The sequence below is a fragment of the Camellia sinensis genome, chromosome 6 (assembly GCF_055761805.1).
Source record: "Camellia sinensis isolate YWXY chromosome 6, ASM5576180v1, whole genome shotgun sequence".
NCBI lineage: Eukaryota > Viridiplantae > Streptophyta > Magnoliopsida > Ericales > Theaceae > Camellia > Camellia sinensis.
The window spans coordinates 71,918,024-71,990,112 of record NC_138966.1 but is presented as its reverse complement, the minus strand read 5'-3'; the positions used below and the strand labels follow the sequence as shown (position 1 = coordinate 71,990,112).

Sequence of the window (72,089 nt, the reverse complement as noted above, 5' to 3'; positions counted from 1 at the left end):
CAATATGGACAAGTTGAAGAAATATTATCCCTGAGTGGCTCGCTAGGCCGAAAACCCGAAAGGGCGACCTAAGCAAAAGTTAGAGCATGAAAAATTTGAAATAAGAAAAACTGAGCTCGCAAGGCTGAAAACCCAAAAAGGGCAGCCTTGGCAAAAGTTAGAGTGCAAAAGGAGAGTATTAATACACGAGTGAACCCGAACTGAACTACGTAAGGCTTGATTCCCATCTTTGGGATACGTAGGCAACTTCATTCTGAAGTCCAGCCATAAACACCTCCAAAATCAACTTTGTCCGTGTGATTATGTTGGTCATCTTTGTCTATTCTGCATTCAAGAGCTCGGTTGTGATCTCCAGTGCAGTGCTATTCAGACTAGGGGCAACTTTCCAGTTGTTGGGATTCGGGGTTGTACATCTCAGTGATAGATCTCGAGCATGTCCAGTTGTGATCCATATCGAAAATGGTTTTGAAAAGTTTTAATAAAAGTTGATTTTGTTCAAATTAATCTTTTTACAACTTAGACCATTTTTGGACCAAACAAAAAATTTTCAGTACCCACAACCTTCAATTCCATTGATTTCAGTACAGAGTTCTCCTACTCTTGAATACAAATTGAAGTTACTTTTTATTACATTCATAAAGAAAACTTGAAAGTACAGATTAAAGCAATAAACTTGGGGCATAGTCAAGTCAGGTGTTCCTGCGCCCCCTCCCAGAGCCTGTGGAAGCCTCTAATGTCAAAGTAGGCCTAGCTTGTGCCTCATCTTCAAGCCAAGCAATGCATTCGCCAGAAAGGGCACAATTAAAAGTGAGAGCGGGGGCGAGAAGCTCTCTCGTCCTCCATGCTGTGGCATATCGAGGTAGTTGTGAGCCTCGGACTAGAAATGCAGCGGGATACTCTACCCCAGCTTCCGGGCAAATCTGATCATGTCCAAATTGGTGCCGGAATCGGAACGGGAAGTAAAAGACACAGTGTGTCAGGCCAACCAGCTGAATGCCCGGCTGGCGAGACATGCTATAGCTCATCGCCGGTAAATTAAGCCAGGGGCAGTGCCAAACAATGTTGGCAGCAGATAGGCTACATATCCATTCGCACCGCCATTCCTCATCTGGGGCATCAACTAGTCGCTGCCGGAAGAAATAGCCATGTGCTGAATATGCTGGGCAGGAGTCCACCACTTTCAACTTATCCATCAGCCATATCTGGGAAGGGATAAAAAATGAGAGATTAAAGAATAGAGACGTATATGTGGAGAGAAAAGTGAGAAAAGGTTGTAAGAGAAAAACAGAGCCTGAGGGCCGAGTGATGTGAAAAATACACATGTGAGAAGGGTGGAAAACATTACCTGTAAGAGTAGTGGACTACCTATAAATCTGATTGTCTCCCGGCGACGGAAGGCATCCAAACCCATCAGAGTCTCAGCTAGTGTCATGCCAATGCAACTCTTTCCCTCCTTTAAGCCTTAGGCAACCTCAATCAAACGAACGCTAGACCCTCCGGAGCCTAGGGTAACCAGGAAGTGAGACAACATGCACAGGCAGAGGGCGTGTCGCTGAAAACCCTGCCAATGATGATCGCCGCGATCACCGGCGTCGAAAAACCAATGAATCAAGCTCGGAATATCTAGCTCTCTTTCGCGAATCAAAGACCGAGTGTCATGCAAAGTAAGCCCACACATCTGTCCTAAAGCTTGGATGTGGCCAAAGCGGAATTGGGGCAAGATCTCCTCATCACGCTGAGATTCCATCAAAGCTTGGAAATCTTCAAAAGTGGGGCACATCTCTTGTCCGCCGAAGCTAAAAACATGAGTTACCAGATTCCAACACCTAGCCGCCGCATAGGGGAACAGAAAATGCAGCGGGATGCGGCTCAGCGTGAATAGTGTATTTATTCCGAAGCCCTGAAAATTTAACTTTTCCAAGCCATCCAAGTTTGCAATCCAATTTGTGAGGTTTTGGGCATGAAAAACTTCCATTTAAGGGAAAATGGAGTTGAAATGAAGGAACCACGAAGCTAGAACCTTTATAGAAGATAAGGAAGTAAGTGGAGGACAGATGTCGACGTTTCAGAGGTTCTGCCATCGATGGCCGGCAGGGGCACATTGATGGCCGGCAGAGGAGAGTGATGGCCGGCAAGCCATTCCCCATGGCCGACAGCCTTCCTTCATATTCAATGATCTCCTGTGTAAAGATTCAGATGCTTTCAGAAGTTGAATTCTGTCATTGGCACCTTTTGGAGTCCTGCTTTGGTCCTTTTCGAGCTTGAACATGTCTCTTGAACATGTCTGTTTAAGTTGTGACTGTTTATCTTTGCTTATCGAGTTGTATGCAATTTGCTTATTGAGTTGTATGTAGTTTGCTTATCGAGTTATTGCATTTTGCTTATTAAGTTGCACATGTGTTGTTTATCGAGTTGTTTTGTTCTTTTTAGTTGTTAGTTGGTTCACTATCTGATTAAGAGCAATGCATTTTGAATGTGCAGTTTTCAAACAAAAAAATCAATCTCATTTCCATGGTGTGCGACGCGATGAAATGCTTAGAATGTAAAATGCAACACTTTTTTAATCAAAAAGCTATTTTCATTCCCATCATGGTTTCTCTTTGCAAAAGAGTACAAGTTTTAAGAGAATAAAACTGCATAAGGCTGCACAATGTGCAAAAACTACAAGCAAAAAGAAAACAAAGCAAAAGCGTCTGAACTGGTGTTGTCTATCTCAAGATTTGGAGGCCCTCTTCGTCCTCTTCCTCGGACGAGCGGCCTCTGAAGCACTATCGCCATCGACACCGCTGTCTGAATCGGCATCGCCACCTGAATCTGAACCAAAGCCTGAGCCGGCGTCACCGTCTCCATCTCTAGAGGACTCTGAATGTGCACTCGTCACCTCAGCCTCCTCGCTTGTCTCGTCATCGTCATCGCCCAGAACGGTCTTTGAAGGACCACTCTCGCTATGGGTGCCTCTAGCTCTACCTTGGCCGCGTATCTGAGCCTGTCTACCTCTCCTCTCTGCTGCTAGGGGAGGCGCTGAAGATCCTCCCTCTGTTCCTGCTGGGGCATATGACGGGGCTGGCATCTCGAAAGGGATCTGAAAAGGGCAATTTACGAAAATGCATTAGTCGAGGCATATATGCGGTGAACAGTAAATGCTTGCAGATGATGTGCTGTGAACAGTGGATGATTGCAGTGTATTTGTTGTGAATAGTGGATAATTACAGTGTATGCATGCCGTGGGTAGTGTGTGGGAACAGTGTATCGATGTAGTGTTTTGGTGCAATGTGCCAGATCAGTGAAGTGTGGAACAATTGCAGTACTAATGTGTTAGCAGAAAAACTTTGTGGCATGAAATGCAAATTGAAAAAGAACCGGGATCCGGTAAAGGCTGAGTAGAGCCAGGCTCGTCTGCATCATGCCTGTAAGTGCATTGAAGGGATTAGTATTCTATAAAGCATAGTTAAGATGAGGTAAATGTGCAAAATGTAAAGTTCGATGCATACTGGAGTCGGGCCTCGAACTCCGACAAGTGCATGACTAGCTGGTGCAAGCTTTATGGGGATCTAGCAAGTCTCCCCCGAATGTCTCCGATAAGTCAATGTAGTAGGCAGCTCTGGCCACCCAGTCTCCTGCCTCACCTCGGGATCTCTCCTCCTGCGAGATCTGGTTGCTCTACCTCTCCCTCTCGCAGCTGGAACTCTAACTCCCTCACCTCATCGAATGCCAGTTAGAGGCGGCATCAAATGCGTCTGAATGAAGGTCGCGTAGTCGCCCTCCATACGAAAAAGGTCTGCATCTAGTCCTACCATGAACTCGATCACCTTCTCCTCAGAAAGCCTGTATGTCTCTCTCATAGGCGCGGGAGGTGCCATCTGTACAAACGGGGCAGGCAAGCTCAAGGTCTGACGCACGAAGCGCTCGCTCAAGAACCAAGCGCGACAGATCGGTCCCTCAAGAAGGATGTGATAGCGAGCCACGACCCTAGCGGTCTCATATGCGAATATGGCCCCTGACGGTATCACGTCCCACGGCTGCCATGCGATCTGAAGATAAGTTATCAATTGACTACTGTGTGTATCCAACTAATTGAAAAGCAACATGAATATGTTTTGGGTTACCTCGCGCGCCGTAACTGTGTTAAAATACTATCGGAAGAACATGAAACTCTCCCGAGTCCTACGACGAAGCGGGCCGTCATACACCCGAGAGAACGAGACTATTGTAGGGGTCTCCACTATGGGCTCTGGGGCAAGAGTCGGAAAGTATGCGTACACCCATAGCTGCAAGGAAAATGAGATCAATACAGTGTATGAATAGTGTACAGAAAATGCAGAGAGCGGAATGCAGTACAATGCGTAAAAAGTGCAAGTTTAGAGCAAATATTCGACTTTGTGTGTGTGGTGTGTAGTATGCGGTGCACGATGTGAGCGTGTATAGAAAATGCAAAGCAGAAAGCATACAGTGTATGAGCAGATACAGAGGATGCAGGAGGTATATGTGTTGCACAAAAGTAAAGCAAGAAATGCTAAGCAGAAACTGTAAGGTAAAAAGGGGGAACTAAGCTGCGTACCTCCTAAGCCCGCCAGTAGCCACCAAACAAGGTCCCGCACATCCGAGAGGTCGAGCTCATGTATCCGTAGAGAGTGGTGAGACTAGCTCCGCCCCAGTCGTAGAACGGGACTCGCTGCAGCACCACCAATGCGCTCAAAAAATATAAACCGACGGTATTCCACCTGTTCGAGAACAAGGTGGTACCAAAGAGGAACATGAGAAAGCCCCTGGCGTACTGCTCGGTCTACTTAATAGTCTCGGGCTCAACTCCTCGGAACTGCTCCTCAAACTAGCCGTATCGAACCATACCTGCCCGAAGTGTCGGTGGTTGTGCCCCGAGTAGTGCAGCCTATGCAGCCTCCTACTATCCCATGTCAGGATCGAGAGGGATCGGATCACGTCCTATGCCTAAGCTAGTGATCATGGCAAAGTCATAAGGAGTCATCGTCATCTCCCTCGCAGAGGAGAAGTGGAAGGAGTTGGTGGTATCTCACCACCTCTCCACAAGAGCCCCTAAGAGAGGGCGGCTCGCTGTGATCCGGGTCAAACTGGAGCAAAACAGACCAAAGCTAGTCCCATCGACGATGTCACGGACCCTAGCTGGAAGCTCCTCATACCAATCCCGAACAGTCATGGTACCATAGCCTTGGAAGGAACGGGATCCATCTTGTGATAATACATGTGACGCAATTAGATCAAGCAATGAAAGCACAATTGAAAGTACAGTTGAATGCAAAGCAGCGATGTATGAAACATAGTTGAATGTGATGCAACAGTGTATGAAATACAGTTAGATCAAGGCATGTGATGCAATCAAATCAAAACAGTGCACGAAATGTAGCAGTTATGGGTGGTATTGCAGAAAAGTGAGGTTCGTACCTCCACGGCGATGGCCGACAGGTGAGACATAGGCTCTCTCAGTAAGAGGTCGCCTGGCACGTCCTCGGTGAAATCCGTAAAGGTCTTGATGCCTCCTGCAACAGGTATAATGTGCGTCTCGAGGTGGTACCTCATCGGATCGAATGGGCAAATGCTCGGTGGTAATGGCTCGGGCTCAACCACAGGCTCGGCCTCGAAGTCTGCTGCAAACTCTGCCAGAGGTGGTGCGGGGAAGCCCCCGTCATGTGGGACATCGTCAGCCATCTGAAATGGGTGCAAAATGAGCAAAAATATGGAAAATGGTGAACTTTGAATAAAGTAAACCCTAGGAGAGAGAAAAAGTCAAAGAAAGTTGAAAATCTGGGAAAAGTGTACTAACCTTGGGAGAAACTCGAGGGAAATCAACCTTGAATGGTGGAAATGACAGAAGAGGCGTCGAAATCAAATTGTGATCGGTTCAAATCGAAGAGAACAAAAGGATTTTCGCGAAGAACATGTTTCTAGGGTGTTGGGAAACGCATAGAATACGCGGATCTAGAGAGAAGGCACACCTAGAGAGCAAGGGAGATGATTTTCGTACAAGGGTTTGTAAGGAAGTAAAATGATTTTGCCTCTACTCAAAGAGCCACGGGTCAAAGGACACTTCTGTCCCAATCTGCCATCGATGGCCGACAGGGGCACATTGATGGCCGGCAAGGGGCCAACAGCTTTCCATGATGGCCGGCAGGCCTCCATCAGCTCCCTTGCCTCTTTGACCTCAGTACATGTCCTTGGGTTCCAAGAAATGCAGGGTATGCTCAAAATTTGATTCAAAATGCCTCCGCGGAAGCCCAGAATCACATTTGCAGTGCGCGAGGGTCATCACCCTTCAATCCCCACAAGGTGTATCCTTTTAGCATGGTGCAACTCTCTGAGAGGTAAATCGGGAGTTGCCTTTGAATTGTTTCTATTATATGCTTTTGTTGTGGCATAGAAAGAGCATCGCTTTTATTAATGCATGGAGTATGTATTTTGAATAGTTGCATTGAACGTGCGTTCTTATCTTGCATTAAATATGCATCGTTGATTATCTTGCATAGAACATGCTTCGGTTCCATTTCTTGCAGGTTGAGCATTGAGCATGCCTTGGCATCGTGTTGCGATCCTTCGTCTTGCATGAGAAATGCATTGTATTGCATTATACTTTTCAAGTTTCTTTCTCATACATGCACGATATTGTATGTACAGTCATTCAGAGGAATTCCGGGTAACACCATTCCTTTCCCTTACCCCATTGGTTAGAAACACTCGGGTACGCCCGGTGTATACGCTAACACCCTGTTAAAAGCGTTTGGATCGTGTGCCTGACACTTATACCTCTTTCCTTTGGTTAGAAACATTAGAACGTGTTTTGATGTTTATGCCACTCTTCGGTGTTTACACTGTTACCTTTCCCTCTCTCGCGTGTGATACGCTGAGAGGTGTTACCCTTTCCTCTCTCGCGTGTGATACGTTGAGAGGTGTTTACCTTTCCCTCTCTCATGTATGATATGCTGAGAGGTGTTTACCTTTCCCTCTCTTGCGTGTGATACGCTGAGAAGTGTTTACCTTTCCCTCTCTCGCGTGTGATACGCTGAGAGGTGTTTACCATTCCCTCTCTCGCGTGTGATACGTTGAGAGGTGTTTACCCTTCCCTCTCTCGCGTGTGATACACCGAGAGGTGTTTTGTTTGAGACTTCGAGCTTGCCCGATAGTCACTTTTAGCCTTTCTCGCGTGACGCGTAGTTAAGCTTGCATAATTTCCTTTCCATTGAAATGTGTGGAAATACTGTGACTTGTTGATTTGCTTAAATTGTTGTATTTATTTTGCATAGATACTTCATTACAGCTCTCTTTGCATAATCATAAGTTATGCTCTTGCATCATGCTTGTCATTTGCATCTTGCTCCAGCCTACGGACGCACCTCTCTATTGTTATATTAAATGTTTGTCTGAGTCTTTGGCCTTGTCAAAAATGGGTCGTCTCTGGGCTTTGACATTCACTCCCGTCACTTCCTGACTTCCGAGTTCTGTCAAAGAGGGGCAACTGTAGACACCCCATTTTTGACCGTCTCCAAGACTTGGATAAGTTTGTAGGTACATCCAACAACAAAGTTGATTGCTCGTCGAGTGTTCGACTTTCGCGACGGAATGCTCCAGCTTTGATCCTCCCAAACCCTATTTCCATTCTGTCTCATTTTTGGACCATGTGTTGGTCTTTTCTTTGTGGTAATCTAGGTGGCCTGCCGGCCATCAGAGAGGGCTGCCGGCCATGGTATATGCCCTCTCGACCATTGATGAGGCCTGCTGGCCATCAATGAGGCACTGCCGGCCACCACTGATGGCCGGCAGGCCACCACGTTTCAACAAATATTTTGTTAGATATTTTGAGCCAGCTATGGCTCACTGAGCCATCCTCCATACACGTGTATGGAGGGATGGAGGCAGGTTTAAGCTTGTCAAGCAAGCTTGTGCTTGCATGGCTCTATATAAGGGGGTGGTGCTTCCCCCTTATCGGGGGTTCAGAAAATTTGAGAGCTGAAAATCTCTCTCTCTCTCTCTCTCTAGAATCCTCACTCTCTCTATATATATTGTGTTCAACAGTGCTTTAAAGTGTATTTTCTTCACACTTTTGCACTACAACACCTAGTAAAACACCATTACCTTGTTGCTGAGGTATTTGAGGGTCTTGTTTGGACTCAAAAAGCTGGTTTTGGCTCAGAGAACTTGCTGTTTTGCTGCTGTGCTCCAAGGGTGAGCATGTTCCCCTTTTAAGCTTATTTTTGTATATCATCTTAGCCACCTTTGCATGTTGTTTTAGGCTTGGTTTTTAACTACAAAAAGCTTTATTTTTAAGTGTTTAAAATGGTTGTTTAAGGCCTTGTTGGGGTTAGGGGTGTTCCCCCCTCTCTTGTGGCTTGTTTGCTATGCTTTGTGCTATCTCTTGAGGCCTTTGAAACTATCTTGTTTTGGCCTTTTAACCACTGAATTCCAGAGCAATTTCAGTGGTGAAAAACTTGTTTTGAGGTCTCAAATGGGAGGGGGTGGTCCCCTCTCCTCTTGTCTTGCTTGCTTGCCTTGTTGGTCTCATACTTGAGCATGCTTTCCTACTCTTTCGTGACTTAGCTCAAGCATGATTTTGTGACTCTTTGGACCTTCCATAACTCTGTTTTTGGTTGATTTGGTCATTGGCAGCTTGCATCTCATACTTGTAGTATAATCATGCTTGTTGGCCTAACATGCTCCATGCTTTAGTTCATCATTTTAGCATGTGTTAGCTGTGCTCCAGCACATTTTTGCCACTAATTTAACATGCTTGTGGTCTGTTTTAAATGATCTTGGTCATATATGCCTAGTTTTGTATAGCTATAGTGTAGTTGGACTTCACTAGCTTTGGGTTTAAGGTCCCCAACATGCTTTGAATGTGATGATTGCATGCCTTAGCCTCATTTCGTACATGATTTCAGTGTGTATGGTGTAGTCACACTCTCACATATTCCACTTTTTCAATGCTTTAGAGAGTTGTGCCTTATGCTTTGATCATGAGCCAATTTGCATGCGTGCTTGTCTAAGCTCTTGGGCTTCCATTTCAGCATATTTTTGGCCTCTAACTTGGCATGTTTGAGCTCTGTCGAGAGTTGGTTTAGTCATTTTGGGCCTTGTATTGCATGCCTCTTGTGTGAATGCCTTGACTAGCTTTGAGTTTTAGGGTCTCTTGCGTGCTAAGCTTGAGTTGTTTGCATGCCTTGGTGTCATTTAACATGTTATTTCAGAGCATATGGTCCTGTCATACCCTCATATGTAGCACTCTTTCAAGGTGTTTGAGAGTTGAGCTTTGTGCCTTGTTTGCAAGCCATGAGTTGAGTATGCATTCCTTTCTTTTTAGTGCCCAAGTTTCAGTGTGTTTTGGCCAATGTTTTGGAGTATCTTAGGTCTGTCCATAGCTGGTTTGACCATTTGAGATTAGTGGTGCATGCCTCATATGTAATGTTCTTCACTTGCTTTAGTGATCTTGGCTCCATAACATATCTTGCATGTATTGCTTCCATGATAGAGTCTTGTGCATGCCACCTTAGCATTGTTAGATGAGCATGTTGCATTTTGCATTGTATCGTGTTCAACTGGGCATTATATTGAATCCAAGGTGAATTGTCCCATTTCATACTCAAAGTGATGAAAGTGAGCCAATTCCCTTTGTTTCCATTGCCTTTGATCCTCTAATGATAAGGCCATGGTCTTAGAGTCTTGTTTGCATTGCATTTATTGAATGTGTGCAAGGTTGGATCTTTGGCCATCAAGCATTGAGATGCTCGATTGATGGTCTTGGATCCAATGATGCCTCTCTATTGATGTTTTGAAGTGATATGGGATGGCATAGTACACACATGCCCTAGGGAGACCCTCCATTTCCTCTGTTTTTGTGCTCTGTTGCATAATGGTGTCACAGCACACCAGTGGCCGGCAGTGCCACATTGATGGCCGACACCCTTCCATTGTTGGCCGGCAGGTGGCCGGCAGTAGCCTCTCATGGCCGGCAAGCCACTGGTGCACTCCCCAACCTTGATTTGGTAAGATCCAGCAACAAGTTCTCAAGGACACCCTGCAAACAGAGCCTCAAGAGACCAACTGGAGAGCTTTTCGGGGCGGAAACCGAGCATGCATCCTCTTCTTCTTCGAACAGAGCTGGAGCAGCTTAGTTTTATGCTTACTTGTTAGTTAGAATTAAATTTGTAATTAATTAATTAATTTGTTAATTAGTTAAGTGATGTAATAATTAGTAAGTAGATTACTTATTATTCGATTTGGTTGTGTAATAATTAGTCTAATTAGATTATTAGCTTAGTTGCTAGATTAGCTTAGCTAATTCATTCGGACCCTCTGTCAAGAGGGCACAATGTTGTAATAAGCGTGCATGTGTGTGTGCATGTCTTCCAACCCCCACTTCTTTCTCCCTTTTACTTATAAGCTTTTGATGGTTAGTTTAGGGCATATTTCAATTAACATACCTTATGCTTGCATGCGTGCATCATCCATTTGTCTTGCATGCACCGGGCTCGGCGCATCATTCAAACCGCATTGTATTTCAATACCTACTTGAATACGTGTTTCAAAGCATGTTATCGAGTGTTGCATTCATATGCCATCTTAGATAGCCGAGCCTATTTTAGTTGCATTTTTGCATGTGTTGCATTAGGCACTTAACATAGTTAGGATAATGCATTAATTTCTAATTAGCTTCTGTTTTGGTTGGAAGTACACTGTAAGTGTTTACGCTTTAGCATCCTTGCATGTGTAAGTGACTGCCATGATAGCATGCTTGCCATGAGGCTATGTGCTTAAATGATTAACTGCATGAATGCCTGTGGATGAAGGCTCTTATTACTTGAATTGGAACAATTCATCAAAATGTGAGTTTTAAGCCCACTTGGAGTAGCAAATTTTAAGCCCATTTGAGGGTGGCAAATCCACATTTTAGCCTACTTTTGAGTAGCATCTTCAAACCTTTTTCGAAAAACAAACATGAGATGTTTTGTTCCAAATCGAGCGATTTAGTTTATACTTGTGTGTTGTGCGCATCACATAGTAAGCTACTCTAATAAACCGGAATAAGAACGCATGTGTTTATGAAACAACATATCATGTTTAGTAGAGGCCGATCCTTTGATCGGGCGAGCGGGGGTGCTCATTTCATGACCTTCCCCCCTCGTACCCAAGTTCCCGAGCCGAGGTAAACTTTGGTGATGATGGACATTTGGCCTTAGGCACGAGTCAGGGTTTTCTAAATTTCCCAAAATAAAATATTTAGGTAGCGACTCTGAAATCTGGCAAAGCAGTCCATATTTGGCGCTTTTTTATTAAAATCGATTTTCTAAAACGATTTGCCTGATTTAGACTCTTTGGTGATTTATCAGTCTTACATTGCACTTTGTGAGATTAGATTCAGAACCGTGACAGGAGTCCGAACTGTAGTAGCTAGAACCCAATTCACGCCCTCTCTGAAAAGGGGGGCGCGCGGAGAGAGTTCGGGTGATCTACACGTCCTCATTCCTTTCTAAACATTCCTTGGCATGAATTGAACGTCCCAAATGAATTAATGAGTCTAAATGAAGCCTAAAAGAATTGAATAAGTTAATGACCGATCCGATTAAGCAATGTGACCCAATGTGTAAATGTTTATGAATTGTGTAGGTTCATCCACGAAGACGTGTTAGCAACCAAATCACTTTGAGTAATATCTTAGTACGGATATTTTCTTATACTCTATTTCCTAAATGTTCCAATGTGATAAGCTTTTCTAAATTCATGATTTTGCTTATGAATGAGCTTTCTATTTGTCTGATCGATATGATATCTATAAATGTGATTGACTAAGTATGAAAGCATATAATTGACCTAAGGCCATTCTGTATAATCGATATGATGGACCCAAGGTCATTCTGTATGTTCGATGTGATAGACCCAAGGTCATTTTGAGATAACTGTTATGTGTTGACCAAATAGTCTTTATACAGCTGTAATGAATTGGACCCAATCATTCTACCAAGTATGATCTATTTTGTCCTGCACATCTGTTATACATTGAACCTGAGATCATTCTGTCAGGTATTGGACCCAAGGTTGTTTCGCTATGATACGAAATTAATATGAGAATGATTTTATCTAAGTATTAGACCTCGTTCATATAACCTATTTACTCATATGTTATTCATTAGGCTTTAGCTCACTTCGTTATTTATGTATATAGGTGAGTAGCGAGATCTCTAGCCCTAGTGAATCTGTGAAGGATTACCAGAGTTTTGTGAAGTTAGCTATGGAGTGCCTCATGAACGAGACTTTTATCTTTGTTCTTTTATTTTCTTTTGTTGATCATGTTTGACCTGTACCTAAATTTTTGAGTTTTGTATAATGATGACTTGTGAATGATCTTGGACATGTATATATCTACTTGTATGTGTATGGATGTGAGTTATTAACATATAAGAAGTTTTGTTTATGCCATATATGCACAATTCATTGGACAAAAATTTAATTATTGTACTTTCGCTTTTAGCCCCATATATTTAATTATGATTTGTATTCTATACGAGGCCATAAGTAATCTCATGATTATTAGCCGGTTATGATCCAAACCTCTATGGCGGGTTCGGGTCGTGACATTCTTACTGGTAATCAAATTCTGCAGACTTGATTATTAGTGTCTTGGTTTTCTTGATTATATCAAGAGTATTCTGATCTATTGTCGTCAGTGCAAACATCAATAGACTGGATCTTTAGATTAGGCTTCATTGTATTCTAGAGGAGAATTTACTGCAACCCCCTGCAAATGTTGTATTTAGGAAAGTGACTAAATAACGACTTGAAGCACCAATTTTCTGTTCTACATGGACAAGATCATCTCCAAGTTTTGAAGACTCGAAAACCACCGACTGAAGAATTTAAGACGAATTTCTCCAACATTTCCTGATTAGAAAAGTATAAATAAGGATGTTACAAAGAGGGGATTGTCACATCCTCGGTGAAAAACATAACTGGGAATAATTTTTAAACTTAATTCCCGTCAAGTTGTTTTGAAAATAAGTCATAATAAAATCATCGTTAAATATAATTTTTGCGACCATTTTTTGCGTATGTTGTTAAAAATTGACAGTTAGTGACTTTTTTTGTCACGGTTTTTATAAGTTGTCGGTAAAACTTACAATTAGTAACGTTTTTCTGTGATAAAATTTTTAAACTATCGTTGAAAATTAAAAATTAATGACTTTTTTGTAACAATTTTTTAAAACTGTTACTAAAACTTATAATTAGTGACTTTTTTGTGACAATTTTTTAACTGTCGCTGAAAATTAACAATTAGTAATGTTTTTTAATAGTGTTTGATGAAAAATACTATTAATTCTCACATGGCCTATTGGAAAATAAATTCACCTATTAGGATCTACACATAAATCTCTAAAAAAAAAAAATTCATTTGTTGATCATGAATCAAACAAACATAAAATATTTAATTAAATTATGGTCATTGAAACTAACATAAAATATTCACTTTCTCAAAAATAAAATAAAAAAATAAAAATCAATTTAGAAAATATGAATTATGGTCATTGAAACTAACATAAAATATTCAATTTGGACAAGCAGAATGACATCTAGATAATTGCGTCAGGATCCTCTAGAGTTAAAGTCCTGGAGTGATCTCCTAAAGTACTCCATCCAATGGCTGAAATCATACCTCACCAAAACGACGTCGTTTTGGTGAGTAATTTGAAAAAAAAAAAAAAAAAAAAAAAAAACGCAGCGTTAATTCAAAACATTTCCTGCAAATATGAAGCATGAGAGAGAGAGAGAGAGAGAGAGAGAGAGAGAAGGGCTGAGAGGAACAGGACATCGCCGCGCCGCCCCTTCCCGCCCTGACGCACCACCGCCGCTGCCGCTGCCACGATGCTGCCCCGCCGTGGAGAGGGGTGACTCATGTTATCTCCATTCTTCCGATTGTAAACAAAAAAAAGAACTCTGTTTTTGGTATAGTTTTTTCTTTGTCCATAAACTTGTTTCAATTAATCAAGAGAGTAAGAGATTATTTTAATTATTATTTTCAATACCCAAAAATGGCTTCAGAGGAGGGACAATTGATCACCTGCCACACCCTCGACCAGTGGAACAACCAGCTCCAGACGGCCGAAGACTCCAAGAAATTGGTATTCTAACTATTTTTCTCTCTCTGTTTTTTTCTTTTTTGATTTATTTTTACACTTTTTTTCTGTATTTCAATCCATGTAAAATTTATTTTTTGTTCTTTTAATCACTTGTTGGATTGATGTCTGCTTTTTAGTTAATAGGTTTGATTTTGATTGGGTTTTTAGCACTTCTTGTTTTTATTGTTTTCAAGAAGTACTTTTTTTATTAGAGTTTTTCATGGGAGAAGTTATTATTTTTTGGAAATATAATTGACCATGGATGTGAGTATTTCTCTGTACATGGTCATGGTGGAATTCCCAAACCCACCTGATAATTTTTGCTTTCTCTTCCATGGAGTCAATCTTGGACTCTTTGGGGTTTTTTCTTCTGTCAACGGCGCGGCAGTGGCGACGACGGGAGGGTGGGAAGGGGCTGGGCGAGACGGGGCGGCAATGTCATGCTCCTCCTCTCAACCCTCTCTCTCTCTCTCTCATGCTTCATATTTGCAGGAGATGTTTTGAATTAAAGCTGTTTTGTTTTTTTGTTTTTTATTTTTTTTTTTATTTTTTTTTTCTCAAATTACTCACCAAAACGACGTCGTTTTGGTGAGATTTGATTTAAGCCGTTGGATGGAGTACTTTAGGAGATCACTCTAGAACTTTAACTCTAGAGAATCTTTACGCCAGATAATTAAGCTAAACCATGCTAAAAAACAGTAACATAAAGGACGCTCACGGGCGAAAAATTCAATCTTTTATTTTGTATGACTAACGATCCCCACATTAATTTATTATGTCTATAAAGACAAACCTTTACGAAATGATGAAAATATACATGAATATATAATATGTAGTTCCCAAATCAAACCCCAACCGAAACCATTTTCTCTCTCTTACTCTCATTCTTCCTCTCCCTCTTCCTCTCCGCAGTGCTTCATCTCTCTCTCTCTCTACTCTCCTCTCTCTCTCCACTATATCCCCTCACTCTCCACCGCCGCCGCCGCCGCCTATGCCACCTCCTCGCCACAGTCAACATCTTCGTCAACCTCTTTCCTCCACAGCTTCGGCGGTGTCGACGATCATGGCTCCTTCCGACGACGAGGAGAAGGAAGAGGAGAAAAGAGGATGGGCTCGTCGACAGTAGAGCTAAAGGCACCCGATTTGTGACAACCGCCACCGATCTGAACAGATCCGGCCATCTTTTCTTTTTCATTTATAAACCGCTTAGAATTGGCGGTGGAGGCGCTCCGGTAGTGGCTAATATTGCTCCGCCGCTTCCTTCGCCCACCGGAGCCCTCATCTTCATCCTTCAAAGATTGTGTAGTGGGGATGGACTTTGTTTTCTTATTCTTTGAAGTTGTTTGGTTGACAAGAATCTTCAAGAAATTAGGAAGTCTACCACCTGGAGAGCTCGACTGTTTGGTTGTTGATGAGGATAGTGGTGCTGCGGCACTATATGAAGGAAGGCTAGCAGCTGATCTTGTCCTCCACGGATCCGTCCCACTATGCTCTCCATTATTCACAGTTTAGCTTAGAAAGTAAGCCTCTCTCTCTCTCTCTCTCTTAAACTCAAGTCAATATGTGATTTGCTGTTCAATAATAATTTTTGATTTGTTCTGGTATAATTTCTCTTTTTCAGGGAGGATCTATGGTCCTCAATGCCTGCAGAGGACCATCGGAGGAGAAGACTCCATTGATCCAGCTCCTTATGGGCAGTTTTTTTTTTTTCAAGCACACAGATCCAATTCCTCTTCTCTTTTTCTTTCTTTCTTTCTTTTTTTTTTTTTTAAGTTGTTGATCTGTGTTGTTGTTGTATGATGAAACAAATTGCAAAAGATGGTTGTAAATGAACCAAAAAAAAAATTAAAAATTAAGCAGATAAAAATATATAATAAAAAAAATTGAACAGATATATATATATATATATATATACTGGATTATATTTGAGAAAGAATTTCAACAGATAGAGAGAAAGAACAAGAGAGAGAGAAAGAAAGAAAGATTGCAACAGATCCTGGTTTGGTGTATTTCAACAGATAATAAAATTGAACAGATAAAAAAAATTGAAGATTGTGACTGGTTTGTTGAATAAGAAATTTTGGGTAGATATTTGAACAGATAAGAGATTAAAATTGAACTGATAATAAAATCTAGACAAAAATTTGCACAGATAGGGGAAAAAATTGAACAGATAGTCAAAATTTTTGAATATATAGACCCAAAAAAAAAAATTAAACACTTAAATGTAAATTTGAACATATAGAAAGAAAAAAAAAAAAAATTCAACAGATAAATTAAGGAGTAAAATTGAAAACAAAACGTCTTTCAAAGCAAATAGAAGGACTTCTCACCAAATTATTTTACAAAGAGTGGACCTCTCACCAATAAAAAAATATCTACTGGACCTGATGCCTTATACCCTCCATATATTGAATTTATCACTAATTTTCTCTAACATAAAATATTCAATTTTAACGACTTTCACCCTCCAGCATTTTGTTCATAATATACACACACACACACACACACACATATATATATATATATATATATGATTGCCTGGAGCAACGAGGGCTTCAATTTTTTTTTTTTTTTTTTTATCAATTCTTCAACATCTCACCAAAAAATAAATAACTAAATAAATCGGAGATAAAAGGATTATAATCGGAGACAGAGAGAGGAGTTACCTGAAACAGGAAGCTGCCGGTGGATGTCGAAGTAGTGATTTGATTTGATGAACGGTGTGTGGAGAAGCAGAGTGGGAGGGAAGAAGAGTGGAAACCTAGGCAAATCCCTCCTCATCCTTTGTTCTTGAAATTCTAGAGACCTGTGATTCATTTGGTTCTTGTTTATGGATTATGAGATGTACAAAATAGACTTGTATAGGATTTTAAAGTTTTTAGGGTTAACATATGTATTGTTTGAGGTGCTCAAACAAATAAAAAAAAAATTTAAATTTATTATTGAGATATTCAAATAAATGAAGTGTCCAACCTACTTTTTAGAGTGCCAATAGAACCAATTAGTACCCAAATTATTTTTTATTTTTAATTTCAATACAAATTTCACATATTTTCATTAATATCTTATAAATATGTTTTTCAAATTTTTTTAATACATTTATATATATATATATATATATATACCAACATTAACTACTTCCCAGTAGTTAGCATTTCCCGTGGTGGTCGGGAGAAGTGGAGATTACCGACAATTTCATAAGGTTCCCCTCCCCACCCCCCCCCCCCCCTAACAATGGAAAAAAATAAAAAATAATGCAGCGGTCAAGCTGATAATAATACAAATAGAATAGCATAAAATTCCAATTCAGGCAGGCACATCGATGCTGTCATAAACACAACCAGACTGCTCTCTTGACTGAAATACATGAAACAATTTCACTGAAGATACTACTTAGCTTCAGAGACTACTCTAGATCCCCCATTCATGAACTCTACATTCGGAAGTCCAAAACACAGACTACATTGTTGGCAAAACAAGCGGCAATCTTGTCACCTTCCTTGTTCCAACAAACTTCAAAAATGCCGCCATTCCCTGTGTATGTTTTTACAATCTTGCCTTCCTTCACAGACCATATATTCAAACATCTATCTAACGATCCACTAGCCAAATACTCTCCGTTTGGGCTAAATGCAACAGAGTACACGGGGTCCCTACAATGAAATAATACTAATTAGATAAGTGCAACAAATATGTAACCCTATTCTTATAGGATCCAGTAGTTTTGTTTTGTTTTGTTTTTTCCCAAGATTCATGTAGCAATATTTCATTTCACTCAAGGATGGTTGGTTACCTGTGGCCGTTCAAGCTGTAGACAAGGCTCCCTAATTCGACATCCCATAGCTTTATCGTCGAGTCAAAGGAAGCACTATTGAATAAAGAAATAAAAAGTTACAAGTATTTTATGAAGTAGATAACAACAGGGGACAGTGGCCTTCTGATAATAATTATTCAAAAAAACAAACAAACAAACAAATTTAAAATAAAAATACAAAAGGTTTCCTTTAATGACGCCCCCCTCCTTTTTCTCTTTTATATTTTTCATTTTCTTCCGTTAGATTGTAGTAATGGGCTCCCACATCTTAGACAATATAATTAGCAAACTATTCAAAAATACAATTTGGTTTGCAGGAGATAATCCTTCATCATAGAGAACCACAGGGAAATGATTAAAACAAACTGCAGGGAAACAATTAGAAGTGAACATGTTACATAACTTAAACACAAAACTATAAATCTAAGTTCGACTAGACTATTCATACATTCCAACAAAGGGTAATGAGTCGGAATCTCATTTTAACTAAGAATTATTGTCTTTCTTCCTGCAGGGTGTGTGATTCTCAATTTGAACATAAACAGTCTAATCCTGAAGAACCCCTGCATTATGAAGTAGAATCCCATTTCCAAACAATCTTGGTGTCAGATGAAACCCATGAAAGCGCACTTGTGCAAATAATTTGACATCAGATCATGGATCATTAGCTCTATTGAGGCCGCACAACAGACTTAGGCTTTGAATCAGCATGTGTACCATATTTACTATCATCCATCTGAAGCTTAACAGTAATAACTTTTCTCAAAGATTTGCTACGAAGTAGATCAAATAATTACCATGAACCAAATAAATGCTTTTAGAAATGGCAATGGAACGGGGTCCAACATGGGCACAATCATATTCCATTAGTCTGACAGGATAAATTACGATGGCCCATAGCAGGCTAGGGAAATGAAAGGACCTAAATCATCCAATTGTTCATGTACGATTAGTGCAACATAACCTATAACATATTCTATTTAATTATATAATATATGCTTGAAACATTGAGGCTCCATTTGTTTTGATGCAAAACATTTATTTTGTAAATATTTTCTGCAAAATTTTTACTATTCCTCTCATTTTTGCCGAGTATCTGTGAAAATTTTCCTCAAAAAAAAGAATCATCATATTTGCAAATACATAATTATTTTCACCATCACCATCACAATCATGACCATCCACCATAGTCTGTGTTAAGCAATTATACTTGCATACTTCATGGACGATTCAGACTTACGTTGAGCGGTTGCAGAGGGCTTTGGCCGTCAGACTCTCTCAGCCAACTCTGTATACAAAGATTCAAGCAGCTGCACCAGAATCTACCATGATGTCCAGCGCCTGTGGTCTCAAGCTGGGTTTGGTGAAGACACAGCTCTGATTGCATATTTGGGAGGCCAATGCCGACATTGGAGTTCTAGGCAAGGTTTTAAAAACTGGACTAGACCGGAGTGGCCAGTTCAACTGTTGACCCATCGACCAGTCCAAGGTCCGGTCCGGATATACCTCAAAACCATTTTGCAGAAACTGGATAAACCCATGGTTAAACCGGTCAATCGTTTCACCCAGTACCGATTGGAGTTAACCCGGCCGGACCATGCACGCACAAAGAAGTTGGCACAAAGCGTGGAAAGAGTGTATGCCCTGAGAATCGAACTAGTGTATGCCCTGAAAATCGAACTATGAACCTCAAGGCTGAAGTAGATTGTTCCCACTAGGCCACAGCTCCTCCTAATTATACTGTACATATATATTATTTATTGTTTGAATATATTTACTCTCAAACACTAACATAACTAACAATTTTACAAACAATATTAATATAAAATATATATTTGATACATATATTTATGATAATATAACAACTATGCCAACTTCGACTTTTATTTAAATTTAGTAAATATATTTTTTTTTCAAACATCATATATAATTAATATATTTTACAAACAATAAATACAAATGTATTTATGTAATTGTATATGTATATTAAAATTTAAATAAATGTATTTTAATTCTTATATTATTATTAAGTCTTATTTTTAATATATTTATAAAATAATTATGGCGTCACGGTTTCATTCCGGTTCGACCCGACGGTTGAACCGGTGACCCATCCACCCGATCCATTTCCCGGTTCACTCACCGGTCCGGTTTTTAAAACATTGGTTCTAGGTTCTGCCATCTCTCTCTTTAGGTTCACTCGTTTGTACAATCATGAGTGTCGGTGAACATAAATCACGACTGGAATTCGTAAAGGGCTTGCCAAAATCAGTTTGGTTTCCTTGTAAAATATTTTCACTATGTTATGTGTGACACAAACAGAAATGTTAGAAAATTTATTTTAGGAAAATGTTTTCAGTTGAAACAAATGGAGCCTGAATGTTTTGGTGAAAATTCAGTGCATAATTAGATACAAGGCATGGAGGACGTGGAAAATAGAGGTTGGTCAACAAGAATTCCTCTGGTGAATATTCTGGATTTTTATTGTACTGCAGATAATCCATGATCCAGTGGGACAAGGTGTGCCAGTATCTAAAAACAATTACTATCCCATACTATAATAGATCATCCAGTTATAAATCAAAGCCACCTTTAAAATGTGCAACATCCAGTCTGACCTGATCCAGTGGGACATGTTTACCTTGCCAGTACTAATTGCTGATTGGGGTTGTTTGTTCCAGGCCCTGTAGGACTCCATCTGATGGTGTATATCTCCTATAAAAAGTATATATCTCTCTCAGTAGCAATTTTAGAGAGGTTAATTACACAAGCACGAAAACAAGGAAAAAGGCTATTCTGTACCTTGGTGTGTTCCTTCAAATCATGCAAATATGTGTCTTGTTTCATGCTCCATATCTGTATCATGTTTCATAGGAGTTCTCAACCCAAGTCAAAAGCAAATAAGAATTCTCAACCCAAGTCAAAAGCAAATAAGAACTCTAAGAAAGTGTAACAATGGGATACCCAATGTACAAGCATGATATGCTAGGAATGCATTTAAGGCACCCTTTGGATTTATGGATTTGAAATCAATAATTGGAGTAGTATTTTCCACAAAGATTCTACTTGCACAACAATCCTAACAAAATACATGTCTCATACTTCTATTCAATCCTCCACCAGAGTTATCAATCTATCTTCAATAACTAATATTCTTATAACAAAAATCAACCTCAAAGCCATTAATTTGAAATCCACTCATCCAGAGGAAGTATTCCAAGCCACAACATTTTGTAAATTCAACAAATAAGGGATGCCAACAATTGAATAAGAGATCATGACAAGATTGCGCAAGGAAGAAACACTATATCCCCAATACATCAGCAAGTAGATTTACGGATAGTAAGTGCCTCATTGTGATGCTAGATGATACGAGTTAAAGAAATAACAATCACCTTTGCAGTAGAATCATCAGAGCAGGATGCCAACAATGAACCTGTAGGATCCCATTTGATAGCATTAACTTCACCCTGATATAGCAAAGTTTCAAAAAGGTTAAATGCAAAATCACACAGCATCATTGATTTCTTTATCAGCTTTACCAATTGCAAGATTTGGACAAAAGATTTATGCAGATTTCTCAGCAAATCTAATCATTTTCTTTCAAATTTTTAACTAAAGCAAGTAATATTACAAAGAACAAGAATAGATATTAGATGTATGTTGTGATCCTTAGAAATTGTTTCCAATACGATTACATCACAATTTTCTTGCGCAAGAACTATCAGGCCATCACTTAGTCCATGAATACATATAAACCAAACCAAACTAAACGTTGTGTCCCAGTCAAGTGGGGTCCGCAACATGAATCCTTCTTTACCATTCATCCCTGAAAAAGGCTATATGCTCAGTTAAATTAAAATAAATAAATTCATAGCCTTTTCCACTACAGCATCCATGTCAGTTTAGGTCTTTCCCTTCCCCTAGCATCTCCATTATGGTTGGCCATATCACTATTACTAACTGTTGCATCTGTAAGTTTTTGTTGTACATAATCAAACCATCTTAACTTGTTCTCTCTGAACTTATCTTCGAAAGGTGCTCTTACGATAAGAGTCTTACCATTTGACAAATATATTCATTTCTAATCCTATTTTTTCTAGTCTTACTGTGAGAATATTAGTGTATATTCTGTACATATTATGAGAGATTGTGTAAATATTCTATGTAGTTAGAATTATTCGTATTTCCTATTCAGTCTTAGGGTTAGAATTGCTATATAATCAGATATACTTTTCGTATTTGAAGACAATTAAATATTTAAGTTATTTCATTCAGAAATCTTACATGGTATCAGAGCTGTGTGCAAAACCCTAGCAGCAATCGTGAAACCCTCTCTGGTCATCATTAGCAGTCATCGTTGAAGTCATTATGGTCCTCAGCAAATAGCGATTTGTTCTTTGGTTTGCAATCTGGTTTTTGGGTGGTTCGAGCAAGCTCTCTCTCTTGTTCATGGCCTTTGGGTGGTTCTGTCACCTGAATCGCAATTGTGCCAAAATCACAATCAACATCTGTCACTGGAATCACGTCCCATCTAGTTTGTTCGACCCATCGGATTTGTTCACCCTCTGGTTTGTCTTCTCTGGTTTGTTCCCTGGTTCGTTTTGTTGTTCAAAGCTCACAATCTTGTCTCACTATTTCACTAGCTTGCAATCTCTCTCTTTACTTCATATTCTCTACATCTCTTTTTCATGACACTTTCCTCAGAGACTTTGTTGACTTGGTCTCATAGGATACCTCATCATACTTATTTGTTCACTTGTACGCTCATGATGTCAGATGACAAAATTCAGGCCATTAGTTGCAGACTCACTGGGGCCAACTATGCTTATTGGTCCAGTGTTATGAGAAATTTTCTTCTTAGTTGAAAAAAATGGGAATATGTTTCTGATTTTGTTCCTTATCCGTTGGATCCGACAAAAGGAATGGTATCAGTCTGCTTATGACACTTGGGATTGTGATAACGCCTAAGTTCTAACTTGGTTTCATGACTATTGGAAGATGGTATTGGGACGATGTTCTCCAAGTACACTACTACTAAGGAGGTGTGGGACCATTTACTCAAAGTTTATCAACAGTCCAAATTTGGCACATGGTAAGAGTTGGAATCAGCTATTCAAAGTGCTTGTTAGCGGGACAAGTCCATTTAGGATTTCTATATTGAAATGACTCGTCTCTAGGATCAGCTTGCCCTCATGAAAACACCTAGCATCAAGGAGTTAGATGATTATTTGCGGTTTCGGGAGGAAGGTCGTTTGGTGCAGTACTTAACGACTCTTTCTTAATTTGAGGCTATATGTTGTGGAATCCCTTCATCGTTTTCCTCTCCCTTCTGTGGATGCTATTGTTCGTAATCTCCTTTCCGAGAAACCCGTCTCAAGACAACTAGTCAGGCTCTGTCCCCATTTGTCTTCTTGGCTACTTAGCCTCTACTATTGTTGACCCCATCTACTCATTAGCTTCGGGTCATTGGAAGTACAACTATCCCAAGAAGGACGTTCACCTACCCTGTCTTCTCAGCAGTCACAAACACAATTCCGAACTCCTACTCAGAATACTTTTCTGCCTCCAGCCGCTTATACTGCATTTGCTACAGCTTATGATCCTAACTTGGCTTACTTGAGTGCTCCAATTGCTTAGTTTCAATTTATATTGTCAGCCACTTCCCAACCATCCTCATTTGCCTCCGCTCTTACCTCTATTCAATCAGGTTTGCTTAGGTCCTTTTCAGGTATCTCTCCTTCAATCTGGATTTTTGACTCTAGTGCCTCTCATCACATGATACCTTATCTCTCCTTACTCCAAAATTGTATTCCCCTCTTCCCCCCCCACCCCCCCTTTCCTACCGTTAATGTTGCCAATGAGGCATGGTATAAATGTTTTATATATTGGAGTATAAGTTTGTCCTACCTTCTACCATGCCCGTCATTAATATTCCCTCTTGTCTTTTATTTTCCTCAATTATCTGTCAGTTTGCTATCTATCAGTCAACTTGATGTTTCGCGTCTTGATGCTATTTGTTCTTCGTTTGTTTATCATGTGCAGGATTAAATGTCCAAGCAGCAGATTGGGACCAACCGCAGAATTGGAGACCTCTATGTGGTGTAGAGCTTGCATCTGTCTCTAACTACCTCTCCGACTGCTTTTTCATCTTTTCAATTAGATTCTTTGTCGAGTCAATTTTATTTGTGGCATTCTAGCTAACGACATTTATCTACTAACCGTTTACAGTCTGTAGCTCAATTAGGATTGTTGGGTAAAATTTCTCTTTGTCAACTTACAGAACGTCAAGGGTGTAAGCCAAAATGACGGCATTACCTTTTAATAAAAGCACTTCTATTTCTATTACACTATTTTCTTTAGTTTATACTAATGTCCAGGGACCTTCTCTCTGTACTATGTGCCTTTTGTCAATGATCGCACCTGCTACACACTTGGGTTTATCTTGTGACTCATAAATCTAACTTCTACCAGATATACTGTACATTTCAGTCTATGATCACCACATAATTTGGGTCTACTATTAAATGTTGCGGTCTGACTTGGGTGGGAAATATTTTAAAACTGAGTACGTGGGTATTTTAGCCAATTCGGATAACATTCACCAATCTTCATGTTCTGATACACCCGTCCAGAATGGTAGGGTTGAACGTAAACATTGTTATCTACTTGAGACTATTCGGTCTTTTCTTATCTCTGCCAATGTTCTGGCCTTGTTTTGGGGTGAAGCAGTTCTTACTGCTACTTTTCTGCTCAACCGTATGCCTATTCCTCTTCCCTCTAGTCGTTCCCCTCATAAGGCTTTGTTTTCTCAAGTTCTGAATTATTCCCTCGTTCATGTCTTTGGGTCTACCTGTTTTGTTCTTTCCTGTAAAAATAAGACCAAACTTAAAAGGGTATCGCTGTTATGACCCTATTTCTCGTCGCCTTTATATCTCCCGTCACGTTGCCTTCCTTGAACACATGGCTTACTTTTAGCTTTCCTCTATCACTGTCACTGTTTCCAAAGAGAATTTTGTTCACATTGATCCATTTCTTTCTAAGGTCCCTATTACATAGCTTGATATACATGAGAGCTCTTGTTGATAGAGCTTAGTAGCAAGAATCGTGGAAGGGACTCACGTTTCTGAGGAAGAAACGCGATGTTGCGTTTCTGAGGAAGAATCGCGCTTCTAATGCGAGAGAAACGCGATCTTGAGCTCTCAATGATCAAGTAGCAAAAATTGTGTAACATGAAGACACACCTGAGGAAAAATCGTGGATCTGCGCTTTTGAGGAAGAATCGCTAATCTGATGAGATAGAAACGTGAATCAATCCAAGAATGAAACTCGATCTCTCTCGATCTATGATAACCCCGTTCTGTGTTATGCCGTTAATCTTTAATTATATTCGTGATTATGTGCTTAATATGATTTTGAATGCTAAACATGTGATTATATGTGTTTTTGAATTTATATCTGTCCCTCATAGAGATATTTGTTCTATATGTGGCTATAATCTAAAATTGAGAGCTGTAGAGTCCGACAGAAACCAAAATTGACTGTACCATTGTGATCAACATAATTTTTAGAGTCTTCGGTGAAATTTAATTAAAAATTGATTCGGATCAAATTAATTAGATTAATTCAATTTAAGTGAGCCTAATTAGTTAGCACTAAACCTTGATTAGCCTTTTTGATTAGTCAAGCATATATATATGTTCTAATTGTGATTAAGCTCGTTCTTGAGCTCAAAGATTCTAAAGTACTACACCTTAGAGAGAGGGGGAAGTGAGAATTCAAGAGGAAGAAGAGGAGAACTTGAAAATTGGCTCAAGGGAGTGAAAGATTGTGAAGAGTAACTCAAGTTCTAGCTAGAATTGGAAGAATAGAAGGCTCTAAGTAAGTGATTAAACTCTAAATTCATGAACTTAAGTCATCTAAATGTGACTTCAAGAAGAATATGTAGTTATGTGAATTGAGCAAAGATTGTAGGAATTGTGGGCATGCATGCATGAATTTGTTTTGATTCTTCACTTTTGAGCATAAACCTAGTAAATTATGATGAATTGGACATTTTATCTTACATACATGCATGAATTACCATATTTTAGAGTCCAATTCTAAGTTTAAAAGTCTATGGATGCAAGATTTGAAAAATGGTTCACATACATGAAGTTTGTGGTTCGAATTTTGATGAATTCATGGAATTTTGAACAAAAGGTTCAAATTACCTTCAAATATATGTATTTGGGAGTGTTCTTGCATATTTGAGTGTGTCATGCATGAATTTGGAGCATTAGAGTTGTGTTTGAAGCTCAAATATAATTCTAGAAATTCCAGAATTCGAGCAATTCGCTCCAGCGATGGAAGTGTTGCGCAAGCGTACATTTCGAGCTCCCAGTACTTTTGCAGGGGATGGCTCAAGCGACCACCCTTTATTTTCATTCTTGGCTCAAGCAACCAAAAGTTGGCTCAACCGTAAAATGAGAGCATCCAATACTTTTGCAGACCAAGGGGTTCGCTCGAGCAACCAACGTTGCGCTCGAGTGAAGTGCCCTGTTTCAGGAAACTTTGACAAGTTTTATGTTTCAATTCCCATTCTCTTTTGTTTCTGAGCATTCTTAGGCACACATTGAGCAGTCTAAATGAACTAAAGAATTAGAAAGAAGCCTAAGAAAAATAAATGAATTAAAGAACAGATTGAATTGTATTGTGACCCGATTTCCGTATGTGATATGAATTGCGTAGGATCAATCGTGAGGACGAATCAACCATCTAAACACTATGAGTAATATCTTAGTAAAGATATTTTCATAAATGTTATTTTCTAAATACTACCTATATGGTAAGATTTCTGAACTCGTGAATTTGTATTATGAATGAGTATTCTACTTGTCCGATTCATAAAAGACTTGAAACGTGATTGATAAGCATGAAATTATAAGATTAGACCAAAGGTCGTTTTGTATGAATACACAATGGGCCTAAGGCCGTTTGGTATGTTTGATGAGAATATGAAATGACCCCGAGGTCGTCTGGTATATTTGACAAGGACACGGAATGGGCCTAAGGCTGTTTAGCATATTGGACAAGATAGACCTACCTAAGGTCATCCCACATATCATTTTGTATGATTGTTAGATGGACCAAAAGTCATTTTGAACAAGGAATTGATTGGACCAAAGGTCGTTTTGAATGTAAATACGAATGTGAATATGATTATGCTTATAAATGCATGCGTGAATATGAATTTGGAAATAATAGACCTAAGGTCGTTTCGTATATACGATGTGAAGGACCAGATGGTCGTTTGAGCATGGATCCATTAAATGTGAACATGACCTTAAATCTAAACATGCGCATTAATATGAATATGGAAATGTTGGATCCGAAGTCGTTTAGTACAAATGTTATGATTAGTTATGAAAAATGTTTGGACTCAAGGTCGTTTCGTCCCTTCGACATGTACTACGTATAATGGATTGGACCCGAGGTTGTTCCGCTATGATTTGTTTAAGTCTAGGAAGCACGGATACGGATTCTGGATACGGGTACGAAACGATACAGATACGGCGATACGGCAAAATTCGAAAAAGTAGGATACGTATACGGTGGGGATACGTTCATAAAAAATATTTTTTTTCACAATTTTTAGTAATGTAGCATACACAAAAATAAAACTTCAACAAGTTTTAGTAATGTAACATACATAAAATAAAACTTCAACAATTTTTAGTAACATAGCATACTTAAAAATAAAACTTAAAACAAAACATTAATGTAGCATCACCCATAACAACCATAATGCATCACCCATAACAAAAAATTCATCAGTTCAATTAAATTTCAACAATTTCAACAATATAGCATCACCTATAACAACCATAATGCAATTCAATCCCAAATTAAGGGGGAAAAAATTTACAAAGTTCATTTATTTATCAATAAGTTTATTTATTTATTTATTTATAAGTTTTTTTTACCTTATTTGATTTATTAATAAGTTTACAAAGTTTATAATTTTATAAGTTGACAAAATTTATTTCTAATAAGTTTATTTATTTATTTATTAATAAGTTTTTTTTACCTTATTTGATTTATTATTAATAAATTTACAAAATTTATAATTTTATAAGTTGACAAAGTTTATTTTTAATAAGTTTATTTATTTATTTGTTTTATCAGATAAAACAAATAATTTTTTTTTTAATTTTTTTTATTTGTTTTATCAGATAAAACCGAATACATAATTTTTTTTTTTTTTTTTTTAATATCTTATTTGATTTGCAGAGTATACATACAAAAAATTAAAATATATATATATATATATATACATATGCAAAACAGAGAGACGAATCGAGATCGACCAAGAGGGAGGGGGGAGATGAGATCGAATCGAGATCTCCAACCAGACAGACAGATCGAGCGACAGCGAGAGGAAGAGGGAGAGAGAGTTCATGAGATCGAGTGAGGTAGACAGAGGGAGCGAAAGGGAGAGAGAGAGGGACGAACCTGATGATCGACGATCGTGGAGCTCCTGTTCGCGAACCTAGTCGACGATCGGCGAGCTGCTGTTCGAGACGACTACGAACTCCTCCTCCTCCTTCGCGGCTGCTATTCGACCTAGGTAAGAGAGAGTTTGATTGATTATTATTTTTCTTTTTTTGTGTTTTATTTCATCTCATTTTCAGATTTTATAATTTAACCCCATTTTAAGTTTTTTAAATTATTTTTTTGCCCCGTTGTATCTGTAACAACCCTCACTTCAACTTAGTTATACTTGCATACATTTATGTATGATCTTGTTTTGTTATGTGCATTTGCAAATCTTGTCTTGTTTTGCTCGAATGTTGCTTGCATGCTTTGTTCTTGCCTAGTGTGTTGCCGAGGTCATCTTAAGCCTAGACCACCTTGGAACCTTTCCACACTTAGAACTATCTTGGAACCACTTCTGTTGACCTCCATCTCCACCCTGGCATATTTGTCGAGATGTGCATCATCTAGGCCGAGATGTTTATCCTTGCACCTAGTGATTTTGTTCCTGGATTGGTATGACCTAGACCGAGGTGTGGCACATCTAGGCCAAGGTATGGCACAGCTTAGTCAAGTGTTGTCCTTCCAAGCCGATGTCATTGTTACCCTGCTTGCCGAAGCTTTGCCCTTAGCCGAGATCATCACTTGCCGGAGTGCTCTTGCCGTCTAACTTGTTGAACACACTTTGTCATGGTCTTGTCTTATCAGTCAGTCACCTTTTTTAGTAGAGCCAATCAGCCGATGCCACGTGTCCCAGCAGAGGGTTAAGTCAGTGACTGTTAAGAAAAACATATCATTTTGTATCAAATCTTGTCTTTTAGAGAGAGAGGCTCTAGGAAGGAGAAGGAGAAGTTTTGAGTGAGAGAGTATACTTCCAAGCTTGATCGTTGGAGTTTGAACCGTTAGATCTTAGTTTTGAGGTTAGAATCTTAATCTACTTTTATTGTTCTTATTGATCGTTTAGCTACATTGCAAGATCGAATCTGTTTTGCATGCCATGCATTGATTTAAAGTGGGTTTTTGTAAGAGAAAATAGTATTCTTGTGTTCTTGAAGAAAAGTCTTGTTTTGATCCGAAAGTTTGCATCTAGAACCATGTTTTTGTGTTTGTTCTCACAAGATCTTTGACTATGGGTGCCCAGGTCCATGTTTTCAAACTCATAGCACGAAATCTTAGACCTTGTAATAACAAGTTATGATTTTAGCATGCATATTCTTCATCTTCTCCATCTTCATATTCTTCATGTTCCTCCAAGGGAAACCCAGATTTTCCCGACTTCGCTTTTGTATGTGGCCGTCGAGACCGCACCTCGGCGAGATGGTGTGGGACCTCGGCCAAGACCTGGTTGGTGCCCAGCACGTTCTCCCGAGATGAGAAACAGTGTTTTGTTTTGATTTAACTTAGTTTTGATGAATGCCGAGATCATCCGTATACATGTGAATCTTGTTTGAAAGTACGTTCAATAGACTTTGTCATATGTTTGTAGGACTCGGACTTTTGCCTTAACCCCGACGTTGAAGAACTAAGTGAGTGGTATTTTTAATAAAGCTATGTTATCAATGTTTTGATGAGCTTTGCTTTGCTTTGTTTTGTTTTGAAAAGTATTTGTTAAGCATGAATGATTGTCTCTATTTTGTATATCAAGCATTATCTTGTTTTGATGACATTCTCAGAAAGTCCTTAGTGCCAGGGGACTATAATGCGACTGCACATCTTGTTTTGAAAGTCCTTAGTGTCAGGGGACTATAATGCGACTGCACATCTTGTTTTGAAAGTCCTTAATGCCAGGGGACTATAATGCAACTGCACATCTTGTTTTGAGAGTCCTTAGTGCCAGGGGACTATAATGCAATATCTCCCTTGCTTTGTCTTGTTTTGCCACTGACGGTTTACCGCGTGGGTTTGTTTGTCCGGAATGTCATCATTTGTAATATGTTGATGCTAGTTAGCATCCCTTGAAGCTATAAAGATCTGCTAGATGGACGAGGTCCATCCTTTGTTACATAAAGTTTTGATATATATCGTTTTGAAAAGACTTCGGCTATTATTCATGCAAACCCTTTATTATTTATATCATTCACTGAGTATCCAAGCTCACCCTCTCTATATATATGTAGGTGATGAGCAAGAAGGCGGTGACGCCTAGATGTGATTCGCGAGCTTGTTTTGGATTTTTATTATGTCGGCTTGACTTGTATTCATGTCGGCAGTCTTGAAAATTATGCTTCTCGACTTGTAATACTTGTATTTTGCACACGTCGGCTTGAGAAGCCTTTTGATCAAGATGTAATAAGTACTTTACTTCATTTGTACTAAGTTGTAACCCATGTGAAGATGTTTGCCATTTCATTTGACTTACGCACAGCTCTCATGGACTAATCTGATTTGTATGTATTTGCTTCCGTACTTGTGAGCCCCATATGTTTATACTCTGTTGTGTGTGGATTTTGAAAATTGTCCTTTGGTAATCTCGGATTACTGACCATCACGGCACCATCCTACTAGGGGCGGTTTGGAGTCGTGACAGAATGGTATCAGAGCACAAGTTCCTTAGTATACGTTATTCACACACTTTGAGTCCTAAAGAACATAGGATTTCCCCTTAGAAGGATGTTAGGATTGCATCATATTGCTTGCTATGTGAACAAGGTGTGTATCGTCTCGGCATGCTTAACTGTTACTTGCCTACGTGTTTATTTGTTCATTTTGTTTTAAAGTTACATTTTGCATACTCATAGCATCATGAGGAGAGGTAGACCTCCAGTTGGCCGAGATCAGTCCGAGGACAGATTAGACAGACTGGAGAGGTTGGTTGAAGGTTTGGCCCGCGAGTTAAAGCAGACAAGACAGCAGTACGCTAATGCTACATCGACTCAGGCCGAGCAGACAAACGGCCGAAATGCAGTTCCACCTCCACCTCCTCCAGTACCACAAGTGCCTCCACAGCCAGCTTTATATGGGGACGGCACGATAGCTTTGATCAGAGAGTTTAAGAAAATGAAGCCACCGAGATTCCAAGGGGGTATAGAGCCGATGAAAGCCGAAGCGTGGGTTTTGGAAATGGAGAAACTGTTCGAGATCTTTCCCAGCACCGACACCCAGAAGGTGACATTAACAGCCTTTACACTAGATGACGACGCTCGCAGATGGTGGATGATGGTTCGAGAAGGCAATCCAGACTTGACCTGGACCCGATTTTTGGAGTTGTTTTACACCAAGCACTTTCCCCTAAGAGTTCGAGATCGCAAGACTACCGAATTTCAGACTATGGCACAAGGTAATAGAACAGTAGCTGAATATGACCGTACCTTTACCGAGTTGGCGAGGTATGCACCCCACATGGTCAATGATGAATATATGAAGGCTAGGAAGTTTGAAAGTGGGCTTCGTGGACCGATACAAGACCGGGTTAACATGCTCAACATGCCGATTTACGCCGGAGTATTGGACAAAGCCATTTTGGCCGAAGCTAACTTGAACAGATACCAGAGTTCAGGAGAGAGCCAGAGGAAGAGACAGAATTATAACAATCGCCGAGTGCAATTTGGAACTAAGAAGAAAGCGAATGTTGGCAGTTCAAGCAACCCAAGGCAGGAAAGTGGTACTAAGCCGACATGTTCAAGTTGTGGGAAGCCACATTTCGGGGTCTGTCGTCGGGCGTCTGGAGCTTGTTATGAATGTGGAGAAATAGGTCATTTTGTGAGGGACTGTCCTAAAACAAGGGCTGACGATAGTAAGGATGAGAATACCTCGAGTTCCGTACAGAAAAGTAACGTTGGGAAAGGACAGATGAGACAAGGCAGAGTTTTTGCACTAGTACTAGGAGACACTCAGAATGCTGAGACAATGGTGTCAGGTATACTCCCAATTTGCTCTCAAAATGCATATATATTGATTGATTCGGGTTTTACGCATTCATTCGTTTCTGCTAAGTTTGCCGAAAAGATTAATAGGAAACTAGAACCCCTTAATTATGTGTTATCTGTATCTACTCCATCTGGGAGATCTATGAATATTGCATCCATCTATCGAGCATGTGTTGTTGTGATTGGGAATGTTGAATTGTTAGCTGATTTAATGCCATTGGACATAACTCATTTTGATGTTATATTGGGAATGGATTGGTTAGTGGCAAATCACGCATCCATAGATTGTGTTTCTAAAAGTGTCACGTTAAAACCCCCAAACCTAGCCGAGGTCACGTTTCAGGGTAAAGGAGTAGTATCCCCACCTTACTTAATTTCATCCATGAAAGCCTATAGGTTGATCCAAAAAGGGTGTCAAGGTTATTTGTGTAGTGTATTAAGTAATTTGAATGGAAGTGTTGAGTTAGCCGACGTCCCAATTGTTAATGAATTCCCCGACGTCTTTCCAAATGATTTGCCTGGTCACTTAGTTGATAGAGAGGTAGAATTTACTGTTGACGTCATGCCGGGAACCCAGCTCATCTCTAAAGCACCCAATAGGATGGCCCCGCCGAGCTTAAGGAATTGAAACTCCAGCTACAAGAGTTGCTAGATAAGGGTTTTGTTAGGCCGAGCACTTCACCTTGGGGAGCACCCGTCTTGTTTGTTAAGAAGAAGGATGGTACACTTCGTCTTTGTATTGATTACCGGGAACTAAATAAAGTAGCCATTAAGAATAAGTACCCGTTACCGAGGATAGATGATTTGTTTGATCAGTTGCAAGGAGCACGTCTTTTCCAAAATTGACCTTAGGTCGGGCTACCATCAGCTTAAGGTTAAAGCCGAGGATGTTGAGAAGACCGCTTTTCGGACGAGGTATGGCCACTACGAGTTTTTAGTAATGCCTTTTGGAGTGACCAATGCCCCTGCAACATTTATGGATTTGATGAACAAAGTCTTTAAGCCATATCTAGATGAGTTTGTGGTTGTCTTCATCGATGATATATTGATCTACTCTAAGAGTAAAGCTGAACACGAGGATCATTTGAGACTTACCTTACGGACTTTGAGGGATCGGAAATTGTATGCTAAGTTTAACAAGTGTGAGTTTTGGCTTTCCACTATTTCATTTTTGGGTCATGTAATTGATGAAGATGGTATTTCGGTCGATCCTAGTAAAATTAAAGCCATTGTGAATTGGCCGAGGCCGACTAATGTGTCCGAGGTTCGTAGTTTTCTGGGATTGGCAGGTTATTACAGGAAGTTCGTGAAAGATTTCTCAAGGATTGCAATTCCGTTGACACAACTGACTAAGAAGGGAGCGGCTTACGAATGGGCTGAGGATAGGGAAGCAGCCTTCCAAGAGTTGAAGACGAGGTTAGTCGCAACACCAGTTCTTGTACTACCATCAGGTAATGAAGAGTTTCATGTTTATAGTGATGCTTCACATAAGGGTCTGGGTTGTGTATTAATGCAAGGGGGTAAGGTCATAGCATATGCCTTTCGTCAATTGAAGCCACATGAAAAGAACTATCCCACCCATGATTTAGAACTAGCAGCCGTGGTATTCGCTTTAAAGATTTGGCGCCACTACTTGTATGGAGCTTCTTGTCAGGTTTTTACAGATCATAAGAGTTTAAGGTACTTGTTCACTCAGAAAGAATTGAATATGAGGCAGAGAAGATGGCTCGAGTTGTTGAAAGATTACGACATGCAAATTCAATATCATCCAGGTAAAGCTAACACCGTAGCCGACGCTTTGAGCAGAAAGATGGTTGGAAATTTGGCATGTCTAACCACGATCTTAGTGGAGCCGACTATTGTTGAGGAAAAGACAAGACAGGTGGAGGATGAATTCTTCAAGAAGGTAGCCGATGAGATTATCACAAAGCCGAGATCAGGGTACACCATAGAAAATTAAGTGCTCAAGTTTGAAGGGAGATTGTGTGTGGCCGAAATCCCAGAGTTGAAAAGAAAAATTTTGCAGGAAGCTCATGGTTCCAAGTTTGTTGTTCACCCAGAGAACACCAAGATGTATCAGGATGTGAAGCAGACGTTTTGGTGGCCGAATATGAAAGGAGAAATAGCCGAGTTCATGTCGCAGTGTCTGTATTGTCAACAAGTGAAAGCAGAACATCAAAGGCCAGCAGGACTTCTTCAACCTTTACCGATTCCTGAGTGGAAATGGGAGCACATCTCCATGGACTTTGGGGTTGGTTTGCCGAAGACACAAAAGAGTATGGATTCGATTTGGGTTATCGTGGATAGACTAACTAAGTCAACACACTTCTTGCCTGTTAAGACCACCTTCAACGCCGATAAACTTGCTTTGTTATATGTGAATGAGATTGTTAGACTTCATGGAGTGTCAATGTCAATTGTGTCGGACCGAGATCTGAAGTTGGTTTCCAGATTTTGGCAGAGCCTACAAAGAGCTTTCGGAGCCGAGTTGAGGTTTAGCACAGCTTTTCATCCCCAGACTGATGGGCAAACAGAGAGGACGATTCAGACACTTGAAGATATGCTTAGGCTATGTGTATTGGACCTCCAAGGAAGTTGGGGAGTACATTTGCCATTGGTGGAATTTACCTACAACAACAGTTATCAAGCTAGCATTGGCATGGCGCCGTATGAAGCGTTGTATGGAAGGAAGTGCAGGTCGCCGATATGTTGGACCGAGGTAGAAGACAAAGCCCTGCTTGATCCCGAGTTAATTCGAGTAACAACCGAGAAGATTAAGCTCGTTCAGCAAAGAATCAAAACCGCACAAAGTCGACAGAAGAGTTATGCCGACCAGAGAAGAAGAGAGTTGGAATTTGAAGTCGGGGACCATGTGTTCCTAAAGATTTCGCCGATGAAAGGAGTTACAAGATTTGGAAAGAAGGGTAAGTTAGCACCCCGTTACATCGGGCCTTTTGAAGTGCTTGAGAAGGTTAACGTCGCTGCCTACAGACTTGCTTTGCCGCCAGAATTGAGCCAAGTCCACGATGTGTTTCATATTTCGATGTTGAGGAAGTATATTCGAGATCCACTGCATGTGATCGACTATTTCGGAATTGTAGTTAATGAGGATTTAGGCTACAAAGAGAAGCCGATACGGATTATCGATAGGCAGGTGAAACAATTGAGAAGTAAGTCGATACCAATGGTGAAAGTTGAATGGAAGGAGCATTACGGTGAGGATGCTACATGGGAAATGGAAGAGGAAATGAAAGTTCGACATCCAGAATTGTTTTTGGAACAAGGTAACTCAAGTTTGGGAACCAAACTTCTTTAAGGGGGGTAGGATGTAACAACCCTTACTTCAACTTAGTCATACTTGCATACATTTATGCATGATCTTGTTTTGTTATGTGCATTTGCAAATCTTGTCTTGTTTTGCTCGAATGTTGCTTGCATGCTTTGTTCTTGCCTAGTGTGTTGCCGAGGTCATCTTAAGCCTAGACACCTTGGAACCTTTCCACACTTAGAACTATCTTGGAACCACTTTTGTTGACCTCCATCTCCACCCTGGCATTTTTGTCGAGATGTCGCTATCTAGGCCGAGGTGCGCAGCACCAAGGCCGAGATGTGCATCATCTAGGCCGAGATGTTTATCCTTGCATCTAGTGATTTTGTTCCTGGATTGGTATGACCTAGACCGAGGTGTGGCACATCTAGGCCAAGGTGTGGCACAGCTTAGTCAAGTGTTGTCCTTCCAAGCCGATGTCATTGTTACCCTGCTTGCCGAAGCTTTGCCCTTAGCCGAGATCATCACTTGCCGGAGTGCTCTTGCCGTCTAGCTTGTTGAGCACACTTTGTCATGGTCTTCTTTTGTCAGTCAGTCACCTTTTTGAGTAGAGCCAATTAGCCGATGCCTCGTGTCCCAGGAGAGGGTTAAGTCAGTGACTGTCGAGAAAAACATATCATTTTGTATCAAATCTTGTCTTTTAGAGAGAGAGGCTCTAGGAAGGAGAAGGAGAAGTTTTGAGTGAGAGAGTATACTTCCAAGCTTGATCGTTGGAGTTTGAACCGTTAGATCCTAGTTTTGAGGTTAGAATCTTAATCTACTCTTGTTGTTCTTATTGATCGTTTAGCTACATTGCACGATCGAAACTGTTTTGCATGCCATGCATTGATTTAAAGTCGGTTTTAGTAAGAGAAAATAGTGTTCTTGTGTTCTTGAAGAAAAGTCTTGTTTTGATCCGAAAGTTTGCATCTAGAACCATGTTTTTGTGTTTATTCTCACAAGATCTTTGACTATGGGTGCCCAGGTCTATGTTTTCAAACTCATAGCACGAAATCTCAGACCTTGTAATAACAAGTTATGATTTTAGCATGCATATTCTTCATCTTCTCCATCTTCATGTTCTTCATGTTCCTCCAAAGGAAACCCAGATTTTCCCGACTTCGCTTTTGTATGTGGCCGTCGAGACCGCACCTCGGCGAGATGGTGTGGGACCTCGGCCAAGACCTAATTGGTGCCCAGCACGTTCTCCCAAGATGAGAAACAGTGTTTTGTTTTGATTTAACTTAGTTTTGATGAATGCCGAGATCATCCGTATACATGTGAATCTTGTTTGAAAGTACGTTCAATAGACTTTGTCATGTGTTTGTAGGACTCGGACTTTTGCCTTGACCCCGACGTTGAAGAACTAAGTGAGTGGTATTTTTAATAAAGCTATGTTATCAATGTTTTGATGAGCTTTGCTTTGCTTTGCTTTGTTTTGAAAAGTATTTGTTAAGCATGAATGATTGTCCCTATTTTGTATATCAAGCATTATCTTGTTTTGATGACATTCTCGGAAAGTCCTTAGTGCCAGGAGACTATAATGCGACTGCACATCTTGTTTTGAAAGTCCTTAGTGTCAGGGGACTATAATGCGACTGCACATCTTGTTTTGAAAGTCCTTAGTGCCAGGGGACTATAATGCAACTGCACATCTTGTTTTGAGAGTCCTTAGTGCCAGGGAACTATAATGCAACTGCACCATTGTTTGAGATATCTCCCTTGCTTTGTCTTGTTTTGCCACTAACGGTTTACCGCATGGGTTTGTTTGTCCGGAATGTCATCATTTGTAATATGTTGATGCTAGTAAGCATCCCTTGAAGCTATAAAGATTTGCTAGATGGACGAGGTCCATCCCTTGTTATATAAAGTTTTGATATGTATCGTTTTGAAAAGACTTCGGCTATTATTCATGCAAACCTTTTATTATTTATATCATTCACTGAGTATCCAAGTTCACCCTCTCTATATATATGTAGGTGATGAGCAAGAAGGCGGTGACGCCTAGATGTAATTCGCGAGCTTGTTTTGGATTTTTGTTATGTCGACTTGACTTGTATTCACGTCGGCAGTCTTGAAAATTATGCTTCTCGACTTGTAATACTTGTATTTTGCACACGTCGGCTTGAGAAGCCTTTTGATTAAGATGTAATAAGTACTTTACTTCATTTGTACTAAGTTGTAACCCATGTGAAGATGTTTGCCATTTCATTTGACTTACGCACAGCTCTCATGGACTAATCTGATTTGTATGTATTGCTTCCATACTTGTGAGCCCCATATGTTTATACTCTATTGTGTGTGGATTTTGAAAATTGGCCTTCGGTAATCTCGGATTACTGGCCATCACGGCACCATCCTACTAGGGGCGGTTTGGGGTCGTGACAGTATCCATACCGTATCCTGACCGTATCCTTGCGTATCCTAGACGTATCCAAAATTCAAAAATTAAAAAAAAAAATTGGATACTTCATTTCCCGTATCTGATACGTATCCCGCCGTATCGGGCGCGTATCCGTATCCGATACGTATCCGATACGCGTACGGGGGCTATTTCGGAGTATCCGTGCTTCATAGGTTTAAGTACGTTATGAACGGGAATTGTGTTCCATATGTATTAAATGCAAGTATGACTTATTTACATACGAATCTCATTCATTAACCTCTTTACTCTAGTATTATTCATTGGGTATGTAGGTGAGCAGCGAGATGTCCAGCCCCAATCCCAGTGAGCTTATGAGAGAACCAAGTTTATGGAGTCAACCAAGGTCGCCTTACACAAGAGGCTTTACTTTTAATTTGTTTATCTTTTGTTTCTTTTGTGGTCATGTTTGACCAAATAACTATGGTTTTTGTTAAGACTACTTTTGAATGATCCAGAACATGTATAAATTGCTTATGTATGCGATATGTGAGTTATTACACGTGTGAAAAAATTTTATTTTGCCATATATGCATAGCTTGGACAATGCTTTACATTTTGCTTCCACTTTTGGCCTCCTACTATAAATCATGATTTGATTTTTGTCTAAGGCCGTAGGTAATCTTCGGATTACTGGCCAGTTATGATCCCAACCTATAGCGGGGTCATGACACGATCTCTCGCACAAGAATCTCTCTCTCTCTCTCTCTCTGTTTTTATGCTTTATCTAATTGATCATTTATTATATAATCTTTTACCTAGAGATAATGTATTTTGAATAATATCAGTCCACTATTTTTACTCCACTATTTTTATTGGTCTAGTGTTTTACAGATTCAAGAATATAACTCCATTATTTTTATTGATATCTGTGTTTTGAAGTTTTAATAAATATCACTTCATTAATTTTTTTGTCTCTGTAATTTTAAGTTTCAATGATAATGACCTATTTTTTTTTTTTTTATAGACACCTATTTTAATGATGGTAATAATGAGAATGAATTAAAATGTTCTTATAATAATTAAATTTAATAATTCATTTTGTTTTTATGTTTAGAATGAATTTTAACCTGCTATTCATTTTTAAAAAAATAATTTTTATGTTGCATTTAATTAATTAAATAATTTATAAAAATTTAAAATTTAAAACTCATTTATAACATATATATATGTCAATTGGAAATTTAAAAAAAAAAATTTATATCGGTAAATTAAAAATATATTTAATAAAAATAATATAAAAGCGCTTCCAAACTATGATTCCTCTAAGTGGCCACATTCCCACGGTCCCGCTCCCACTCCCGCTTCATGCAACTAAGTGATAGAGGTTTTAGGTTTAAGTCTCTCCATTAGCATTTGATATTATGTCCCCGTTTGGTTTCTTCCTCTCTGTTTAGTTGTTTACTTCTATTTGTCTCTCCACATGCATGAGGGGATTGCACGTGAGGAAGGGTGTTAAATACGTTGATATACATTGTTAAGCCCATTTCCTAACAGTTTTTGGCTTTCGAAAAATTAGTAACTTAACAGTCCCTTCTAATGAGTACATCTCTTCTGTCCCCCATGAATTTATTCTCGCTTCTCCATCTCCTCCTCTGTTAGTCTATTCTCGTAGCAAGGTTCGTCCCCCATCAGTTGCCTCCTGCTCCTTGCTGTTGATCTTCTTGTTTCTGATGACACTGATCCTATTCAACGTTGGTATCCATTTCACCATCGTACTCCTATGATAAGATTTGGTTTTTCTAATACATGTTTTTCTCCTTCATATATTGTACCTTGTCTACTGTTCATTTGCTTTTAGAATCCTAGCCTTACAAAGAGGCCTGTCAAGATCCTAATTGGGTTCAAGCTATGGAGGATGAGTTGTCTGCATTGCAGAAAACTACTACTTGGGAGTTGGTTTCTTTGTCTACTAGCAAGAATCTAGTTGATTGTAAATGGGTCTACAAAGTGAAGACTCATTCTGATGGTTCTTTTGAGCATTAAAAATCTCGCTTAGTTGCTAATGGTTTCTTTCAGAAGTATGGTCTTGATTATGAGGAGACTTTTGCCCTTATTGTCAGGATGACTACTTTTCGTACCTTAATTTATGTGGTTGTTGTCCATCATTGGCCTCTCTATTAGATTAATATTAAGCTAAGAAGTACGGACATAGACACAAACATAGACACAAACATGTGACACGAACATGTGACACGACACGACACGGACACGACACGAACACGTGGATATGTAAATTTTCAAAAAATGCAAGACACATGTTGGGGACGCGTTCAAAACATATATTTTTATATTTTTATTATATGTATATTTTTAAATCTTTAATATGTATTTTATGTCAAATATTTAATTTTACCAAATTTATCAACCTTAGGTATGCTATTTTAGTAAAAAAAATTAAAAATTATAATTTTTGTTTTGAAAAAACTAGTGCTTAGCATGTCCCTAGAGTGTACCCAGCGTGTCTCAACGTATCCGCAGCATATCCAAAGTGTCCCAGCGTGTCTGACACGTGTCCGGCGTGTGTCCGTGTCAGACACCTACATGCGACCTCCGAAGAGGTGTCTGTGCTTCATAAATGTTAAGAATTTTTTTCTTAATGGCAATCTCACCGAAAAGGTCTGCATGCGTCCTTTACCTAGTCTTCCTCATTCCTTTGGACAGAGTTGTCATCTTCATCATGCTCTTGATGGTTTGAAACAGACTCCCCATGCTTGGTATGATCGCTTTAAGATGGTTGTTATTCTCAGATTGGATTCCATCTTTGTGTCTATGATTCTGCTTTATCTCTCCTTCACATCTCTATTGGTTTTGTTACCCTATTGTTTTATATGGATGACATGATCATTATTGGCTTTAACTCTTCTGTTATCTCTGAGATTAAGCAACATCTCTTTTGCACATTGAAAATGAAAGATCTGGGTCCTTTGCGGTATTTTCTTGGTATTGAGATAGCCTATTCTCCCAAAGAGTATTTTCTATCTCGAGCCAAATATGCAAATGAAGTTATTCACCGTGCTGGTCTTTCTAATGCAATGCTTTTTTACACCGATTGAGCTTAATGTAAAGCTTATTCCCTTTGGATGATCCCATTTTATATTGAGAACTGGTGGGTTGCTTAGTCTATTCGACTATCACTTGTCCTGATCTTGCCTATGTTAATGTGGTCAGCCAGTTCGTTTCTACTCCTCGTTCCACGCTTTAGGCTACTTCGGTTCGGATTATCTGCTATCTCCGAGATACTATCTTTCAAGGCTGTTTGTTATCTTCTACTTCTTTGGACATAGTAGCCTATGCTGATTCTGATTAGGTTGGTTATGTCAATGATCGTAAATCCACTTCTGATTTTTGTATGTTTCTTGGCGATTCCTTGATTTCTTAGAAAAGCAAGAAGCAAATTGTTGTTGCTCAGTCTACTGCCGAAGCTAAGTACCATGCTATGGCTTATACAACTACTAAGATTGTCTGACTTTGTTGTCTCTTGTCTGATTTAGGAGTTCCTTAGTTCTCTCTGACCTCTCTCTACTGTGACAATTGAAGTGCTATTCAGATTGCCCATAACAATGCCTTTTATGAGTGGAAAAAGCACATGGACATTGATTGTCACTTTGTCTGTCATCATTTGCAGTATGGCTCTATTTTGCTTTCTTTTGTTATTTTTGTTTTGCAGCTTGCCGACTTCTTTACCAAGACTCACATTACTACTGCTTAGTTTCCGCTTCTTCTTGACAAACTCTCATTGTTTTCTACTAAAGCACCTTGAGTTTAAGTGGAGGCTTGTGACTATTAGTGTATATTCGGTATATATTCTAAGAGATTGTATAAATATTATGTGCATTCAGAATTGTTTGTATTTCCTATTTAGTCTTAGGGTTAAAATTGCTATATAATCAGATATGCATTTTGTATTTGAAGACTATAGATTATATAACACATCCATCTCGGCTACACTCATTTTATGTACATATTGTGTCTTAGTTACCCAACACTATCCCATAAAATGTTGTTGGCCTTACTGTTGTTCTATGAAATTTGCCTTTTATTTTTGTCGGTATTCGTTGATCACATAATAATGCCAGGCACATTCCTACACTTGAGCAAACCTACTTTGCATCTATGAGCCACATCATCTCCAATCTCACCATCCTTATTAATAATCAAACCTAGGTAATGAAAATGTTTATTGCTTGTCTCTTGGTTTTCAATCTCCACTTCTCTATTATTTCCACATCAACTACTGCTAAAGTTGCATTTCATATTCAGTTTTATTTCTACTAATTTTGAAGCCTTTTGACTTGAGTGTTTCTCTCTAGATTTCTAATTTAGTATTAATTCTTTCCTTAGTTTCATCTACTAGAATAATATTATCAGCAAACAACATACACCATGGGATATCTTAATTCATTCATGATTGGGAACCCTATAGTGATTGAGAAGTCATTAGTTTCTTTCCCTTACAAGTGATCTATAAAAATCATATGTAAATTGTTTCCATAGTTAATCTACCGGGCGTAAATCCAAGCTAATTCTCTGACATAGTTGTTAACCTGTTACCCTCGAGTGATGGTCAATCACTCTCTCCCACAATTGCACTATATGGCTCATGTCTATAAATTTTGAATATTTCCCTTCTTTTAATATATAAGTACTATAATACGTTTTCTCTATTCGCCAACCATTTTTTGAGTCACTAGAATCTTCTTAACCAAGAGATACCAACATTACCTAAGAATTTCCAAGCCTCAATAGGAATACAATCTGGTCCTAATGCCTTAAACTTATTTCATATTCTTCGGTGCAACTTCAACCTCAAACTCTCTTAATATAAGATAAAAACTATATTCTCTAGTTCTATCAATACTATTATAATCAATCTCAACATATATTGACTAAAAATCCAAAAAGAAGCAAATTATCTATGAAGCACCGAGACTTCAAAAGTATCTGTATCGAACACACGGACACTTTGGGGACATGTATGGGACACCCTTATTTAATTAATTTATTTTCAGAGGACACGCCAAGGACATTAGGGACATGTCAAGTTATCTTTTCTCCCATTTTATTTAGTGCTTTTGATAAATGTTGAATGCTATTATTTTTTTCCTAAATTTAAATACCTAATAGATCATCCATAAATATATATATATATATATATATATATAAACTGTAAGTATTAATTTAAAAGAAAAAAATAGAATTGGGGTTAGTTTTTGTTAATATTGATTGTTTGTGGATGTAATATTAATCTAGATAGCAAATAAAAATATATGAAAACACCACTATTTTGAAATCGCCGTGTCCCATGTCTGCATCCATATCTGTGTCCGTGCTTCTTAGCAAATTACAAATGCACAACTAAAATACCTGAGGGATTAGCAAACTTACACTGATAGAACAAAAGTTACCATGCCATGTATTGCACACACAGCTAAAAAAAACATGTAAAGCGAGCAAGCAAGAAGTAATAGCACAATTCTCATCCTTGCTGACCAAGGCATCCAAGGAGAGGACTTCTCTTCCTAATATGCAGATGATGCTCTCTTAATAAATCATTACTTGCACTAATTTGTGGCATCTATTTGAATGATTAATAATACTATGCTCTACAAAGCCAAGATCATAAGCAGCCTTAACATTCATAGGTCTTGATAACAGGAGGCAGCTCAGGACCAAATCAGGCTTGCCTATTTAATTTCTAATCCTGCTACCATTGAAGGCAATTCCAAGAGTAGAAGCGCAGATGTTGGAATAATATATAACATGGCATTCACCACCTCAACTTGACTAGTTTGAGAATAACTGTAACTGACAAAGCAATCACAACAAATTACTAAAACCAAAATTTGTTTCTACTTTTTAACAACTGATGTAGTAACATGAGCAGATGAAGCATTGAGAAGAAAGATTGATCAGTAACCTGATAGAACCAACCTGATGCCCTGAGAAAGTTTTGATTGGTCGATTCTCTCCAACTTTACAAACATATATCATGTGGTCGGTGGAGCATGTCGCAAATGAAACATTGTTTCGCCAATCAACATCAAGGGTAGGAGCTGAGGTATAACATAGCCAAGTTATCACTACAAGTCTACAAGAATGATCATATGAACAAAAACAGGTTTACACTGGCCAATAACAAACAGTAAAATTTACCAAATACAGAAAAGGATGATTAGAAAAAAAAGGTTTAAGTGGAAAATAAAAGGACTGGGAGTCACCTGAATGAAATTCAAATTGTTGTTTCCATTCCCCCGTCTTTATGTCCCACACAATGGCAGTTTTATCCACACTCCCACTAACAATATAGTCACCCTTCTTGTTCCACTTCAAAGAAAATATTGGCCCTTTATGTTTATTTAAGGTAGTCATCAACTCTCCTGTACGACATTTCCACTAATAAATAAACCATAAACATGCAGAGTTGATTTGAGCGCAGAATGAAACCCTCATTTCACGACTTCAAATTGGATTACCAGACATAAGATCTGTAAGTTAACCGAATATAAGTAGTAGACACACTCAATCCCCAATCACATCCTGACATTTTCCAAATGGCCAAAGGTGGTTAAAACAAGATGGAACCTATCTTGACAGAGTACAGTAGGGCTCCTTTAAATATTGAATTATCCTGATAGACAATCATATATATATTTTGATTGGCATTGGGGTACCGAGATCAAAGCCCAACCAATGCCCAGGGGTGCACAGGCCCTCGGCAAAGAGTTTCCCACAAGTGCACCACAGTTAATTCAAGAGTTTTTCCTCAGTCCGATGCCCCAAGGAATTGTTGGCATCTAAGAGGTTTTGATTCTTGAACCTTGGAGGGAGCACACCCCCAAGACCCAAGGCCTTGCCACCAAAATAAACCTTGAATTTTCAATTTTGTTTGATTTGTTTTCAATCTAAACCATATGTCTATTTTTGTTAAGTAAAACCAATGGAAAAAGAGTATTTTAGTTATTAAACTCAATGTAGATATACATAAAATGTCTAAAATATCATTTTCATGGAGTTCAATTACTAAAATATCTATTTTTTCATGATTTTACTTAATGAAAATAGGCAAATGGTTTAGATTGAAAACAAATCAAAAGTTTACGGTTTAAATTGACAACATTAAAAACTTCGGATTTGTTTTGTTACAAGGGTCAAACTTGAGGGCTTTTTTTTGTAATTTCTCCTTTATAGTTTGTAATTTTTAAGCTGGAAGGTACTGTTTCAGTAAGCGTTGAATTACTCTAACCGAGCACAACAAAAACATTTAGTGAGTTCATTATCTACAGTAGTCCTTAGTTATAAACTAAAAGTTGGGGATATCAAAAGAAAACTTGACTAATATACTTCATATGTATTGGTTTTAATGCATAACATAGATGTGTTACTGTGGATATTCATATACCTGAAACGTGAAGCACCAATACAAGTATTCCAGGAATTTGAATTTCATACAAGTGAGCCATGAAATTATGTATTAATGTTCTTTGCTGCTGTAACTATATCTATTCAATTAATTTACTATCTTATTTCTTTGGTTTAAAAGTGTTGTCCAGATCAAATAAAGGTGCCCTGTATAGTTCCCTAATCTTCTCCATATAACCAATATTTAATTTCAAGCACAGCATGCAAACCATTTAGAAACACAACCTACCATCTCTATTCCATATTCTTGCCTGGCCATCATAAGAACCTGTCGCAAGTAGCGTCCCCTCTGCCTACAAAATGGAACAAACATTCACAAAAAGAAAAAATGATTCAACCATGGCATAGTTCCAAAATATAGCATGCATGCCACTATCAAACCTCAACATCAGGTAATATCTTGGTAGAGGATGACATCTAGCTTGTATGTGAAATATGAAGTGTCAACCACAATCATATAAAGGAAACTCACATTCCAATCAAGCGTTGTGACATCCTTGCTTTTCTCATTGATTCTACCTTTGTAATGTTTCAAGACAACAACATTTAGAGGCCCATTTGGCATACTGGAACTACAAGGTCCATCTCCAACTGTCCAAATTCTTGCGGTTGAATCTCCAGAACTAGAAATTCATGAATTGTAAATAGTGTTACGGCAAGAGATGGTTTGGCTTTGGAAAAGAATAAGATTATATCTTTCAAATTGCCATCACTTTAATGGTTTCATAAAATAGCTATATCTCAATTCCAGCCACACCAAATTTTTTACATAACCAGAACATGTAAGTCTAACAACCAGCATTTTATGTGCTACAGTCACTATCATTCTACATTCTGTAAGACATGACATAATTTTAAATGTCACGTTAGTTGTTTAAATGTGAAGATCTGCATCAAACATACAAAGGCCCAAAAAGGTGAGCAAACCCAAAACCTTACAAAGGAATCTAAAGATCACTATACCACAATGCTCAACAGGCCCTTCAATTTGTTTTCTAGGTAGTCAAATAGGTGCCAGAGCTTTAAAATGGAAAATTTGTAAACTAAAACTAAATTAACTCATGCTCAGCCATAGATAGTTATTTGACAATTGACAAGTAATGTCTTTATTAGAATCTTACAATTCGCGATTCAATTCACAATTTGAGCAAGTGTGTAAATGGGCCTAAAATGGTCCAAGCAAACGTATTTTTGAATGAACCAATTTTAAAAGAATAAAGAGTGGATTTTTGACCATGTCAAATAGTCATTTCTAAGACACAAATGTACTCACCCTGAGGCAAGAAGTGAACCAGCTGGACTCCATGCACATGCAAAAACCTGTTAACAATGGAAGAACAAGTGTTTAGTCAAACAATAAGATATTCAATTAAATCTAACAAAAATGTATAATAGAGATACACCCAAACCTCAGAGGTATGGCCTTCCAGAACTGTCACATCACAGCTAGGAATTTCAGAAGGCAAAGACGTTGAGCTTGTGCATATGTCCATTGGTTCTGGTCCTATATTGCATATCACATACAAAATAAACAAATATCCACATTCAAAGCATGGGATAACTAACATTCAAAATAAGTAACCCTGATCAATCTAGGACTCTTCCTAACTACCACCCAGAATACAAGGCCAAATTCATACAATTCATGGTCAAGTTTAGTGCTTAAAAAAGAAAATACCATATGATCCAAAGTTGCATTTTTTTAATCAAACTTTGTATCCTTGTTTGTACTCAACGACATATGGGAAGTGAACTGATAGGTGTAGATTACCTCTGCAGTATCTGTTTTCTTCATGTCTGGTGCTAACCTTATCTCAATGGATAGATTACAAGGCCACCCAAAATATAATGCCAATTTTGTGTAAGTGTAACTCACAGTTAAACTAAGATGTTGGTAAAAGAAAATGCTATATGACCAATAACATATTTTAAATTGAATTTGTATCCTTATTTCTCTTCAACAACATATGGAAGTGAAACAAGATGTGCAGGTTACCTCCACCATTTCCATTTTCTTCATGTTTGGTGCTGACCTTATCTCCACCTGGTTTGGTATCAACAGAATCCTCAGTTCGCTTTTCCTCGTCTTTATCCTTTTCGCGCTCTTTATCCTTCTCTATCTTCTCTCTATCCCGTTCTCTTTCTTTCTCCTTTTGTTGTTTTTCCTTCTCTCTTTCTCGTGCATGTTCTCGTTCCTGTTCCTGATCAAATTCATTCTTATCTTTCTCCTTTTCTCTGTGTCTATCCTGTTGAAGACTTTCTTTTTTCTCTTTTATGATTTTCTGTAGTTCATAGACATCCTTTGTTATGAGATCCAAAGGTTGGATGAATGAGAAATCACCATCTATGTCTGCATCACTCTGACAAAACCTTAACAAACATCTATAAGTTGAAACTTCTCAACAGGCAAAATGTAAAAAGAAATGAGCAAAGCCAAGAAACAAATGTACTTACGCAGCTCAAGTTTGCTTCCAGCTCAAGATACTGAATTCCTTTTTGCACAAATGTAACAAGAGCACCAGGTGGAACTAAATTTCCGTCAATTGTGCTTTTGTTGATCCCTGCCTCATATCCTAATGCAAAAGCTGAATGCGTAAACCCTGAAAGAAATTGTATTAGCAAATAAAGAACAATAAAAACAATGCATACTATACAATGCATTGTAAACTGAAATTTTATTGAAAGTTATTAATGTGGCTTTTAGCCTCAATCAAAAGATAAATGCATAAACCATGAAAGAAACTCTATAAGCAAGCATATAGAAAATTCAAAATAATATATGGTGCACGATACAAGGCCAAGAGAGAACATTGTTACAAACTATTGATTCCCTCCTCATTACCTAAAGCAAAAGATGAGATGCGTAAAACTCGGTAAGAAAATGTATTATCAAATAAAAAGAATCAAAACAATCCATAGTGCACAATGCATGGTAACCTGAATTTTTAATAAAGTGACGAATAGATAAACCATGATCGAAACTCTATTAGCATATTATGAACTCTAAACAATATACGGTGCATGATACAAAGCAAAAGGAAGAGCATTGTTAAAAATTACTGATCTTTGCGTCATTTCCGTAAGTAGCACAAACATGGACACACGACACGACACAATGATTTTAAAAAAAATGCATGACACAATACACCTAGGACATGTTACAATTTTAAATTCCTATATATTTATCATGTCAAATGAATGAATTGTTTATTCAAAAGTGATAAAAAAAGAAACATAACATCAATTAAAAAATTAAAAAACTATATACTCTAGAACTTAAACATCAAGATAACATTCAAGTAACAATTGCAACCTAAAGAATGCAAAACAATTGTAAAACATTGAAATAAACATAACATATTCACTTTATAAAATGTTTCAAAACATATTTAGAGAGCGCAAATTGAATTACAAAGAATGTAAAACAGTGTTACTATGAGGAGATTTATCACATAGGTCGTGTTTGGAGGGTTCAATAAGCAACGTTGAAGTGTCAATAAAGTATCTAATATTATGAATTTTAAATTAATATACTTTGCAAAAGAGTGTCAGACATGAAAACAATTGTAGAACAATGAAATACACATGATGTATTCATTAATGTTGCAAAACATATCTAGAGTGCATAAGTTAACATTGCAAAGAATGCAAAACATTGTTACTATAACCAGATTTATCACATAGGTCGTGTTTAGAGAGTTGAATAAGTGATGTTGACATGTCTGTAAAGTATCTGATATTATGAATTTAAAATTTGAAATTATGACACATTGAAGAAGAATCGGACACGCTTTTAGGAGTGTCCGCAGAGTGTCGTATCTGACACGACACGCCTCCTCCATGAAAGTGTTTGTGCTTCTTAGTTCCTAAGAAAAAGTTGAAGTGTAAAACCCTAAAACAAAATTACATCAGCAAATAGTAACTAATCAAAACGACGTGTGGTTCGTTGTACATAGTAAAATAAAGAGTGCCTTTAAAAGGTTGTTTATTGTAGCCTCAAGTCCTATAAGATAAAGCAAAAGCTATATATACACATAACCCAAACACCCCCCCACAAACCCCCCCCCCCCCCCAAAAAAAAAAAAATTAATTAATTTAGGGGTAAATCACACAAGTAGTCCTTATACTTAGATTCTTGTGCCATTTTGATTCCTAATCGTTGTAATTTTAATTGACTCAATTTTGACCCTAAATTTATATTTTATCTCAATTTGATCCAATTGATTATATTTGTTAGCATTTTTTTATGAAAAATGTGCACAAGCGGCATGTGTTGTGCTTCTAGAGGCAAAATTATAAATTTGATCAACTCTGTGAGTAACCCCAACCAACTCAGTGATCATTTTCTGTCAAAAATCTTAATGACGTTATCAATTGAATCAAATTCATACAAAATCTAAAATTAAGGGTCAAAATTGAGACAATTGAAAATGTTGGGACCAAAATGACACAATGAGCAAAATATAGAGACTATTGGTGTAATTTGCCCTTTAATTTAACAAAGTAAAGACCAAACTAAATACTTATGCCCACCCCAACCCCCAGCCCCATCCCCACCGCAAAAAATAAATAAATGTGCATGGCCTAAATGCACAGTAAAAAGAAGAGTGCCATAGAAAGTTGGAAGTAAAAAATTCTAGAAACAATTACCAGAGATTTGTTTTCGTTTAAGAAGAATGCGAAAAGTTCCATATATTCTACCCAAATCATTTCATCTTTCTAATAGAGTTCTCAAAATCGTGAACATCCTATCCATTATATACTGGGAGAGTGGGCAGGCAAACAAAGAGTTAAAGCAAAGTAACTATAGTTAGAACAAAACGGTACATCTCATATGTAAGATTGATTGGAAAACTACAGGTCATTGAGCATTGCATCAAAAAGGACAAAGTAGATAGGTATAGATGTCTTATTTCCCAACAAAAGAACACCAAATGAAGTACATTAAAATAACGAACAACCTAAGCATAAAACTTTGGTATATTTCTCATCAGATACAAAAATGAAACTAAAAGCAAATAATGTGTCACCTCTTATTCAATCATAAGTTAGAGGCTAAGAAGCATGGGTATTCCAAAAAAATTGTTGTATGAGCACCGGTTACTTATCCGGTAAGGGTACGAGTACCGGGAACGTGAAATACTTTGGGTATGGCTCGAGTACAACATAAGTATAGAACCAGTACGGCATGTGTATGCCTCAGGTATGGGATGGGTAAGTTTTGAGTACTTTTGAGTTACTTTGGGGCATAAATGTTATTTTATTTTATTTTTTTAAAATAAGGTAATCGAAATAAGTATATTGTACCTGTTTTATGAACTTTAAAAACATAGTGAATTTTAGTAATTATCAAAAATATAGAAAATACTTAGGTTTTTTTTTTTTTTTTTACTATTACAAAAATAGTTTAATTAGTTTTTACATTTGATTTTTTAATTGTTATAATTATAAAAATGGTAAATTACACTAACCACACCTGAGATTTAGCATAATTGCAAGGACTACCCTTGAGGTTTCAATAATAACAATGACCTCCCTTACGTTTGAAACTATTACCAAGATCCCCCCTTCTGTTAGCACATTTCACAAATGCATACTCAAGGCTCATTTATTTTGTTAACATTATCTTTACTAGGCCTAGTGCTCATACCGTCATGGAAAACCATTTTCAGATATTGACGGTGTGCCTCCGCTGAGATGATGGCCCAAGGATTGTGAGAGAAAGAAGCTCATTCTATTTTGCTTATTTTATAAAGCCTTGGGCTATATTTTTTGTATTGGGTTGAAGCCCTTTCATTGTAATAGGGCAAGGCATTTGGTATATGTAATCCCTTAGAGCATGCTCTTCTGAAAACTTAGATATTGTAATTGGATGTAATGTCCCACATGCTCAATATTCATGTCATGTAATGAGCTTGAATATAGGATGCATGTGACACTTGTAACCCATGTATTGGATGGATTTATGTATATATTGATGGAGATTTTATCAATTGGTAATCTCATTCCTTATTTATCTTATTTTAGTAAGACAATCCTATCTCATAAGATCATTTTCATATAAATATATATTTCCCTTGTTTCAAAATACTATTTTCTTAATAGATTCGGATCCCTTAGAAATCGGAGCATTACATTTTGGTCTCCCTTCATCATTCCACTATGTCTGATTTTCAAACATCAGTTGCAACTAGCGACGTTAATGGCGTCGTCAACACCAACAAATTCACCCAAAAAAAAAAAATCATCGACACCTACATCAATCCCTCCAATGTTGTCATAACCAAACTCTACCTCGATTGTACCACCATCATCACCAACCCCTCCAATAGTCACATTGCCGCTGGCAAGTATTAGGTTTGTAGTTTTTATTTTTTATTTTTGGGGTTAGGGTTTCTAGTTTGTGATTTATTTGGGGGGTTTGAGTTTCTAAATTGTTTTGGGGGATAGGGTTTCTAATTCGATTATGGGGTTAGGTTTTATGGTTTTCAAGTTGTTTGTTTGAGGCAAGACAATTAGGGACAGCCACAACCGCGGGTTTTTGGGGCTGATTTAATTGGATTTTATTTCTGAAATTGCAATAAAAGTACAGGGGACAATTAGGATTTGTTTAGACTAATAAATGGGTAAGAGTTTAAGCATGAAAAGATGGAAATTTCGACAGTGTTGGGGCTGTTAAAAAGTGCAGAAAATATAAGAGGGAAAGAAGGAGAAGAAGATAGATCTAGGAATTACTCCTAGAATTCATTAGGCATCACACCTAGGGTTATGATTGCATCACACAAACCCAAAGAAGCTTCAAAGCTCTAAAAATTATTTAAAATATCAACTCTATCGAATTATAAGTATTACATGACTTTATATAGAATTAGAAGACTTCCAAAACCAACTATAACCAAAAAAGGAAACTATTAAAATATCTTTAACTTCTAAAACTAATTTAAGACCAAATAAGATACATAAATAAAAAGTAATTAAATAACTCGACCCATAAGACAATTCATGGGCGACCTACATAACCCATATTCATAAATTCTGCAAATTACCAAAATACTTTTTCTTTTTTTTTTCTTTGATAAATCAAATTACCAAAATACTCCTAAGCTTAAATCTTAAAAGGCTTAAATATAATTATAAAATAAGACTCTAATAATACTGAAAACATAATTATAGAAGATTTCTATAAATTTCTCTATAAAATCATGCCAATGTCCAAATATCATAGCTTCTTTAAATTTAGTCTTCCTTGAGCTTCTTATACTCTCATCATTCTCCCTTGGTTGGAAAAAAAACTCAACCTCAAGTTTTGAAGTGTTGAAGTATAAGAATCCACAAGTTTTGAAATTGCATCTATGACTTCACATTAAAATTTTCAAGTTGCCAACATCATTTCTTCCTCATTGGAGGTAGCAATGGAAGCAATGTGATATTTTCAACTCTAAAGCAATGTGAACCCTTGAATTGATCTAAGTGTTGAATTGCCCCTTTGTTAAAATTTACCATCACCTACCACCAATTTACCATCACCTACCACCACCTAATCCTCACCTACTCCTCACCTACTACACTTCACCTACTCCCCTTCACCTATTACCTTCTTCTCTTCTATATATATGAATCAATGTAAACATAACAAAAAATCAATCAATAATACATCAATTTTTACATGGTATCAGAGCCTAAGATTTAGGCCTGTATTTCTTTCTCACCGGCGGGCAGCCGGCCGGCAACTTTGCCTTTGCTGCCCGTTGGAATTTTCTACACACCTTCCGTCTCCCTCCAGCTCTCGTTAAAAAATAAAAAAATAAAAAAAAAGGAGTACCAAAGACTCTACGATTTCTTCTACGACTCATCGACCTTGGTCCTCCACGAAGCAGAGAGAATCAGAATCTCAAGAGAAGAGGCTTGTCACAACCTCATATTCGCGACCTGTTTCAATTCATTCGGAGGCATGAAAATCCTCCTCCCAAACATGATCAAACGGATCAGAAGAGCAGGAGTCAACCTCCACACCCAACTCGAGGAGGAGATCCGATCCGCCGTCAGATCCAACCTTTCCGAAACCCATCACAGCAAGTGTTTTGCCAACAAGGGATACTCCCACATATTTGTTCCGCTGCCACTTCCCAGCTTTGACCGAAGCATCGGCTTGCGCAATGTTCCGAGCCATGGCAGTAAGAAGCGCGATCTCGTGCTCGGCGGCTGCGACGGTGTTAGCCGTCGGCGCATTAATCACAAGGCAACCGTGCTCCGTCGCTGCCGCCAGATCCACGTTGTCGATGCCGACGCCGGCGCGTCCGACAACCTTGAGCCTCCCAGCCGACGCCTCGAACACATCGCGATTGACTTTGGTGGCGCTGCGAACGATCAGAGCATCGCAGAGCGAGATCTTAGTGCAGAGCTCTTCGGGACTCAGGTTGTAAGAGCAATCAACGTTGGCCACGTCTGTCAAGTGCTTGGACCTGCAGCTAGATTTTCTTGGACCTTCTGTTCACTAACATCAGGTTCTTCTCTTTGGTATTATCAGTGCTCTTTTCATAAGCCTCAGCATCATCCACAAACAAGCTAGAATCTGAAAGACACAACTCACGACCACTCATGCGGTCATTCTTATCCATCACCTTTTGCACACACACCCATATTTTTTTTTTATTTTTAAACAAATCTTCACCTTTATTTTCATTATTATAAAGCTTAGTTGGTCTAAACTTCACACCCATCCACCGTCCAAACTTTCTTTTTTATTCTAAAGCTTAATTGGTGCTCTCTCTGTTCCCCACTCCCTCCTTTATTATTTTTTTTTTATTCATCATTATATATTCATTATCACTATGCTTATCATTTCATCACCATCACCATATTTTTTTTATTCGATTCCCTTACTTTTCCAAAAAAAAAAAAAAAAAATCCATTCACAATCACGTCGGTTTTCATTCCACAAATTTGTCATTTTTTTTTTCATGCCGGGATCAACCCCGATCACAATTTTTCACCACACAACAAAAAAAAAAAAAAACAAATCAAAACAAAAAAAAAAAAAACAAAACAAAACAAAACAAAACAAAACAAAAAAAAAAAAAAAAAAAAAAAAAAAAACACAACAACAAAAACACAACTACCACACCCACAGTGGGATTTTTCTTCTCTATTCTGCCGCCGGTCTCTTCTTTTTGCCTCCATCCTGGGCAGTCCTTGACGGTGCGGCCTCCGTGTTTCCTTGTCCACCGAGCACGTTCACTCCCCCATACTCCTCCACTGCAGCATATGGTGTCCCTCCAAATCGGAACATCACGGTGGCCTTCCGCTTCAGCTCCTTGTTTTCTGTCTTTAGCACACTTATCTCTGCTCGCGCATCCTTATACATGCGTTGGAGCAGAGCCAGCTGGGGGTTTAACTGTTGCACCTCATTTGTCCTGCTCTGCAGCCGGTGCGACAAGTTTGTGACCGCAGTCATGGTTTCCACACATGACTTCAGAGTATACTGATTGGCCTCAATATCAGTTTGCACCGCCATTTTTTGCTCCACCGACCGCATCGGAAAGTTCAACGGAGCAAAACCAGAGGCACTTGGTTGAGGTTCCAGTGCCACCGCACCAGTTATCTCTCTTGTTGACTCGTTGAGGTCGGGAAAGAGAGTGAGCAGACCACGGGAAGATGAGGCCATGTTCTGGGTAGCTGAACGGGAAGAAGAGGCCATGTTTTTTGGGTTGCTGAGTTTTTCAGAGAAGGATTGGTTCCAGAGTGTTTCCAGATTTGCAGCTCTTAGAAACAATCTCTCAGAAAACGAATCTCTCTCTCGGAAAATGAAGAGTTTTTTCAGAAGTTTTTTCACAAAGTTTTTTTGTCTTCGCTTCTGCCTCAAGCACAGCCTCCGCCTCAGTTTATAAAGACCCTGACGAAGAGGCAGACACGCGCATCATGCGCCGCTCGGCGCTCGAAGACAAAATGGGCGCGCCTTTTGATGGCACGTCTTTTGATGGCACGCCTTTTGATGGCACGCCTTTTTATGGATTGGGCACGCTTTTTGATGGCACGCCTTTTAACAGATTGGGCACACCTTTTGAGGGTGCGACTTTTTAGGGGTCCGACAAGACTCTGTAAACTGTCCCGACATAGATTCCGGTTAGCTCCTTTATGGGTCCGACAAGACTCTGTAAACTGTCCCGACATTGATTCCGGTTAGCTCCTTTATGGGTCCGACAAGACTCAGTAAACTGTCCCGACATTGATTCCGGTTAGTTTCTACAAGGGTCCAGCAAGACTCCGTAAACTGTCACAACAACTGTCACAACATTGTCTGCTACAACGGTCCGACATGACCCCATAAACTGTCTTCTACATCGTTATGACACCGCCATCCAGTGTCCTCTACACCGTTATGACACCACCATACAGTGTCCTCTACAATGTTATGACACCCCCATACAGTGTCTTCACCAATGGTCTGACACGACCATACAGTGTCTCCTATCCTCTTTTATTTTTTTATGTATTTTCTTGTTTTGTTACTCTCTCCAAACTCAAGTTGGTTAGTTTCTATCCTCCTTGAGTTTGCGGGGGGCTGTTAAAATTTACCATCACCTACCACCAATTTACCATCACCTACCCACCACCTAATCCTCACCTACTCCTCAGCTACTACACTTCACCTACTCCCCTTCACCTACTACCTTCTTCTCTTCTATATATATGAATCAATGTAAACATAACAAAAAATCAATCAATAATACATCAATTTTTACACCCCTCATCCATGCCATTCTGTTTTGGCTTTGCAATATGTTGCTTACAATCAATTTGAATGCTACTGCATGCATCAACAACCAGGGATGCAATATTCTCAACCTTTACCTCAACCAAAATGTCGTCATGCAATTCAATTTTGCCATCCTCTTGTAAATCTGGTATATGTTGGACACTAATCATGCGTAGAGGCTCATTAGATGAATTTGTTGGCACCACATCAGAAAATTCAGGTAACAAATTAGTGACCTGTAAAGGCATATTTTGCTCAGAATCAGCCTTTGCTTGCTTTAATTTTTCAACCTCTACTGCTTGTATGGTATCCAAATATTCAATTTGATCTCTTGCCCCTTCTTCAACAACTTGAGAATTCACTTATCTCATGAATGGGGGCCTTTTTTATCCTTAATAAGCTAGTCTTCTTTTGTTTTGGGCAAAATCTGATTGTTTTCTGTCACTTTTGACTTTAGTTGCACATCTTTGACAACAATCTTTGGTTTTGGTGCTACTTGTGATGCATGTCCCACAATTTTGTGGTTGTTGCAACAATCCTCCCTTTGTAGTAGGCTTCAAAATTGCAAATTTCTCAAATTTTACGAAAAACTCAAATTGCATAGCCGTTTCAATAGCATCTTCAAGATCTTCCAAATATGCATGAGACATCTCTTCTTTAATTCCATATCTCGAGCAATAGTCATCCGTTCACTTTTTACCACTACTGATTTGATAAATAATTCCTTATATTTTCTTGCATAATCAATCACACATATCACTTTGCTCAAGAGCAGTGTTTTTAAAGGCTCAAGGCGCACCAAGGCCCTGAAGGTCTCTCGGGGCCTAGGCGCAAGGCGAGGCGCAAGCTTTACTGAAATAAGGCGCACTGTCTTAGTAAAAAATAGAAAAATTAACATAGACTAATCATTCATAGTACTAAGACAATTTTTTTAAATTACACATTAGCACAGACAGTGTATTAACATAGACTAATCATTCATAATACTAAGGCGCACAGTGTATGAATCGTTCATCGTAATGGAAAATAATGTGTAATGGAAAATTACACATTAGCACAGACAGTGTATTAATTAATGGAAAATTAATTAATACAATGTAATGGAAAATAATGTAACGAAAAATTAAACTAATGTAATGTAATGGAAAATAATGCAATGTAATGTGTCAATTTAAAAAATAATTAATGTAATGTAATGTGTCAATTTAGAAAATAATGTAATGTCAAAAAAACAGAGACCAATAGCAGTATATTAATTAATTATTTGTAAAAAAAAATTTAGTGTATTTTTTTAGTTAATCAATCAATAAGATAAGTCTTATTTTGTATTTCTATATTTTTTTTTTTTTTTTTAAACAGAGACTCAATGGCATAATTGAAAAAAAAAAAAAAAAAAAAAAAACAGAGCAGAGCAGAGCAGACTGAATCAGCGAAGAAGGAGAGAAGAAGAAGAAAAAAAAAAAGACGATCGAAGTTGAAGAAGAAGAGAGAGACGATCGAAGTCGAAGAATCCAGAAAAACAAAAAAAAAAACAAACACCTGGAAGTCGAAGTCGAAAGAGAAAAAAAAAAAAAATAGATGACACAGATTAGGGATTCGAACACACACCTGGAAGTCGTAGCGCACCTGGAAGTCGAAGTCAAAGTCGTAGCCCAGTCCAAGTCGAAGTCGAGAGAGGAAGAGACGACACAGATTAGGGATTTCGTTTCAATCGTATTTCGTTTCAGTCGAAGTCGTATTGTATATAAGTTGTAATCCTCTGTGGTTAAAGCCATTCAAACACACACCACAGCTGTTAGATCAAAATTAGGGCGTAAACCATCAATCGCGCCTAGGCACGAGCCTTGCGCCTCTCTCGCCTGCTTCAAGTCGCGCCTAAGGCGCGTGACTTCTTCAAAGCACCTCGCCTGGTACCAGTTCAGGCGCACAAGCTGCGCCTCAATGCGCCTTGCACCTAGGCGCGCACTTGGGCGCGCTTTTCACAACACTGCTCAAGAGCATGCAATTCATCAAGAAAATTATCTTTAAGATCCCTTAGGCAAATTGTTGCTCTAAAATGCTTTTTACCCTCTTCCCAAATCAATCCACTTGTATAGGATCTCCCACAATGTGAAAACATCATGGCGGAACCTTAAGCTCTTATACAAAACTGATGCAAGATGATTGTGGATAGGGCTATAAACTGACTTTCTGTGGGTTTTTATGGTTGCTTAAAGCTGAAAACCAATAGGAATTTTAGGATTTCAATTAATGAATGGACTGAACTAGGTTTAGGATTAATAAACCGGGTGAAAGATATTGAAACAGGGGCTGTTCAGGAGCTGTGAACAGTAGCTCATGAACAGTAAACCAAAAAAGAAAAGAAGAAAGAAGGGAAGAAGATAGGTCTAGGCATCACACCTAGAATTAAGATTGCATCACACAAACCCAAAGAGGCTTCAAAGCTCTCAAAATTCTTTAAAATATCAACTCTATTGAATTATAAGCTTTACGTGGCTTTATATAGAATTAGAAGACTTCCTAAACCAACTATAACCAAAAATGAAACTATTATAATATCTTTGACTTCTAAAACTAATTCAAGACCAACTAAGAAACATAAATAAAAACTAATTAAATAACTTGACTCATAAGACGAACCCATGGGCGACCCACACAACCCATATTCAAAAATTCTGTAAATTACCAAAATACTCCTAAGCTTAAAATCCTAGAAAGCATAAATATAATTATAAAATAAGACTAATAATACTAAAAACATAATTATAGAAGATTTCTATCAGTTTCTCTATGAAATCGTGCCAATGTCCAAATATCATCGTTTTTTTAAATTTAGCCTTCCTTGAGCTTCTTATATACTCTGGATCATCGTTGTTTGCATGTGAGATTTCTAAGATTTAGTGTTGCTTTGATAATTTGTTTCTTGATTTGTTTTCTATATCCTCTGTATATTTGGTCCAAAACCAAAACAATGCCCTCGAAGATGATCTCTATATTTGCGGATGATTTTTCGTTTCAACGACCCAACTGCCAAACCAAATGACCCAATGTGTGCAGTTTCAAAGAATTCATTGGTCGAAATCGGGTGACCATTCCTTTATCCCAAGTTTGTAGGGTCAAGTAATGAACTGAATGTGAACGTGAACTCAACCCAGGACAGCCCTACAACTAGGGTATGGCATATTCCTAACAATTCCACATTCTTGCTCAATTCTCAAGGTTAAAAGACTGTACCTGTAATAACCCGACCCTCGTATACGAATTTGATATATTTGCAGTCCCTATTTTGTGATTTCAAATGCTTGCTGTGAAATTCTATAAGAAATTGAGATTACTTAAGTGAATCCTATGATTTTGGGTACATATCTGTTTAATAAGGAGAGTATCTGTCACAATTGGAACGTTTGAATCGGAAATTGGGGGCCTTAGAGACTTGATAATCCGAAATTGATTTTATATTAGGAATCAGTGTAATTTTTAGGTAATAATAAGCATTTATGTGAAATTTCAATTTAGGATGATTAAACGATTGATTTTTGTCCTATTCACTTCTTATATATATGTGTGTGTTCTCTAACCATTTGACTTAAACAAATTTCCTAGCTTAAAAATATCTCTTGGGAGAGGTTAGGGAGATTAGAGAGAATGGATCTAGAAGGGAGCTTCTACAAGATCAAAATTGGATAATCTAGAGGGATTTTGGGAGGTTAAGATCACAAGTAAGTTTATTCATCCCCTATGACTCCTTTCTTGAATTTGAGTAAGGCTTTTCCGCAATTGTGTAACCTAGGGCATGAAATTGAACCTAATGTATGATCAATGCTTAACTTGGTTTATATTTTGTCACTTAGAGGATGTAGAATTAAGTTTATGCAAAGATAAAAGAATTATCTTCTAAGTTTACATATGTGATGTAGTATGCAAGAGAATTAAGTTATGTTATGGGTTGTGTTCATGAAAAGAAGTAACTCAATTGGATGGTCCTCACACTTCTTGGGATGTTCTACACTTATGGATGATGTTATTGTAAGATTAAACCATAATATCGCATGAATTTTATACTCAATTTGAGCTTCAAGTTAATTTGGCTAAGTGAAGAGAAGGTTGAATTTCGGACTGCTTTTTCAGGGGAATCGCCGCACGTGCGGAGGTCATGGCCGCACGTGCGGGAAGCACTGCCGCATGTGCGGGAATTGGCAAAATTTGGGACTTGGCTACTGTCTAAAAGGCACGTGCGGGGCATCACTGCCGCACGTGGGGGACCCTTTGCCGCATGTGCGGGGCTCACAGCCGCACGTGCAGCCCATGCTGAGAAAAACTATTTGCTCCGTTTAGCGTGCTGGGCCCTCGAATATTTTTAGAATTTGTATTTTATGCCTAATAATGTGTTGAAGTGAAATGAATCCGGAAATGATTCAGCAAAGAGAATAAACTAATTTGCAAGTTATGAATGTGTGCAGGACACACTCCGAGAGGAACGAGCACGTCGTCACAACACTGTGAGTAGTAGTACAGTAGACGTACATTTTACTTACTGTTTATAATTAATGTTATTAACGTTCTGTGCTTTGTAAGTGATTACGTTAACATGTATATAAATTGTCTAGAACGACATATACTATGGATGTTGCACTCTGACTGAATTAACGAATACGATGAAATGGTGACATGAAAGATGAAGCAAACATGTATAATGAATAAAAGGAAACTTATGTTCATTCTTGAATAACGATTTTAGTGTAACTATGAAAGTAGACCGTTTTGCTACTAATGGGCCTAAGGCCGTTCAGTTATAACTCATTGAGTATGGATATTACTGAAGGATCAGAATAATTGGATAAGCTATGTGCATCCGAATGAATCTGAAATGGTTCTGTTGTGTTGCATATGGACCCGAGGACATGTAGAACCTACGATATGAATGCAAAGGTTTAACGTTATTATGTGCTCTCTGTCACATTCTTATTCTGCTATACGCGAGACAACTGTGTTACTCTGTAACTAAGTCATGAGAAATTATGTGCACTATCCCATAATGGTATTCAGAAGGAACTGAGGTTATTCTACTTCTGTTTATCTGTTCCGGTTATGCTATGTTATGATATAATATGCATTGTTCAGTCTTTAAGACCTAATGATTTCTGGTATGGAACAAAGTGTTGTACGCTACTAAGTGCTGTAGTGCGAGTCACCTCTAGAATCCGTACGAGCCACCTCTTGAATCCATACATATGTGAACTGAGGCCTATGGCCGTTTTGTGAAAGTTATGAGGCTTATGGCCGTTCTGTGACGTATGTGAGGCCTATGGCCAATCTTTGACATCTGGGCCAATGGCCATTCTGTATGGTCTGTTAGTATGAAACAAAGTGCTGCACAGAACAAAGTGCTGCACAGAACTAAGTGCTGCAATGCGAGTCACCTCTAGAATCCGTGTGAGCCACCTCTTGAATTCATACATACAGGAAAAGGGCTTAATGCCATTTTGATAAGGACTGCATGCCATTCTAATAAGGGCTTAATGTCGTTCTGTTTAAGGGCCAATTTGTGAAGCTATGAATCCATGAGGCCAAGGGGCAATTTGTGAATGTGTGAACCCACTAGGCCAAGGGCCAATCTGTGACGTTGTGAACCGACGAGGCCGTTCTGAATATTAGAACAGAATCAGATTAACTACCTGTCTTTTACATTATATACGCATTGCTCTGCATTATAATTCAAGTTAAACATTGAGTTATTAAGGTACTATTATTCACTGAGATTGTCTCACTCTGTATTTTGTCTGATTCTGTAGGTAATAAGTCTGGAGGTCAGCCATAACCCTCGATGCTCGTCTCCCTTTGTCGGCCTCTATGTGTCCAAGCATTTGGGTGAAACCTACCCGTTTTGTGAAATTTTGCTAAGTTTTGGCTTATATTTTGATTGTCTATAATATGTTGAAGTTTTCAATGTTTTTGTTATACGCCCAAACAAGGGGTGGGGTTGTATATGTGTATGTAAATATTATTATGTGATGCACTGTTTGTGATCCTGGCATGATAGTGGTCGCTCAATAGATGTAGTTTCTTTTATTTCATGTTATTTTATAAAATTTATGCTTCCGCTCAGGCCCCATATTTTATGTATAACAGGTTAAGTGTCCGTTTCTAAAGTGGTCATGCCCAAACTTTTAGGGGCGGGTTTGGGGCGTGACAGTACCAATTCCCATGTTTTATGTTTTTTTTTTTTTTTCTTTTTTTTTTTACTATGCAACTATCAACAATGGCTTGTGTAAAATCTTAACACTAACAAATAAAATAAGGGGTAAATTATACAATAGTTCCTAAAGTATATTACTTATTTGATTTAGGTTCCTAATCTTTAATTTGAATCAATTACATCCCTAAACATTACACATTAATTCAATTATTCAATGTGATCCCTTCCGACAGAAAATGTTGAAAACATGCTTATATCAAAGCTTTGAAGGGTCTATTTAAGCAAAATAGCATCGAACAATGGACAGAAGATTAGGGTTTAACGTATCACACAAAAATTGGGATTTTGGGGGATTTAAGGATTATCTAAGCAACTTAGAAGCACAATAAACTGAATATTAACTCCTTGTTGCAATATGGGAGAATCAGAAGACTTTGTTCCTCATTATAGTATGTATTTCAGTTTTTAAAATTAACTTGTTTGCGTATATTGAATTCATGTGTTCCTCGAATAGGGTTTTTTTTTAAATCCAAAATCTGGGTTGTATACCACCTAATGTAAGGCTAATGTAAGCATGATGTCAACATTTTTTGTCTAAAGATAATGGTAGTTATAGAAAGGGACCACAATGAATTCATGTGTAAAATTTAAGGATGTAAAAGAGCATCTCCAAGGAGTTCTTTAAAAGAGACATGTGAACTATTATAAGTTATAACTACCATTATCATATTTTAGTCACTCCAATAGGCTAACTATCTATTTCAACAAAAAATTTTAGGGCTAGCTACATTTGAAGATCCTTGGGAGGCTCTTTAAATATAGATAGATAAAATAAAGAGTAGCATTGGAGAACATAGATAAAAATAAATAAATAAATAAATAAATAAAAAGGCAAAATAAAAATTACCTTTTATATTTTAGCTAGTAAAAAATAAAGAGTATGGTTGGAGTTGCTCTAACTAAAACAGAATAAAAAATTAGGGACCAAGATGAAATAAGTGGTATCCTTTAGGAACTATTTATGTAATTTACCCATAAAATAGGTATTCCTCAAAATGGCTAGCAGTGCATTTTCCTTTTTTAACTTATTAATTGAGTTGGAAACAGCTACCATCGATTAAAAGAACCACCCTAAGGCCCAGGTTGGTTTTCAAACAGGTAAATAGTGAAGGAAGAAACGCGGCCCAAAATTGGCAACGACGAAAGGGGTTGAATCCCAAAACCTATTGCCGCATTGTTTGTGGTTTTAAAAGTTTCCCATGCCGCTTAATTTCCGTGTGTATAATTGAAATCAAAACCCAGGATTGGATAAAGGGGGCAGAAGGAAACATTCTTCAAACCGAACTCCACCACTCCCCTCCAGATGTCATTCTCACACAATTAACCACTATAATGCGTCAACTATGGCAATTCATACTAAATTCTTCACATTTTCCCCCCTAATTCAACTTGCTGGATGTGAGTAATTTTCCAATAAGTATTCCTTTCGGCATTTATTAGTAGTATAATGAGCAATTTTCTTAATGTTTTAGCCTAATTAAATAAGAAGAATAAAATCACAACATAAAAAATAATAATAATAACAATAACAGTAACAAAGATTCTAAGAATAACAAAACACCAATATCTCATTTACAAAGCATTTCTGTCGAGATCAATAGATTTGCTTTAAAGCCCAGAGTTGGCTTTAAGCTTTGGCCACTGGTCTGGTCATAGCAGTTAGTTACAAGGAGAGTCTGAAAAGAAAGTTCTAATCATCCTATCCAAGTTAAGGCCCTAATCTTTTGATGGAATAAAATACAAACCAAAAATATAAAGAGAGAATAAAAAATTTGGTATACAAGGAAGAAAAAGAAACAAAATACTGACCTGATTCATGAAGATAACGGAAGACTATGTAGTTCAATTCGGTGGAAGTGATAGAGATCATCGTCGCCACAAGCCTGCATAGAGAGAGAGAGAGAAATCGAGGATGGAGATTCGACTCTGGGTCGCAGGGTGGAGAATGCAATGGAGATGGGATTCTCGCTTGAATGACGAAAATGTCCTCATAAACGGCCGTTTCAGCAGCGATAGCCTGGGTGTCAGTGTGGGCTTCGCCTCGTTTGACAACTTGATTTTAGCACTGATTTGGCGTGAACTATATAATTTATTTTTTTATTTTTTTTTTATTACATTACTTTTTTATTTTTTTGTATATATTTTTATAAAAAGATAAAAAAATATATTTTTTTAGGACATTTCAAATCAACCCTTAGACTAAAAACTATCAATTGTGATAAAGATTCTTTGTAACAACTCTCGTCACTGTTTACCGATTAATCACTGATTATTGCTGAACTGAGACTGATTATGATTGGTAACTGAATTGATTGAAGTACTGAACTGACTGACTAAAATCTGGAACTGAATTGATTAAGTATATCTGTTAAATTGTATGTCTATCTGTTGATTGTTTGATTATCTGTTCATGCCTTTGTGTTTAAATTGCGAATTGAAGACCTTATCGGCGGTCGAATCTGAAATTGATTGATGATTTGTGATCCTTAGAATTAATGTGATTTTATGGCATATTCAGTTAAAATGTGATTTGGTATGATTAAATTGAATTAAAATGAGTTAAATTACAAGAGTTGGACTTAATTGCCATTTTGCCACATAGTGGATTTTCATGAGCCTCTTAGTTGATCTCTAATGCTAACATTACAACACTTCATCAGCCCATTCTTTCTTAGACTTGCCGACCAAGAGGTAGTGAGGGAGAGAAGTGAGTGTTCTTGAGAGTTGGCTTAGAGAACTTGAAGGATTGAAGGACAATTGAGCCTCTAGACTTGTAATTGAGGAACCTAGGAATGAATTTCATCCTCCTTATTGTGTATTTAAGTTCCTTCTAGCATGGATCATGGTAGTTTAAAGAGTTAAGTCAAGAATTGGTTCAATAGTGTTGAATTGAAGCTTAATTATTGCATACATGGCATACTCTTGCATTTTAGAGCTTGTCCTTCATGAATTTGCCACATGCATGTCCATGTTTTGATCATAAACCATGTTTTCACCTTGTCTTTGAAAGAATTGGCTCATTAGAGCATGAAATTGAAGCTTTGAAATGGTTTAAATTCATGCATGTTATGTTTGTATTATATTCTTGAAAATTGGTTTGAAATTGAGTTGTTTGAAACACCCTTGGGTTTTGATTTTACAATTAAGCTTTGGAATCATGTTAAACTATGAGTTTTGGGATGTTTTCTGAAAAATTGGCCCAAGAGGATCGAAATTTATGTTTTAAAACTTGGAGTTGTGCTTGAGGTTCAAATCTGGGAATTCTAGATTTTGAACTCACGCTCGAGCGGGGTGACTGGCGCTCGAGCGTGTAATTCGTGCTCCCAGTACTTTGCACTGTTTTGAAGTCCGCTCGAGCGGAATAATTGACGCTCGAGCGGGACCTTGTGTCTAATGCTCGAGCGGGTGTCGAGCGCCCAATCGAGCGTGATTTTTACCTATCCAACACTTTTGATTGTTTTGCAGAACGCTCGAGCGGGTAAGTCTACGCTCGAGCGGAAACCTTTGTCTGCATGTCCGCTCGAGCAGAGTAACATACGCTCGAGCGTGACCCCTGTTTTCTGAAAATTCTGAAAATGCTTTTAAAGTGCATCTTTGCATCCTCATCCCATCCTAGGCATTCTTAGGCCTAGTTTAAGACATCTTAATGAGGATATAGATGTAGAACACACCGAGGCAAATTAGGGATTAAACTATTATCTTTCCCAACTGTGTAGCTTAATGTGTGTTCAATCTGTAAACTGTGTAGGGTTGGCGACTAGGGACGCACTCTAGCTTTACTGTAGCCCAGAACTCTGTGAGTAACAACTGTATAAAGATATGTTCAAAATGATTATCTTCTGAACAATTGAACTGTACTGCTTTCTGAACTGTTACTGTTAATTGAATGAATGTATGTCCTATATTTTGAACTGTATTGTGGCATCCTTAGCAACTATTGTTTACTGTTACTGTTACAGAGATCTCTGTCGGTTCCCTTGTTGGAACCACTACTGTTTACTGATTGATGGCCATCATTTATTGTTCGGTCTTTCAAGACCTACTGTTTACTGTACTGTTATGCTAATGGATGTACCACATATGACTGTACTAACTGAACGACTGAAATACTGATTTAATGAACTGTTTTCATTACTGTAAGGACATTCATTCTAAATCCCTTTACGCATTATGTTATTCACTGGGCTTTAGCTCACTGCTTATATATATATGTAGGTGTACAAGCACCAAACCGCAGCTAGAAACGTCGGGGTAAACTCCAGTTTTGTCAAGCCAACCTATGTGCCTCACTGCAAGGTTCCGAGCCTGTCAAGCTAAGACTATGGGGTGTTTTAGTTTTCCCCCTTCTGTTCTGTCTTGTAAACTGTAAACTGTTACCGTACTGTTTAATAAGGATTAGGTCCTGAACTAAATGATTGTATATATGTACATACTGTTCTGTACTGTTCATGTATATGTATATAAAAAGTCTTTTTGGTATACAGACTGTCACAGCTCATTGGATATTGTTTATTTACTGTTTTGGCTTCCGCCATGTCCCTGTACTCTGTTTTACTGTATTACTGTTAAGCAGACATTCGGTAATCTTGGATTACTGGCCGATTACGGTGCTAAACCAATAGGGGCGGGTTTGGGTTGTGACAGAATGGTATCAGAGTGATACTTACCACGAGTTATACCGCACACACGTGTCCCAATGAGCTATAGGATGTCCTAGAAAAACAATTAGGGCATTACATGAGCATGATAAGTGTGTGGCTATGACATGACTGAATGTATGCTAATGTGTTAATTTGTTTAAACAAATGACTGCCTATGTTGATAACTGTTATAACTGCCTATAGTAAAATGGATAATGTGAGAACTGCAAATGAATCTGAATCTGAATCCTCTTAGGCAAGAATGGCAAGACTGGAAAGAATGATGGAACTAATAACTGAGAGACTAGATCAACAACAGAATCAACAGCCCCCACCTCCTCCTCCGATACAGCCGGAGCAGAATGTGAATGTTAATGATGGGGACATAATTGCTCTCATCCATAAGTTCAGCAAAATGAAACCGTCATCCTTCTAGGGAGGCCTTGAACCTTTAAAAGCTGAAGCATGGGTTCTCGAGACAGAAAAATTGTTTGAGGTTTTTCCGTGCTCCAAAGCACATAAAGTGCTATTGGCCACCTTTACTCTGCAAGAAGAAGCTAGAAGGTGGTGGATGCTTATCCGTGATGACAATACTGTTATGACTTGGGCTCAATTCAAAGGAGCCTTCTTTGAAAAGTATTTCCCTCAGTGTGTCAAGGACAGGAAAGTAACTGAATTCGAACAGCTGAGACAGGGCACAATGTCCGTTGCTGAATATGAAACGAAGTTCACCGAGCTTGCTAGATATGCACCACATATGGTTGACACTGACTACAAGAAGGCCAGAAAGTTTGAAGGCGGCCTTAATGTTGCAATACTCGACAGAATAAATGTTCTGAAATTACTGATTTATGTAAATGTTCTTGACGAGCCTTGATGGCTGAATCGAACATCGAGGCACTGAAAACTGAAACACCAGCATCTGAATGGCGTGGTAAAAGGCAGGGTTTTAAATTCAAGAAAGGCAAGCATAACCCATTGAATAAGAAACAGAATACGGGGTCAACAACTAGCCCCAGCTAAGGGAGTGGTTTCATACCACCATGTTCTGAGTGTGGCAAGAAGCACAAAGGAGTCTGTTACAAAATATCTGGAGCTTGTTACAGGTGTGGCAAGGTGGGCCACATGGTTAAAGACTGCCCCTCTACTCCACAAGCCAGTAGTAAAGCTGCACCAAGCGTGGTAGCATCAACTGTTGCACCAAAATTGAACCCCAAAGCTACCGGGAAAGAGCCCATGAGGCAGGGCCGGGTGTTCGCCCTAGTACCGGGAGACGTGCAGAATACCGAGACCGTTGTGTCAGGTATTCTCTCTATTTGTACTCAAAATGCTTATGTACCGATTGATTCGGGGTCTACGCATTCATATGTGTCGCATGCTTTTTCGCAAAAACTGAATAGACCATTAGAACCCATGAATTATCTGTTAGCTGTATCATCACCCATTGAGGGATCTATGACCTGTGCATATATGTACCCTGCTTGTGAAATTATTATTGGAGATGCACATTTGTTTATTGACTTACTGCCCCTGAACATTGATCATTTTGATGTAATATTGGGAATGGACTGGTTAACGAAATACCATGCTACCATAGACTGTGTAACGAAACAAGTAGTTTTCCGTCCACCGGGTTTACCCGAATTTGTGTTTAATGGGGTTGGAGTAGTACCTCCTCCGTACTTGATTTCATCTGTGAAAACTATTAAATTGATTAGAAAGGGGTGTAAGGGATATCTGTGTTCTGTATTGACTGTATCTACTGATGATAATGCTAACGTGAACAGTATTCCTATAGTCAGAGAATTCCCAGATGTTTTTCCAGATAATCTGCCAGGGGATTTGACTGACAGGGAGATTGAATTTACCATTGATGTGATTCCGGGAACGCAGCCAGTATCTAAAGCTCCTTACCGAATGGCTCCAACTGAACTGAAAGAATTGAAAGTGCAACTGCAAGAACTGTTAGATAAGAAGTTCATCAGGCCTAGCACTTCGCCATGGGACGCTCCTGTTTTATTTGTGAAGAAGAAAGACGGCTCACTGCGACTGTGTATTGACTACCGTGAACTGAACAAGGTAACTGTGAAAAATAAATACCCATTGCCACGTATTGATGACTTATTTGATCAGTTACAGGGTGCTCAAGTGTTCTCTAAGATCGACCTCAGATCAAGCTACCATCAGTTGAAAGTTAAACCAGAAGACATTGACAAAACTGCTTTTCGAACGAGGTATGGACATTACGAATTTTTAGTTATGCCTTTCGGAGTTACCAATGCACCTGCTGCATTTATGGACCTCATGAATAGAATCTTTAAACCATACCTTGATGACTTTATTGTAGTATTCATTGATGACATACTGATTTACTCAAAAACTATAGAAGAACATGAACATCATCTGAGACTTGCCCTACAGACCCTAAGAGAACAGAAACTTTATGCTAAACTGTCTAAATGTGAATTTTGGCTTGATCATGTTATGTTTTTGGGGCATGTTGTTAGCAAAGATGGAATTTCTGTTGATCCGCAGAAAATTGAAGTTGTAGTGAACTAGCCTAGACCAACAAATGTGACCGAAGTCCGAAACTTTTTGGGTTTAGCTGGATATTACAGAAGATTTGTCAAAGATTTCTCCAAAATTGCCTTACCGTTGTCACGCCCTCAAAATAATACATAAAATCCATCATTTTAGACATGCAATGATGTACGAGAAATAAATATCTTTCTATTAATCAAAGTAGCTCTTACAAAAATATTACATGCTACTAACAAACAAATGCCCTACGGGCTTACAGCTTTCCAAGTTAACGCTTGGTTACAAAAAGAGAAGAGTACTAACTCAATACATTTTAAGCCCTTGGCTTGAATTTACATATAATACATCAAAGAAAGCAAAACAACAAAAGCAGTCTGTCTGCCTCTAGCCTCCCAAACTACGTCCTTGGAAGTGGCATGTTTTCTGTACCTGAAAATGGTGTCCCATATAGGGTGAGTCACAGCCCAGTAGAAATACACTAAACCAACTATAAACAATGACTAAGATAATAGCGTTCAATGGGTGGTCCACACTTATGTTCCAATTTATACCGTGTTACAGTTTTACGACAATCATGTCCATGTTACATTCACTTTCCGTTTCTTATCCAATTCTCAATTCATAACTATAACTCAGAACCTGGTCAAACAACCTATATGAGACAGACACTCATATTAAGCATTTACATTTCGCAATAGATAAGCATACTAGCTATATCAATACATCAACAGATAATCATACAAGTTGTATCAATACATCAACAAATAAGCATATTAGCTGTATCTGCACTTCAATAGATAAGCATATGAGCTGTATCTACACTTCAATAGATAAGCATATGAGCTGTATCTGCATAACACAATTTCTGGTTTAGAGGTCCAGCCCCTTTCTTCCAATAAACCTTCTGGTTTAGAGGTACAGCCCTTTTCTTCCAATAAACCGTGGAGTACAGCCCCTTTCTTCCAATAAACCTTCTGGTTTAGAGGTATAGCCCCTTTCTTCCAATAAACCGTGGAGTACAGCCCCTTTCTTCTCCCACACAAACAATGTATATAAACAGTTATCATATACAATCAATCAATACATAAAGTTAATGTATTATTCCAGTCGCTATATTCAATAGTACACTTAATCGATTAGTTTAAGTTTGCCTAATTTTCATGCATTGTCTACAACAATCAAGACTATCCTCCACCGATAGCCCAAAGCAGTTATTTCTAAACAGAAAATAAATGCGCCAAATGGGTAAAATATTGACATTTCAATTTGGTGAGTGATAAATAATCCAACTACACCATTTAATCTCATACATTCCCAATTCCAACATTTTCAATTCCATTTCTCATTTCTCACATTTATTTCACAAATTAATTTAACAATGCAATTAGGGCATTTCCCATAATTAATAAAACAACCCTAAGGTTTCATTTCTATCAACAATCCAACATTCATCTCATTTCTCTATGCCCAACATGCATATAGGTAATAATAAATAAAACCCTAATTTTTGTAAAATTACACAAAGACCCAAACTTTCTCAAAATTACCCAACGACCCCCAACATATCAAAATGCTAAGATTCAAAGTCAAAACTCATAAGGAGGAGTAGGATATCCCCACCTCAAATTCGGAGCTCAAAGGGAGAAGATGACGAAACCCAAAGTGCTCCAAAACTCACTATGCTCGGATCAAAACGTAGCCCTCGACGATCAACACAACTTTTGTAAAGACCAAAGGTGAGGAAATCACTCCTACTAGATCAATACTTAGAGAGAAGTTGAGTTTTAGTGAGAGAAGCTCTCAAATGGCTTTTTCAGAAAAGTAAGAGAGAAAAAAGATGTTGAAAAGTGATTCAAAAAAGAAATCCCGAAGTTAATATAAAAATCGCCCCGCTTGAGCGTGGAAAACCCCGCTCGAGCGTCACTCACAGACTCCCGCTCGAGCGGCGGATACACACTTCTAGAACTTTTGCTGAACCAGGTCCCCGCTTGAGCATAAAACTTCCCGCTTGAGCGTCACACACAAACTCACGCTCGAGCGTCAGAACTCCTGCTCAAGCGCCCAACATTGCAGAGGAAAAATGCTGGGGGATGGAAAATCACGCTCGAGCGTCAAAACACCTGCTCGAGCGGAGAAGCAACAGCGAAGGGCCCGCTCAAGCGTCAAAATCTCCACTCAAGCGTGAAGGCAAAAATCTAGGCAACTACTTTTGGTTTCTAAGTTCAACCAACCTGTAACAACCTGCCCAACACATCCTATAACTCAAATACAACGTATTGAAGGACGGAAATAAGATAATAAAACAGCCAATACTACGGGACCTAAGTTTGGAACACTGTATATAAAGGGGGTGAAGCCCGGGATCGCTATAACCGTTGACTCAGTTAACTCAGAAGGGGATATCATTTGACTGGACTG

General features: G+C 38.4%; 1 protein-coding gene across 1 annotated transcript; it reads right to left on the bottom strand.

Annotated features, from left to right (window-relative positions):
• Nucleotides 1–17,401: 17,401 nt before the first annotated feature.
• On the bottom strand, nt 17,402–64,547 carry LOC114260316 (WD40 repeat-containing protein HOS15). Its single transcript, XM_028200408.2, has 14 exons — nt 64,300–64,547; nt 47,933–48,078; nt 47,475–47,838; nt 46,888–46,982; nt 46,752–46,798; nt 45,951–46,101; nt 45,708–45,771; nt 44,278–44,436; nt 43,991–44,112; nt 21,342–21,416; nt 20,749–20,802; nt 20,588–20,661; nt 17,926–18,000; nt 17,402–17,785 (listed from the first exon to the last, which is right to left on the bottom strand). Exons 1-14 carry the CDS (start codon nt 64,358–64,360, stop codon nt 17,566–17,568), a joined length of 1,707 nt encoding a protein of 568 aa, XP_028056209.2. The 5' UTR covers nt 64,361–64,547; the 3' UTR covers nt 17,402–17,565.
• Between the last annotated feature and the right edge of the window lie 7,542 nt (nt 64,548–72,089).

Bases quoted from the DNA above. Each gene is read 5' to 3' on its own strand.
- LOC114260316 (XM_028200408.2), bottom strand. From the start codon at position 64,360: ATGATCTCTATCACTTCCACCGAATTGAACTACATAGTCTTCCGTTAT. The intron at 44,113-44,277 runs GTGACTCCCAGT...GTTATACCTCAG, and splicing joins ACAATTTGAATTTCATTCAG to CTCCTACCCTTGATGTTGAT. The intron at 20,662-20,748 runs GTACAGAATAGC...TACTTTTTATAG, and splicing joins ATTTGAAGGAACACACCAAG to GAGATATACACCATCAGATG.